General features: G+C 34.2%; 4 protein-coding genes and 1 long non-coding RNA gene across 10 annotated transcripts; 3 read left to right on the plus strand and 2 right to left on the minus strand.

The window, feature by feature from the left end:
• Positions 1 to 266: 266 nt before the first annotated feature.
• Positions 267 to 15,981, minus strand: LOC120346951 (uncharacterized). 4 transcript variants are annotated; one of them, XR_005570055.2, is made up of 19 exons: positions 15,888 to 15,981; positions 14,550 to 15,545; positions 13,939 to 14,224; positions 13,618 to 13,708; positions 13,000 to 13,111; positions 11,747 to 11,872; positions 10,656 to 10,718; positions 9,993 to 10,351; positions 9,375 to 9,473; positions 8,468 to 8,580; positions 8,032 to 8,130; positions 7,534 to 7,606; positions 6,867 to 7,143; positions 6,065 to 6,143; positions 4,754 to 4,873; positions 4,409 to 4,470; positions 3,939 to 3,970; positions 2,446 to 2,494; positions 2,135 to 2,212 (listed from the first exon to the last, which is right to left on the minus strand). XR_005570055.2 is itself a non-coding variant. In XM_039416751.2 (18 exons), exons 1-18 carry the CDS (start codon positions 15,914 to 15,916, stop codon positions 2,126 to 2,128), a joined length of 3,117 nt encoding a protein of 1,038 aa, XP_039272685.2. In that variant the 5' UTR covers positions 15,917 to 15,981; the 3' UTR covers positions 267 to 2,125. The 4 variants fall into 4 exon arrangements, 3 of the variants coding, with proteins under 3 accessions (XP_039272685.2, XP_039272684.2, XP_039272686.2); XM_039416751.2 differs by lacking the exon at positions 3,939 to 3,970 and having other exon boundaries at positions 267 to 2,212; positions 14,550 to 15,542; XM_039416750.2 differs by lacking the exon at positions 3,939 to 3,970 and having other exon boundaries at positions 267 to 2,212.
• Positions 15,982 to 18,946: 2,965 nt separating this feature from the next.
• LOC144429714 (uncharacterized) lies at positions 18,947 to 22,398 on the plus strand. Of its 2 annotated transcripts, XR_013479029.1 has the most exons (5): positions 18,947 to 19,063; positions 19,438 to 19,634; positions 20,241 to 20,351; positions 20,820 to 20,980; positions 21,898 to 22,398. It is a non-coding gene; the product is annotated as an uncharacterized LOC144429714 (long non-coding RNA). The 2 variants fall into 2 exon arrangements; XR_013479028.1 differs by lacking the exon at positions 18,947 to 19,063 and having other exon boundaries at positions 19,334 to 19,634.
• Positions 22,399 to 30,240: 7,842 nt separating this feature from the next.
• LOC120347574 (bifunctional 3'-phosphoadenosine 5'-phosphosulfate synthase-like) lies at positions 30,241 to 45,456 on the plus strand. 2 transcript variants are annotated; one of them, XM_039417600.2, is made up of 12 exons: positions 30,241 to 30,398; positions 38,903 to 39,133; positions 39,365 to 39,484; positions 40,292 to 40,430; positions 41,266 to 41,498; positions 42,048 to 42,227; positions 42,534 to 42,671; positions 43,006 to 43,094; positions 43,228 to 43,400; positions 43,570 to 43,838; positions 44,248 to 44,384; positions 44,711 to 45,456. In XM_039417600.2, the coding sequence occupies exons 1-12, from the start codon at positions 30,366 to 30,368 to the stop codon at positions 44,817 to 44,819; spliced, it is 1,851 nt and encodes a 616-aa protein (XP_039273534.2). In that variant the 5' UTR covers positions 30,241 to 30,365; the 3' UTR covers positions 44,820 to 45,456. The 2 variants fall into 2 exon arrangements, with proteins under 2 accessions (XP_039273534.2, XP_039273535.2); XM_039417601.2 differs by lacking the exon at positions 30,241 to 30,398 and adding an exon at positions 37,852 to 38,069.
• Positions 45,457 to 46,930: 1,474 nt separating this feature from the next.
• Positions 46,931 to 50,632, minus strand: LOC120347575 (uncharacterized). Its single transcript, XM_039417602.2, has 4 exons — positions 50,387 to 50,632; positions 49,713 to 49,788; positions 49,299 to 49,475; positions 46,931 to 48,378 (listed from the first exon to the last, which is right to left on the minus strand). Exons 1-4 carry the CDS (start codon positions 50,432 to 50,434, stop codon positions 47,525 to 47,527), a joined length of 1,155 nt encoding a protein of 384 aa, XP_039273536.2. The 5' UTR covers positions 50,435 to 50,632; the 3' UTR covers positions 46,931 to 47,524.
• A 10,979-nt stretch (positions 50,633 to 61,611) lies between these two features.
• Positions 61,612 to 68,963, plus strand: LOC120347742 (uncharacterized). Its single transcript, XM_039417814.2, has 5 exons — positions 61,612 to 61,804; positions 62,308 to 62,503; positions 63,970 to 64,161; positions 66,727 to 66,836; positions 67,001 to 68,963. The coding sequence occupies exons 1-5, from the start codon at positions 61,647 to 61,649 to the stop codon at positions 67,809 to 67,811; spliced, it is 1,467 nt and encodes a 488-aa protein (XP_039273748.2). The 5' UTR covers positions 61,612 to 61,646; the 3' UTR covers positions 67,812 to 68,963.
• The last annotated feature ends 3,126 nt before the right edge of the window (positions 68,964 to 72,089 follow it).

The following is a 72,089-nucleotide window of genomic DNA, read 5'->3' on the forward strand; positions in this document are numbered from 1 at the left end:
CAAAAATGCGCACTCTTGGGCCCATAGATTGTTGAAACAGGGTAATGTGACAAGGACGATTTGTGGATTGAGATCCGGAATTTGTGACGAGCATTCCTATTGCAGCGAAGGCGCTTATTAGCGCATTCAATAAAGTAGATTTCTAGTTTCCTAGTAATGACACACAGAATGGGATTCTAAAAAGACTCCATTATACTAGGCTATTATCGACCCCGGACGTGAGACACAAAAATATATTATTATTTTGAATCATGATACCACTAACATCTCATCAAAAAAAATGATTTATTAAACTTCATTCACTCTGACACATATGATTATGAAATGGAGAAAATCACAGTTTTATTAAAGAACATAAAAACAGTATCATACTTCAGCTCAACAGAATACCACAAGTATTATAATTTAAACTCTGTTCTATCTTGAAAATAATTTCAAATCAGCCCATTAAATTTGAGATAAATGACACATATGACAGGATTTGGAGCTTCAAGTGATGACTGCAATTTATGCCTCAGCAAATACATTAAAATTTGTTCTATGGGTAACATACTTTACTATCATCTGTTTTTCTGAAATGATAATGGATATTTAAGTATAATCTGGAAATAAACTATGATGAAGAATGATAGAAATTAAACAAGAAATCATGTGTGGACATTTAACTTCAGCCACATTGTGCCTCTAACATTTCAAAAATACGAGTAATTGTAGGCACAAAATGCAAAAATGACTGATTTTCTATAAATTACAAAAGTATATCTAATGAGAAACAAAAACTTTTTTTTTTCAAGAAATATTTGAACATTATTGTCACCACGCAAGCAAAGCTCTTAAGCTGAGAAAAATGAAACCAATTTAGTAGTTGACGATTACTGAAGCAGAAAAATCTTCTTCGTTAGAGTGCGTGGTGCAAAAAAGATACAGTATACAAGTAAACAATAGAATAGAAATAATATAAAGTGACTGTGTATCATATGGCTAAATTGAATCAACATCTAACAAGTACAAGTTTGAAGTAATCATGTCAAGAAATACTCTTTACATTCTTCAGCTACTACATACACAACCCAAATTTTAAAATAATTGGTGATGGTGGTGAAGCCAAATTATTACATGTACAGCAAAACTCTATCAGCTGGAATAATTGCGAAATTGCATTGAACATTGCAAATCAAGCTGCATGTTTGGGAATATTTCATATATATTTCATTTTAAATGAGAAAAAAATGTTCCGTACGCAAATATTTGAGATTCAAAAAAATACAGTCAACTGACTCATTCCATATAAAGTCTGATATTCTGACATGCATCTCAATATCAATTATCAGATATAAAGCACAACAAACAAATACTGATAAAATCCAAAATTAAATCGATAAATATCTATGATGAATAAGACAGTAACAAATTAAAGAAAAACATTCAAAGAAAAGTGTTGGCTTATACTAAGTATCAGTCACAGAATATCACAGTCAAGATGTGCTTTCAGAATGTTTCACTGAATGAAGCAACACATTTTGATCTAATTTGTCTCAGATTGATAAATAAAACAGAAAAAGCAGAGCAGTGATTTACCTTTTGCAAAATATAAAAGTAATATAAAAAAGAAAGATTTAAAGAGGTCCATCAGCACCAAAAACAGCAGATATTGATTGAATTGATGCTCAAAGCAGTACAAGCCAACAAAGCCGAAGAGTTTGCATTAAAAATGAAAAATCTGTCGTCTGACACAAGAAGTTATTTGTCAGACAGAAGAGGATCTCGAGTATGAAAAAATGAGATATGGCAGTCAATTATGAAAACATCGAAACTGAAGTTTTCTTTAGTGAAAAGGACAGTAAGTGTGAAAGAAGAGAGCCTTGAAATTATAAGTGCCTAAGTATAAAAATTACACAAAGTGAATAAACTTTTGAAACTAAGCTAGGCTCCAAAAGCAACAAACTTAGATGCAACCATGTTTCCATTTTGAAACAGTGACAAGTATGATGTATCCATCCAGTAAATCCAAAACATCAGCAACATAAATAGATGAAGTGAACAGTTGAACAATTTATAAAAAGAAACTATTTTTTTTTATGTTTCTTTAAAATAAATGTCAATGCATGAAATTAGTCGACATCAGTCATCTATGCAGCAATTCGAGTGCGCTATTGAGACGTTGTTCTGCGTCATCAATTCTTCTATCAAAATCTCCACGCAAGTCTTTTAGCTAAAATACAATGGAAATAAAACTTAGTTTTCCCTGGATTCTCATTTTCAAACAACAAAAATAAATAAAAGTAGCTACATCATTAAAAAATAATAGATTTTTGCTAAGTCAATCTATAAATATTCCTTATTAGTCACTAGTAATAATTTGGAAGTATAAATAAGAATAAATACTGTATCGACTATACCGCTGAAAAATATTATTACATTATTGAATATGAGAAAATTTCATACAAATCTGATTTCGTCCGAAGCCTCCTTTATATTGGATTCAACCTCATCACTAAAATGAAACAAAAAAGTTAAGTAGCACAATCAGCATTCTTCAAATGACAAACTTTAATTGTTCAAGAACCCAATATGATAAAATTAAAATGCTCAAAAAGATACAACAATTAATACCAAAATCATGAAGGTCTAGAGAAATAATTATAATTTAATCGAAAATTTGACAAACATTGGGATAATACTAAACAACAAAGTAATCTAACCAAAGAATATTCAAAATCGAAATCAAGAATCGGAAGACATCAAATGATTGAACTACTGACATTTATTTTATTGGGGACACCATGCGAATTATCACATTATAACAAACAATTACCAATAATATAGAATTGACACAAATAATAAAGAAATTCCATTAGTCTTTGTTAATGGAACACTACTGAACCAATTAACAACAATAAAACAAATTTACAATTATCATGTAAGAATTATTACAAATACGCAAAACCAACAAAATTACCATGTTTATGATATTTGCTAAATGCTAAATATGTGTTGAAACATGGAATGAAGCTAATCTAGGTTCATGCTTGGCGAAAGGTAAATTTCTGAAGATTTATATCATGGACATGCTCATTGTCTATATGGAAGTGTAATAAGAATATGTCGGATCCATGTACAAATTAGATGCATTCAAGAGTATGTTTAAAACATTAAAAAACCAATAGGACTATATCTCTATAGCCTTTATATTCAGCGTTGCGAATTGGTTTCAGTGAAAATAACACTTATCTAGGGCGAGCTAATCCCCAATAATAATCTAGAATGTCTTAAAACATCACGAATAAAAATATTTAAGAGAGAATTTGAAAGTGAAATAATAATATTTTCTGGATAACGTCTCGTGTAAAAACGCTGTTCAACATCATCCATAAATTCAGACCTGAATTGTCCAAATGGATCTGATTCTGAATATTTTAAATTAATTGGCTATTTATATTGAAATTTGAAAATGTCAAATTTCATATATGACATGATATATCAGACATTTCATATTTGGAAATAAGATTTTAGAATGGAACAAATAGCTCATTTGGCTACGGCCATCCCTGATAAAAGTGGTGTTTATATTTCTGGTATATATGAATAACCCTAGCATACACATCAAACAATAAATATGACATACTACAGACTTGATCTCTATCACGCTAATGCAAGTTAACAACAAAAAGACAATAGCATTAGTTTATGAGTCAAAATTAAAAGTAATTCATTCTACTATGTTTATATTGTTCAAAAAAATTTTCTTCAGGGTAGCAATTAAGAATTATCACCAGAATATTGCTGCACTCAGAAAACTACATTGAGATTTTTAATGAACATCCCAACTACATGAATATATGAGCATCTTAACATTTACACACATTTTTTAAGTTTTACTGAATACTATAAATCACATGACATCACAAAGACAATCACTCTTGTAATATCATACATACATTATCAATGATGCTGTGGATAGAATCGAACTCTAAAGCAATTCGGAAAACAAGAAATTGCGGAAATTAAAAAAATTTAAATTAATATAAACGAAATTTTTGAACCATGCAAACAGAAATGCTAAATGAAATCTGACAAACTTTGGATATACGTGAAGTACTTCATAAGTTTCCATTCAACAGAATAGATTTTTATCTTATGTAATCAAACTAATTATATACGAGTTTGAAACCCTTTTTATAAAGCGAGCCAATGTAGCATCAAAAGACGAAGGCATAATTTGGATACTCTGTGATACCCAAACAAATAAGATGGTTAAATATTTTACGACCGACTATAAGCGACAAAGATATAAAATTATTTAGTTTAATTCATTTTATAATAGAGGCTTTGTGAGAATAAAAATTATTTGTACCAGTATTAAGATCTTATTTTCCTAATTTTATGCTTTTCAGTAATAATATCTCACCTGACTTCAGAATGGAACCATCGGGGAGATGTTGATGTGTCTGATTGATGTTGTGACTTTTTCTAAAAATGAAAGTAAATCAGAAAATCACAGATAAGAATATGAGCAAATTAGAGGAAACATTGATTATGAAAGTATGAAATGGCAATAATACAATATATTATCTTCAAAATTCCAATGCATGGTAAAACAATAAATAAATTCCTAATAAACCAAGCTGTGAGAATAGTTCATCATATTTCCACCTTTCGATCAATAACTGTATGCCTGTTGCAGTATTCGTTGTCTAATGAGAATAAATAATGTCAATAAAATTAAATATCACATTAAATAATTCTGATTTACATTTGAGCTGTTGTCTTCTTTGTCAGCCGTGTCAGTAGAAACATTGTGGCACTCAATCTCAACTTGAGTTTCCTTGTCTTCTTTATTTTTGTTTGATTTTTCAGAAAATTTTAATATAGCCTGAAAATTGATGTTTTATGGATAACATGAAATGTAAAAATATTCATCATTTGAGAACAAAAAAAAAAAAATTTGACACCTAATCCCTATTATAACCCTACTAGGTGGCATAAACGATTGAAACGAGAAATTCACTAGAAATGAAATTGGAAAATTGTACTCTTGACAAAAATGGAAAATACTTTTTCATAACACAAATTGAAAATATAAAGAACAACAATTTTTGAAATGTTGTAGTGCATTCACTTATTAAATAGGTTCAGTTGGCTTTGTTTATATGAAAAGTCTGAATATTATAATTTGAGGGCAGGGGTGGACACTTTTCATAATTTTGGGGGCAAACTTGCCGTCAACCAAGACACACGGTGTCATGTTGATACATTGTTACATCACAATCACAATATCCTTTCAATTTTGTCATCCTCTTCAAATTTAAGAATGTCATTTTATTATTTAAATATCCGTTGCTGCGAGACCTGCCGCGTTTAGCTCAGAAACCGTACTCGCGTATCACTTTTCATAATTTGGGGGGCAAAATTGCCGTCAACCAAGACACACGGTGTCATGTTGATACATTGTTACATCACGATACCCGTTCAATTTTGTCATCCTCTTCAAATTTAAGAATGTCATTTTATTATTTAAATATCCGTTGCTGCGAGACCTGCCGCGTTTAGCTCAGAAACCGTACTCGCGTATCACTTTTCATAATTTGGGGGGCAAAATTGCCGTCAACCAAGACACACGGTGTCATGTTGATACATTGTTACATCACGATACCCGTTCAATTTTGTCATCCTCTTCAAATTTAAGAATGTCATTTTATTATTCAAATATCCGTTGCTGCGAGACCTGCCGTGTTTAGCTCAGAAACCGTACTCGCGTATCACTTTTCATAATTTTGGGGGCAAACTTGCCGTCAACCAAGACACACGGTGTCATGTTGATATATTGTTACATCACAATCACAATTTCCTTTCAATTTTGTCATCCTCTTCAAATTTAAGAATGTCATTTTATTATTTAAATATCCGTTGCTGCGAGACCTGCCGCGCTTAGCTCGGAAACCGTACTCGCACATCACTAAAGCGACCCCTTAAAATCCGGGAGAATTTTCTCACAGCTTTTGCTAGCATACAGAAACGATAAATCTAAGGATATAAATAATATTTGATATGTATTTAAGCTTACCAATTCATCAGAGACAGTTTTGAGCTTTTGTGAGAGTTCTTGATTTTTTGTATGAAGATGTTTATTTTCTCTTTTCAACCTATACAAAACAAAGAATTAAATTTGGCAATATTTGGGCTTGATCAATTCATGACATATATTATGTATATGAAGATATTTACTGAACCGACAGAAACTTCATCTGAATGTTAGATTTGTATCGCTAATATGTAGAAACAATAATTAAGATTGAAAATGACAATGGCCGGGTTTCACCACGTTTGGTATCATTTTTCGTTACGGAAGTTTGTTGCTGCCAATTCTATTGTTTGGTTTAAATGACTTTTAGATAAAATTATTACATTTTGAGGTAACAATTGTGATTCGATTATGAATAGCCAGAGTCAAAACAATATATGAAACATTGCGAAAAATTAATCCCAAATATAATCCTATCATCCGATTAGGAAATTAAGGATTTGAAAATTACTTAAGCTTCAAAAGTCAGGAACTGTGATCGCCAGACAGAACTTGATAAACGGCAGTGGGGAATACTAACAACAATATTGCTCACTCAAAATCTTGGTATTACTCATAATAATCAGTAATTACAAAACGAAATTGTACTGCATATAAGATGTTCCTTCCCCAAATAAAGACATGAAATAGTTCATCAACCAATATTTAATGGCATTTATCCGTCGACTCAAGCTTATTTGCAACTATTCTATTAGCGATATCTCTGATTTTAGACAAAGAAAGAATTTCTAGAAAACAAATTAAAAAATTATTTAGAGCGGTGTCTGTGTAAGCTGGCAATCACCTTTGTTTCTGTATATCTTCCACTTCTAACATTTTGTACAATTCAGTGATAGACATTTTCAATGTTTTCAATTCAGTTTTGAACATTCGAATTTCATCCTCTGTGTAAACCAGCTTGTGATTTGCTTCAGAATGCATATCAAAGTCGTGATTATCCTTCACAGTCATGGCAGAATTCAATTTATCATGATTAGAATTATGAAAGCTTGCAAATACTGTGTCTGGTTCGTGTTCACATGTAATCGGATCTTCATCTGGTCTAACAATTCCATTTAACCCTGAACATGAAAGAAATAGACTGAAGAAAAGACTCTAAATAAATGCTGGGTAGAATTCAACTTTAGTCATCCATTTGGTCTATTCGCCTTCAAATATTAGTGGCTGACATATTCTCATGGAATTGTTTGTCACGAATTGTGAATACTTTTCAGAAAAACAAAAAGGACAAACACAAACCATTTTATAAGATTGAAGTGAATAACGAAGCTAATTATTTCGAAATGAAAAATTATATAACCAGCATAATAAAGTTTCTACGAAGATATGGTAAAGATGTGGATGTATGAAACTTAAGAAACAGTTTCATTGATTTTACTGTGTTTTTAAAGAGTTAATTCCATATTGAATAATTTTAGACACCAAATCAGTTATAAATCGAGTAACCACACCTTGTGATAGAAGTCTGTTGATAACTGTAGTTTCAACTGTGGAAGTGACAGTCGGCTTCCCATCATCTTTAAACTGAAAAATAATCATTTTTTCTAGTAAATTGAAACGATGTTGCTTTAAATTAAGCAGAAACTACCTATTCAATTTAGCTAGATTCACTCCAGCATCATTTACAAAAAGCCCACATGTTATGTTGTTCATTAATGCAATGGAAAAAAATGTTATTAAAAATAATTATTACTGTTCCACCCATTGTTGCGGTATCAATATAATGATATCAAAATAAAATTGTATTATCAAGATGTTTAAAGCATATTGTTAACAAGGGAATACTAACTGATTTAAATAAACTTATTCCGTATACAAAATGCTATTTCCAAAAGATGACATAAAATTTTTACAAAGGTAACAATATAATGTAATATTTGGGTTCACGCAAAATGATTTAAATTTATATTCTATCAGAATGCTTTTAAAAAAACTTCAGATATATTTACATTATTTTCATTATCTGAAAGTGCATCATATGTGACATCATCTTCTAATATTGAATTATAATCTTCCATCAAGGCACTTTCACACAAACTCGGCAAGTCCTGAAATATTTTACAATAAAATATAATAGAATTGTACAAGTACATTGCACTCACAATTATGTATAGAAAACCAGAGTTAAAGAAAGTATTGGGAGTAAAGAATGGGGTTAATGATTTTGGATTTACGATTTACCACAATAATACAAACTGCAGTAGGCTACCGTGTGTCACAACTGTATACAGTGGAAAGTTTGATGCTTAGTATAACCAATAGTTTTATACAAAATAAATTAATCAATTCAGCATAAGAGCAGCAATCCAGGAAATTACCACTGGACATAGAATATTGATCAATTCATTGTTGATAAAAAAAAATTTTCAATTTCTTTCAGCTTACAATCAATTGACTTAAATTATCATCTTCTTCACCAGAAATATTCTCATCCTTCTCATCTTCCTCGAACAATTTTTTCTTTTCACTTTCCAATTTCGATGACAAAACTTTTTTCTCTGAAAAAAGTCGTTCTTGTTGAAGCATCAAATTTCAGATACACTCAAAAAAGCCTCATAATTTATGTTTCCCGGAGAAGCAGCTTTCTTGTTCATTTCTCAACATCACTTAATCAGCAGGATGTCAAAGGGCGTTTAACAATTGCCATTTTATCAGCCGCAAAAGACACTTTCTTACTCAGTCAGCTTTTAAAGCATGGTTGTAAACATGAGCTAGTTTTTCGCTGTTTCGCTAAATATTTGTCAGTTTTTAGTTGTTTTCGAAATTTGAGTATAAATCAAATAACTCCATGTCCGCAGTAATCGGAATTCGAAAAAAAACTACGATAGACTGGAATAAAAGTAGCAATCAGCATTAGACGAACAGCATATGATAAAATATTTTGAATGAAAGTGCGACATGAAATGGTGTAAACATTTGAAAACAAAAATAAAAAATTTTGCATTTGCTCTTCATAGGCAGAAATTTTTTGAGATCAAGAGGTAAGGAAACATGAAGTCGAGCAAAAAAATTTAATTCAAAGTGGTTTGTTCATGGAATCAGATGGAATAGCCATATTATATTACAGGTTTCAATGTTTATTTACATCTTACCTCTCTGCTATAAAAATTGCTATTCTCAGTATTTACTTTATAAATAGCATATATGAATATTGGCCTCGGGATAAACATGATCATTGTATATAGTCTTGTTGATGATAGAAGATTAATACACAACACTTGATGAAACAAAATACCAGTTCACTGAAAATATCAACACAAATCGAATAAAATAATCTAATCAAAATGCATACCATTGTTCTTTTTGATTTCTTCTATAATCAAAGGTGACATAATTAAAGAATCTGTCTTACGTTTTTTTGCTTTGCTTGTAGAACTTGTAGAAGGCGTATCTGAAATGTCATGATTGATATGAACCCACATTTTATATAAAATATAAATAATATAATACTACAAGTAAAAGACATCAAGAACGGTAGAAAAAAAACATTTGTAGGTGCACAAATAGAAACAAAAAATTTTCACCAGTAGCACATTTCTTGACCAACAAAATTTCACACAGCATTAAATATTTGGCACAATATACGGCACTCCAGAAATATGTGTACCAATATGGAGGTAACTACTGAAACCTGTGGGCAAGGGGTATATTCACTTGGCCAACACAGACAGTCTCCGAACTCGTAATAGAACTAAAATAATGAGAATCGAAATAAAATTATGGCCTAACCCTAATCTGGTACACACACTACAAAATTTTGATTGTAACATGACTTTATAAACATTCTATACATCTAAATAAAATTTCATCCACAGACAAAAATATTTTGTATACAATATACGGCATGAACCAGTGAATAAATCTAAAATAAAAATGAAATGCTATCTCAAATACATATTGAATAAATTACCTGGCAAACGATTTGAAGATTCTGGGGTTTGTCCTTGAAATATCGGTACTGTATCAAGTTTAGCTGTCAAGAAGTGAAAATCATTTTTCTGTGGAGACTTGTCCTCCTTGAAACTAATTTCGTCACCTTCTTCATTTAAATTTACTATCAATTCAGGCTTAATTTTAATATTATGAGATGGCAATGTTTTTAATTCGTCCTGTTTTGAACCTAGATCTTGCTCAAACACATCAGGAGGCTGAGGTGACTTTATATTCGGAATTACAGTTTCCGCACTAGAGTCCGATGCATTCCCACAGTCAGGTGATACCCGAGCATCACGAATTGGAGCGATATCAGAGTCACTCCCAGAGCTAGTCCTAAAATTAGGAAATTTTTATTAGGAATAGAAAATCCTGAAGTAAAAAATAAATAAGAAAATTTATCGTTTCACAAAATTAGGTTTCTTGTCTAAATAATGAGGAATGGGTTACATAATAACTTGGATCAAAACATGGTAAATCAATTTGAAACATTTCTAATCTCAAATAAATTCTTTTCTCAAATGCGGAAATACGATATAGCTGACAATAACATCAGTAATGATGTGGAACCAAGCATAACCGGTATATTTACATATGGAATATGATACCATAATTACATAAATTTTATTACGAAAAATACCTTATTTGTCTAGCCTCTGTAGATCCATATCTTTCTTCTGGAGAATAATTACCTTCAGTTTGCCTATTAAGAATGAAATAGGTGACTCATTAATTTTTTATTTTCACTAGTGACAGATCAATTAAAATAACATGATAGAATGGAATTCTCCATAAAAATCAATCAAAACGAAGACCTCTGAAGTCATGAAATATTAAACTGTTCCTCCCAATGAATTCTGTTTATGAGGATGAGCAATCTATACACGTCACATTGTATTTAGGGTATTTTCGTCACTATTTTGAAGTTTGATGTGTCAAATAAATGACAAGAAAGTTAACAAACTCTAATTAGTGTATATGAGCAGTTTTTAAAAAGTCCAATCATAGCAATAAAGTAGCATATTACTGCTGACTATTGGGTGAAAAAATATGAGCAAAAATCTTGTCTTTTTGTAAATGAGCAGCAGTAATAATAAATCTCACATTATTTATTACCGCTACTATGAATTAAGCAGGTCAACTTGTAAGGATTGGAAACAAATCATGCTTAATATACAATGCATAGCTGTCAAAATGAAACTAAATCGAATAAAACGAGATAAAAATATTCAGTAAGCAGGAAGTTATAGATTACCAGCAATGTTTTATAACTATTTGTTGGTAGTTTAATGTCACATGATGTGTCATATTTGCTATTTGATTACCGCTTTGCATTTTTCGATGCAAAACCGACTTCTGATAATATCCGTGATAAACGAAACCATAAAAAGATTCACTAGATTTGGATATTTACCTTTTAATAAAAAACACAATTTGGGGTACTCCCGTAGTATGTGTACCAGGTTAGGGTTAAGCCATAATTTCATTCAGATTTTCCTTATTCTAGTTTTATTACGAGTTCAGGAACTAACTAATTAGCTAAGTGAATAAAAACCCCATAGGATTCAGTCCCTTTACACAATCTGATGTAAAGTAGGTGAATATAAATTAGTTACCACCATATTGGTACAGATACTTTTAAAGCGCCCAATTTGGTATCAAAAGATGATTCTAGCATTGAGATAATCAACCTTTTTCAAAATATTGAATTTAATTTGATTACAAACTCACAGTCTATATTCTCCATAAGTTATTATATCTTTACTGGCAATGTAGGTAACATATCTATGTTGTTCTTTTTTTTCATCATCTGCCTCAAGCTCATCATCAAACACCGAAGATAGAACATCATTCAGGCTGAAGGAATAATAGGTTGACAATTGTCAGATATCTCAGAACTTAATTTTAAACTACTGACTTATGTAAAGATGAAATTTTTATTTCGAGAATATTTTGTGTTTTTATCAACAAAAGTCCAAACACTGTATCTTTACAGTCAAATCAATCCAAATTTGGTAATGTTTTTCAGAATTTATTCAGGATGTTGTAGATTATCCCCAAAATTCCAAAGCCTGGTGTTCATTCAAAATTCAAACCAAGTGATTAATCCAGATAATTTTGTGTGTTACATCAGATTTGGCTATCATTAATAAATCACTCTTGTGGAGGAAAAATTGCTGATATAAAACAGACACAGTAAATCTATTTCCTTGCTCCAGGAAATCTTTTCTCTCAATGAAAATCTCTGATACGACAAAAGCCATAAACAACTACCGGTAATTAACATCGACAACAAACAAAATTTAGCTGAAACTGACGAAGCTAATTGTTAATTTATGCCACAATCACACCCAGGTGTCAAAACAGACATGTCATGCAAAATGATTGATGAATGAATGCATTTAATGCATTATTGCCTTCCAATTCATCAATATCAAAAACAATTTTTATCTTATATATATTTTCCAGATATATCAAAAATAGTGTCCAGTTTGGAAATCATTCATATTTATATTGCCTGTTGGTAAAAATGTACATGAGTTTGTGAATACCATAGATTTGGGTTCCTCACGCTATTAAGCCACGCCCCCTTTTTTGAAGTTGTTAAGTCTCATCACCTCACAAATCATTTGCGAACAATAAGCTACAAATAACAGAAAGTAGGGCAGAAGTATGTTTTATTCGAAAAACCTGTTGAAATATGTAGATGAAATCCACAAATCTAACAAATATTTGTATTTTTAATTAACTTCACACCCCCTTAAAAAACTGTACACACTACCTTGTGGGGCGAACCCCATTGTTTAAAAACCACCGCTTTAGAAAGTCGTGGTCTATAGGATATAATATTATATTTTTATTGATAAGATATGTAAAAAAATGCCGCTATCATACTTCCTTCTTTCTTTTTGATTTCATTTACTCCCAAATTTAACACCATACCATGAAAATGGTAAATCTACGGTACATGATATCAATATTACCTGCTATTACTCTGTTGATTCGATAATTTCATCATAACATTTTCATTACAGTTTGATTGTACTCCACTCCATGTTTGCCCAGCATCAGATTTGACTAATAGTGATGGGTGAGCTGTTGAATCAATACGTACAATTGAAAAAAAGGAGAAGATACCTTAACAATAGCAAAGGAAAAACCTAATTTTGACAGACAACTGCCGTAATTTTGTTCTTCAAATTCTTATGATATGATATCAATCTACATGACTAATTCACACTTAGCTGAAAAGGCCTGAAGATATTGCAGTACAGTGACTAAAAAGAATCATTCCAGAATCCAGATAGTCATTTCCCGCTTTCAAATATGTAGTAAATTTGTACAGTACAATTCCAGTATTAGGTATATAGATACTTAGATTTCTGAATCTTAAATCAACTTCAAATCAACATCAAAATTTCTTATGAAATGAAAAATTGGGCAATTGATCTTGTTTCACATTATTACAAAAAGATATTTAGTCACATTTGGCATCTCAAAAAGTTGGCGACCTTACGTTGCAGTTGATGTAATTAGACCATAAAATGGTTACCAGTAAGTAAACATCAAACCCAATAAATATACACATATTTCTCTCTCACCTTCTGATATATTGTCTGTTCTTGTATCCAAATAAACAGTAGATGTGATGGAACTGTATCCGCTTTCTTTATCTACAGCAATATCTGGAAACTATAAAAAAAAATTACTCTCAGTTAAAAGGACACAACTATTCTCATTTTTTATTTTCCATTCTAAAACCCTGCAAAGCATGATCTTTTAATGCTCTTCTAACACCTGCTTATATATATGTGCAAGTTACTAATCTTTTAGGACTGCTAGAAAAAATATACTCTATAATTCCATGATAATTACATGGTAAAAATGAATTTCCGTAAATGTGTCTCAGTAGGCCTACTCACATATTCATTTGAAACTGTAGGAATTTGAACTGGTTCCGCGGCACCATCTCCGTCATTTGATTTATTTAAGAAATTATTTATTATATTTTCATCTTTACAACTCTCTAAATGAGGTTCATTACTTAAAACAGCCCCATTTTCAGATTTTTGTTGTGATGGTATGCAAGGCAGTTGTCGGTTCTCAAATCCAAATGGTCTTGGCATAATGGGTGAAGGAGTTTTCTTTGGTCTTGTTACAGGTCTGGCAATCTTGACATTTCGAAGAGGTGGTTTTCTCAGATAAGTCCTTAAATAAAATAGACTTGAATTACAGGTGTAAAAACAAGCAATCTACATATTGTATTTTTGAATTGGGAATTAAGCAGGGAAAGATGAGGTTATAAAATATCATCTCCACAAAACACAGCCTGATAACCTGATATGATGATTCTTTGGCCAACTAATCATGAAAAGTGTGCATTAGTTCCCGCAGAATGTCTTGATTATCTGTCTATAGACTTCACATACATGGAATCATGAAGAAAATCTTCATACATTCATGCACTATATTTATACACACACAATTACTCGAACCCAAGAATATATAAAAATATTAATTCCGAGCACCATACCTTCTGCCAATATGTGAATCCATTGTTGCGGTACTGTCATTTGTTGAGTCATCCGAACTTTTATCTGAAGTGGTATTCTTTTGGAATCCAAAAGAAGGAATTTTATCAGTTTTTTTCTGATTACCATCCGCAATACATCTGATTTCTAAATATTTTTTTCTTTTTTCAGCACGAGACAGGTTTGTTCTGATCGACGAATTATCTGCTTTATCTGGGTTGTCTTGATCTAAATTAGAAGTCTGAGACAAAGGTCTGGATGTCCCTGATGATGACTTATTCCTTGTTGCATTAGCGTTTAATGATTTCGTGATTTCTGAATTATTATCCATTTGGGTAGGCAAATTACTCTTCTCTGATTTGTATCCAAATTTACCTTTCTCTGAACCAACATTACCAGTGTGCACAATCCTGTTTGGTAATTTGATAGATTGTTTTTTACTTGGCATTCCTGATGGTACTTTCTCTGTGTTCACATTCATTTTCTGTTGTGAACTTTTTAAAGCACTGACTTTTTGTAAAAAATATCCAGGCTTCAATGAACGAAAAGTTGGTGAATTATTATTGCCTACAACATCAGTTTTTGTACATTGCACGCTGTCGACAGATGAAGTGCTTTGAGAAATAAGGTGGCTATCAGAACTTTGCGATGTTCTCACAGTGGGTTTACATGCTTCATAATAATTAGTGCTTGATGTGACATTAATTTTACTGATTTCTTCAGTGAACTGTTTGTTAGAAGTTTCACTTTCTGTAGCAAACTTGTCAGGAACAAAATTGTCATTATTTCCATTACAATCCACAGTGATAATTCGTTCCGTTCGATTTTTCAAGTTCAGAGATGCCACTGATTCGGAACTTTTCAAAAATTCTTTTTTTCTTTCTATTTGTTTAGCAGAGTTAACAAAGTTTGTACTACTTGTTGAAGATTTGTTTGTAAATGTCGGTCTCAATATTCGACTTGGAAGTTTGGATGGAGCTGCAGGACGTGAAACTCTGCTGCATAAAAAGTGAAAAAAAATATTAATAGGATATTGTAGAGATTTCATAAACTATTGAAATCTTCTGAACACTAGGAGAGAATATATAATTGGTGAGGTTATGGAAGTATTTTGCATACTTTAAACAAGGTGCAAAAATCTCAATTTATTACATAGTGAGGGAGTTAATTGGCTTATGTGGGTCATGAGAATTATGATTTCCCCAACTAGCTACTTGCATATTTAGTGATTAGAGAAGCGAAAAATTTCAATTACAATTTCATTTGTCAAATAATAATTTCTATGACATACATACAATGTACAAATGAGGGTATAAATTAGGCTATAGAAAAAAAATTACCTGTTCTGAGGTATTTTCGAAGTTGACATGATGGTGGCAGAAAACACTACAAAACAGTGGATTGAAACATCCAGCTAAACTTACGCACTTAAATCTGGAAATATATCACACATAACAGATGACAAATATAAGGGTCGCAAGATAAATACAAAACAAAATATCCTTTTATGAAACTTGATTACAGGTTTATTTGGCGTGTAATTGAACTGTTCCACCTTGTCCACTTTTCTTGGCCCCTATTACAAAACCATTGCCTTTTTTGGAGCTTTTCACCAAATAAAGGAATAGGGATCAGAAAAGTTGGAAAACAAGCAGAATCATCACCGACCTGGAAAAAAGTCAAGTTATTCATTGGAGTATGACAAAGCAATTTTGATGAATATAAAATCCAATACCGTAGTTTTCGGAATGATCTGGGTTTAGAGAGTCTTATAATAAGTCCTCTCAGTTATATTATATATTATGTTATATATTATTATCTTTGAGAAAAAAATCCATGCCTGAAGTAATTCCTCCTGCAGTCCTGAAACATCAGTTAAATATTGCCCCTCTCCCCCGAAGCTTTTCACTTCTACTTTTAACTGAAAGCTTGAGATGTCGCTCAGATTAGTGACGTAATTTTTGGATGGCGTAGTCAGGTGGGGGTTCAGGGGTTAGGACTGACATGTCTCTTGTGCAAAAATCATTACTGCATTACCGGTAGAAAACTAGAAGTACGGTACATGTTTCAGTATTTAGGCACCAAACTACACAAGACCCGATATACAGATATATGAAAATAACTGCGACACCATAAAGAACAATGCGAATACTGCCGTCTTGATAAGCGAATAATTTTAAGTCGTGAAACTACGACACATTTTTTTGAGATTACTCAGTTTCTCCGAATCCTTCTTCTGTTAGCTCCTTTACCAAAAAGTTCTGAAGTTGTGAGGCACTGAAACATATTTCAGTATTTAGGAGCAATGTGAAATATTTGAATATCAGGAAGTTTTGTAAACAGATCATTCTGTCATTGGTAAAAATAGTTGATGAGCCCTGTTCTATGCCAAAACCCATTAACATCTTTTATATTTCTCAATTTGTAGAACAAATACGAAATATAAAAACTGAGAAATTCTATCACAGGTATCACATAACTCTGTAACTGTTTTACCGGTACAGTGTCAAATAATACAGTACGGGAAGACGGTACGGTACAGGTAATAATATCAGAATGCTGGAACGAAATACGGTGACCGTGAGGTCTGAAGTTTGGGAAACATAAGACAAAATGGCTGGTAAGTGGTAATGGCTACGTTTAGTCTACTTTCAGACGCCGCAGACAGATAAGTTACGATACCGGTACCGGAGCTGGATAGACCCTTTGTCTTAATACGGGATAAATATGTAAATCTTATTCTTAATACAGTAATACCGGTACCGGTACAAAAACTGTACTGTAAAACACATACGACAGTACCGGTACCGGTACGATACGTCCCGTAACAATCTGTTCATATTTATGAACCGTACGGTACCGGTACCGTACCGGTATGTACTAAATCGCACTGATTTAAAGTGTTCGTTATGTGTTTTTACGAGGCAAAAATCGGAGAGGGAGTGGTCACTTTTTTGTGGCTTTGGGGCCAGGCCACTGAAATGGGGCCAGGCCACGGAGAAAGTGGGGCTAGGCCACGGAGAAATTGGGGCCGGGCCACAGAGAAATTGAGGCCGGGCCACGGAGAAATCGGGGCCAGGCCAGGCCATGGTGCTATGCAGTAATACGGAGCCACACTCAAATTCTGGTATGAAAAGTGGATTAGTCCTATTTTTTGTGTGTTCAACGGGTTAGTAATGATCTTGAAGGTACAGACAAACCTTATTAGTGAAAAGAATACGCTTGAATCACATTTAACCGAGAATTTATTGCCTGGAAATACTGGATAAAAAATGGAGCCACAGACTTGAGCAGTTCAGTAATATGGAGCCACACTCAAATTCGTTTTGAGAACAGGATTAGTCTTATTTTTTGTGTGTTTAACAGGTTAGTGATGATCTTGAAGGTACAGGCAAACCTAATTAGTGAAAAGAATACGCTTGAATCACATTTAACTGAGAATTTATTGCCTGGAAATACAGGATAGAAAATGGAGCCACAGACTAGAGCAGCTCAGTAATATGGAGCCACACTCAAATTCGTTTTGAGAAGTGGATTAGTCTTATTTTTTGTGTGTTTAACAGGGTAGTAATGATCTTGAAGGTACAGGCAAACCTTATTAGTGAAAAGAATACGCTTGAATCACATTTAACCGAGAATTTATTGCCTGGAAATACAGGATAGAAAATGGAGCCACAGACTAGAGCAGTTCAGTAATATGGAGCCACACTCAAATTCGTTTTGAGAAATGGATTAGTCTTATTTTTTGTGTGCTTAACAGGTTAGTGATGATCTTGAAGGTACAGACAAACCTTATTAGTGAAAAGAATATGCTTGAATCACATTTTACCGAGAATTTATTGCCTGGAAATACAGGATAGAAAATGGAGCCACAGACTTGAGCAGTTCAGTAATATGGAGCCACACTCAAATTCTGTTATGAGGTGTGGATTAGTCTTATTTTTTGTGTGCTTAACAGGTTAGTGATGATCTTGAAGATACAGACAAACCTTATTAGTGAAAAGAATATGCTTGAATCGCATTTTACCGAGAATTTATTGCCTGGAAATACAGGATAGAAAATGGAGCCACAGACTTGAGCAGTTCAGTAATATGGAGCCACACTCAAATTCGTTTTGAGAAGTGGATTAGTCTTATTTTTTGTGTGCTTAACAGGTTAGTGATGATCTTGAAGGTACAGACAAACCTTATTAGTGAAAAGAATATGCTTGAATCGCATTTTACCGAGAATTTATTGCCTGGAAATACAGGATAGAAAATGGAGCCACAGACTTGAGCAGTTCAGTAATATGGAGCCACACTCAAATTCTGTTATGAGGTGTGGATTAGACTTATTTTTTGTGTGCTTAACAGGTTAGTGATGATCTTGAAGGTACAGACAAACCTTATTAGTGAAAAGAATATGCTTGAATCGCATTTTACCGAGAATTTATTGCCTGGAAATACAGGATAGAAAATGGAGCCACAGACTTGAGCAGTTCAGTAATATGGAGCCACACTCAAATTCTGTTATGAGGTGTGGATTAGACTTATTTTTTGTGTGTTTAACAGGTTAGTAATGATCTTGAAGGTACAGGCAAATCTTATTAGTGAAAAGAATTCGCTTGAATCACATTTAACCGAGGTTCATATATAGGTTATAATATATATATATAGGTTCATAGTTTGTATATTTAAAAATCTCGTAATTCTCTACTTTTTAAGTTTGATTTTAATAAATAAAAATATAAGATATCCCCCGAAAATAAGCCCTAGTGTTATTTTTCGGAAGAAAATTGAAATAAGACCCAGTCTTATTTTTGGGGAAACATGGTATATCTGTATATGGAGCCATACTTGATTTCTGTTATAGAGATGATTTTGTATTTTTTTTTTCATGGTTTTCAACAGGTTAGTAAAGATCTTCAAGTTACAGGTAACCATAATAGTATGAAATCATGTTTGACTGTCTGAAAAGTAAATACTTTGAAATTTGTTGCCTGGAAGTGCAGTTTAAAAAGTGGATTCATACAGCGAGGTGATTCGGGGACGCAATGTCTGAATGTTGTCGGAAGTGGATTAGTCATAGTTTTTATTTCATATAACAGGTTTGTAATGATGGTTAAGTTACTTTACAACAATAGTACCATAAGATTTGTTTCACTTTTTGGGGAATTAATGTTATTTGTTCAGTATATATGCTGATATGAGTAATGATCGCAGTGAAACAGATACTACACGATAACTGAGGAATGTATACAAGAATTAGGCTGTAAGAAGCTGGTATCATATCAATTTGATCATAGATTATGAATATGAAAGCTAATTTGTAGTTTACATTTACCAGGTTGGGAAAAATATTTCAAGCTTATCTTACTCAAACTATTTATAAGTAATACTCATATCAGACTAACAATGTATATTATTTATTAGATAACATTAGCTGGCGCACTGGATTTTTCATTTAAGACTGGTTTTGGGGGAAGCTTTGATTCACACTTTTATATTCGTTTGTCGTTCAAATGGTTTGAGTAGAGATTTAAGTATATATTTGTTTTTGAGATTGTTCTGCAATGTTTTACGGTTGAGACAAAGCTAGAGAAATACTTATTAATATTCCTTATATTTTTATATCCACCTGAAGCATGCATAACATATTTGTATTATATTCTTGTGATGATTACTACTACATACATAATTGGATCTGATTTCAGGGATTGTTTAAATTGATAATGAAACCAGGAATCAAGCGAAAAAGTTTTTCCGAGAAGACATAAAAATATATTCCGAACGAGATTCCACTACAAAGATTAAATAGTATAATGGTAAGATTTGGTATTATTTGCCTTGATCACATCATTGTAACAATAACTGTACAGATGAGACCTGAATACAATCTCCATGGTTAAATTTTTTTGTTCCAGTCAAGATTGTGTCTAATACTCAAGTCTGAATTTTGTACATTTGTTTTCCTAAAATAACATTTGCAAGTTCTTTCACAATTTTTCTTGACTATTTGCTATTTTTATACTGTATTTGGAAAAATTTCATTTTCAAGAGATGTTCTCGCAAGATGTTTTTTGCAAATGGTGTTCCCTATTAAGCACTCTTTTTTTTATAAAAGTGTAAGATGTGAATTTTTTGCCACTATCGGTTTCATTTTTAAATATTGCCTCAATCACTAAGCATTGTAAAGAAATACATGTAATGCCTAATATGTATTAATTGTATCACATGATAAAAAATTGTTCAGTATGGCTTTAACAAATATCATAATTTTTGTGACATCTCAGGTGCTCACGTCGTAACGACATGCAAACAGTTGTCGTAGTTTCCATGTTATTGATTTTGCTTCTCCAAAACATCGCGTACATAAAACAATAGAATGACGTGGAATTGGCAAGTGTGGTATTATGATTGCTCGAAGATTTATTCAGATTCTACGTACCTCAATGTGAGTTTGACGTATTGTTTGTACTGAGCTTTATAGCAGGACATAGGCAACAATAAGTAAAAACAGAATAGAATATAAAAATTGGCCCATTCCATTTGTTTCCTAACCTAATGAGTTTTTGATAATGAAGTGATCAGGGATGGACCAAACAGTCTTTAGTCCAGGGGTTCTCAACCTGGGGTTCGCGAGAAGATTTCAAGGGGTACTTGGATGGCAGTCGAGTTTTTGCGTGTTGCTGTTTTTAATATCCTTTATTACTACCAGAGGAAAATGCGTGCCGATTGAAACTGGATGCCAATTGAAACATAGATTTTCCCTGATCTTGCGTTGTTGTGATTGTGACGTAAACAATGTGAAACTCACAGAAAATACAGCGTGCTGCGAGCACTGGAGAAAGTGATATCCTTATTGAAACTTGAAAGGGATTTCAAGAATTTATTAGTTAGGGCAATATTAGTAACAGGGAAATTAAATTTAGTTTTATCTGGTCAATAAATTGTTGTTTCAACAAATTGTTAATCGATATATCACAACTTTGTTCGGTGTCACATTACTGGGGGGTATTTTGCAGAAAAAAAGTTGAGAACCCCTGGTCTAGTCGAATAAACACTATGTTTTATTGAATCTTCGTTAGTTTTGAATTGAATAGTTAAAAATGATGTAATAATTCTATATGAAACCTACATACTTCCTTCTGTTAGATAAATTTCATCCCATATTGTTGCTAACAACCGTGCCATAAAACCCCACTCCCTAATATCACTACCATTTAATTTTACGTTTTACCTGTATTTTCAAAATGGTGTGCAGAATTAAAAAGTATTTATTGGTGAAATAGGTATTTTGATTCCCAGTACTGTAAAATAATAAACCACTCAAGTCATCAAGAATTTTAACATAATTTTTTTGTTTTATAGCTTGGAGAGAAGAAGAAATTAAATCATGGTGTCTGCTATGATGACAACAATACGGACTCTATATAATTTTGGTTTTATATTGTGTAGGAGATACTCAACCTTACCGGTGTAGTTGCTAAAAACAAATTTGAAAAAATACCAAATTGAATTTTGCGAATTTTCCCTTGAATCTCTAAACCAGTTCCAGTCAAAAGAGTCTTACAATTTCCTTGCTTATGATTATCTAATATGCGTTTGTACTACTGTTACTTTTCCGATATATCTATGATGACTTATATTGAAAAAACAGTCTTATGATTGAACATTTATCCCTGATATTCATTACGCTGAATATAATTGAAGTAATTATCGGTAATAGGAAAGTCTTAAGATGCTAACAAAAAGGACTCCCTCGGAGATGAATCTTATTTTAAAAAAGAGTATGTTGGGATCCTGCCAATCTGGTGTTTGCAATTTTTTTTTGCATATTTTTCAATAAATGAAACAGTTAATCAACTGGTATGCATGGATCTTGTTTTCTGTTAGGGATAATGTATAACGGAGAAGAGTAGTCTTTTTTGTATGTTGAGTATTGGGATACTAGTGGTTGTGATAGCGTATACCAGCTACCGATATGTTGTGCCTGCAATTTGTATTACAAATCTAAAACATCTTAGCGTGTAAACAAACCCTGTCAATTGCCTGTGCAATACAGGTAGAACTACACAATTTATCAATAGGGACTTAATTTAATAATAGCATTTGAGTCACTGGTGGAATTATTCACTGATCTATTAACCATGTATTGTATGAAAATAATTAAATAACAACACATATTCGCTAAAAAAATTAACAATCACAAAAAGGTATGCAACAAGCAATAAATATAACTTATTTCACTGAGTTTTTTTTAACATATAGGCACCAGTTCACGCTACAGTAAAAAGACAATGAATGCGGTGAGGATTATAAATATATAGATACGGTGACCAGTAGAAACACTACAATAATGTATCGCTCGCAATATAACCCCCTCACAAAAGTAATACATTGGGTGAGCGAACACGTACTACTTCTTTTATCAATACCTTTCCATCTAAAATATGTAGGCTTTAAACTTTACTTGAGGTTTTGTTTGCTTTTCCGATTCTATAATCAGTTACTTTATCATTTGTTTTTATCTATTATTTTATCGTCTATTGCTGATTATGGAGTCGAAATAAACTTATACCTCTACATTTGTACTGAGTAAGTGTTCCAATACAGCATTTTCCCGGGTTGTAACATACGATACGGTTCAATTGTACAAGTACCGTATATGTCTTAACATTACCAGTTTCCACATTACTTATAAACAAAAATATAACTAAACAAATACGGATGTTTTAACGTTACCATTGCGCTGGCCTGGCCCCAAATATTCTGAGGCCTGGCCCCATTTTCTCCGTGGCCTGGCCCCAATTTGTCCGTGGCCTGGCCCCATCTTCTCTGTGGCCTGGCCCCATTTTCTCCGTGGCCTGGCCCCATTTTCTCCGTGGCCTGGCCCCTTTTGTGTGGCCTGGCTCCAAAGCCACAAAAAAGTTATCACCCCTGTTGAAAAATCGTTTACTAGAACATAGACAAGTCTAAATGTCTGAGCAATCTGCGTTCTAGACACACATTTGTTCCGACGGGAAAGTAAGGATCGATTCTTTGGAATTGTAGTGCCTGTTATAATGTCGTTTTGAAATGAATTTTCGGTAATAGCGATGGTTAAAATCGCACTGACTAGAATCCTTGCAAAGATTCGTGGTTTCAGAAAAATTCAGTTTAAAACGACATTATTACAGGTACTACCTGGAATCGATCTTTACTTTCCCGTTTAAATTACTGCCTAGTCTTTTCATTACATGGTACACGGACCAATACTGCGGAAGGCGATTCACAAAATAAAACCCGCCATCAAATCTTATGACCGACTCAAGCGATATATAGTTCTGTAGTTAGTTCAGTATAAAATTGTTTTGCGAATTCTGTATTAAATCTCCTGAGTAAACTCAATTATAGTAACCAAATGTGTCTCATGGGAATTATGCATTGTTAAGTCGATTGCGCACATACAGAAGATGATATGACTTCTCTTTCATTGTAATATTTCTTAATATATATCATCATCGCAACCTCTGTATGGGCATATCTTCCCAACATACATTTATGCCTAAAAATCGTTTACGACATTCGCAAAAGCAATACATAGTTCTCGATTGGGCACGCTTTTCGGTAGCACACTTGTTAAGTGGCCAACATACAGGACCCTAGTATTCTACGCGTTACAAGAAAGAATAAGCCAAGCATCAATGAATTGTCGGTACTCAAAAATTCGAACATTTTTTAATATCCTTCCCGTTTGCCCGAGTTTCCTGGAATGTCGTTTATGACATGTTTATAAGGTGAACGAGTAGTTTACGCTCATTAGTGTTTTCGAATATCTCTTTAGATTTCGATCGATTGCCTGATATGCAGATAGGATATTCTCGAGGACAAGACCCGAAAACCGCCAGACGTTCAGAGATTTATAGTACATATACACTTCAAATTTTCAATTAAAAAATCTCCTTTTCCTCTCACAATTTGATTTTACTAGCAAACGTTTCACATAAATAAAAGGGTTAATGGGCACTAGTATTTCGTATTCTACAACTTGGAGAAAATGAAGTGAACACCCAGGCGTGACGTTACATACACATAACGTCAACGACGAATGTTTGGAGAAGCTTCTTCCCAGCGTACACACAACAGTACAGATCGTTATGAAGCTACGAGCAACAACTGTTGAGGCTGAGCATTCTTTTTCATGTGTGTAACGGGTGAAGACATGGCTGCACTCATCAATGATAGTTGGCGGAAAGCGAAGGATAGATTTGATCGTGGCGATTTTTTTTTACTAATTAAGAGTTGTTGGATTAGTTTGCTTATTGTTCAAATGTAGTATTTTTTGCCCAAACAAGTGGTGTCTCAAAAAACCAATATGTACCATTGCTCAAAATAATTACAGTAATTGACCCATTGATCCTTGCCTCACCAGCGGTATGTTAGTCGTTGCTCACCAGTAACCTGGAGCGCATTGCATCTCACAGAGGGGGATATATCCAGTGGTGGGATTCAGACGGTTCGCATCGATTCTATAGAACCGTCTCGCGGGATTTTATTGGATCAACGAACCGGTTAGCAATACTTAAAAAATATATAACAGAACCGGCCGAAAAAATAGGACTTCTGTGATGGAACCGGCTGACAAAAAAATTGAATCTCACCACTGGATATATCCATAGCAAAAAGTGTTTTTTCTGCACACTTCGCAGTGTCACTTTTGCGTATTGGCGCGGGAAGCTTCATTACTTATCAATCTTAAGATGGGTAAGTACAGTGGCGTAGCAAGACTCTTGTGCCCCCCCCCGCAAAAAAAATATTTCGTTGAAATGACCCTAAAAACTCTCGGACATAAGCTAAAACAAAATTTTTTTTTTATTTTGTCAAAAAGCATAACATGTCGCTATAAAAAGGCAATGGTAACCTAAAATTTGCGCTTTCGTGTTAGCAAACTCATCCACCATCTTCGTCATATCAATTCTTTCAATTCGCTTCAAAAATCAGTAGCTAACCTGTGATAATTGTCGTGTAAGTTTTGGAAGAAAATTCATTCGCGCCGGCGCCATCACTTTTGGAGATTTGACACGCATCTGGTTTTCTACCGATACCACCGGTGCTAGGCTTAATTCCTCCTCAGTTACGTTCGGTATTCCCAAGTCTAATTGTTTCAATTTTGGTTCAAATATTTCGTTCATCTTGGTTACTTGAATTTTTTTCATACGTTCTTCCTCTTCTGCCCTTTATTCTTCGTTTTTGTGCGCCACTGAGAAGTTTTGCTTTCGACATCAATCTGACAGCCTTCGTAATTGTGCCGGTGACCGGTGCGATCAAACCACACGACGCCGAAAATCGACGAGTCCGGCATTGTTACGTTACAAAACGATCTGAGCAGAACTAGCATCAACATTATAAGATGTGCATTACTGCTTTTGCAATGCAGCTTTTGGTTTTGCGGCTTAAATTTCTAAATTTTAACCGCTCGGGGCCCCTTCTCGCTGTTCCGATGGAGCATTTGACGTGTCTCGTCGGTATAATGTAGTTGTGCTCATCGTTACTCACGTTTGATTCGAGATTACTATTAGGATTACTAAAATGAAAGAATACTATTCTAAAATAACATAAAATATGTGATAAGCTGCCAACTATAAATGAATTGGTGTCGTATTTTTGCGATCTTGGGATTTGTCAAACTTGATTTGTTCTTTCGCACTTGAGATTATTTTCAAGCAAGATATCGCCGTTTAAAAAATCACAATGTCTGGGGAAAATACGAACAATTGAAAATTATTTTATTGCATTCAGCTCCGTCGGTAGTTTCAGAATGAAAAAAGGTACATCGCGGATCGCGCGCACAATTGATTGCGTGCGGCTGCGTCGGTAGTTTCAGAATGAAAAAAAGGTAAATCGCGCGCACAATTGACTGTGTTTCGATTTCGCAGCTACTACGATGAAAACCTAACATAACACCAAAATTTGTGATTTACAATGTCTATAGAAGCGTTTTCAATCTGAGGTGAGTCTGCTGAAACCAAAGTGTGATCTTCCATTTTAAGTTTCAGTTTAAATATTTTAGAATGCCGTTTTTCAATCAAGAAATTTGAGTTGTGGATTTACCTTTTTATTGATTATTATTTTTAGCATTTCATCGCCGATGACTATAATATGGTAACATGTTTTTCACATTGAACTCATAATTCCCCACGAGAACAAAAAAGCAATTAACGTCGTCATTGTGTAACAATACATGTATATGCCGAGGGAAATTTTTGATTTAGGGAGAATAAACAGCGGCGTAAAGATGTTTAAAACACGCCATGCTGACGGAAAAAATCGGCGATTGTAACAAAATGAAATAGCGCACGTTACTAACGGCCTTTTAATTAAGTCTTCCAAAAATGTCAAAAAAGAAAAGATTCGATCCTTAATTTATTAATATGTTCGTCAAGGGTCAAATTTACAGCTTTAGTATAAAATTTAGATTTATTTATGACTTGTGTTAACCCTATTAAAAAAGGTTCAGCATTTAAAATAAATAAAGTACATTTAACTTGCTCGGGAATAATAATCTGGAAGTAACAATTTTAAAATTTATTTGGGGCTCCGCGAATAATATTCAACCTTTCAAGGGCTCCGCAACACCAAAAGTTTGAGAACCCCTGTGTTAGATGAACGCGATATCTTATGAAGGCGGGGTTGAATCTGCTCCAAATTTTGCATGTGCATTCATCATATCTCGGACCAGAAGCCTATTGATTGGATGAATTATGTCGTATAATTAGCGAGTTATTAATTAATTAGTGATGGGACACGCGGTGTCACTATAGAGTCATGAATCGAAACCGCAGTTTCGATCGATAAATCTTTGGTCTCCGACCGATATTCTCGTTGTTATGTCATCCATTCGATGCAAAGCGACATCTTCCTCAAATGGATACGAAACTCCTTTTCGTTGTATAAATAGAAGGACCCTCTCTGGAGACACTACGGTCTCTGCCTGGACTTCCCATGACTCTTGGTTCTCTAGCGCAAATTCTTTTAGAGGCGGACGTTAAGCGGCCAGAGATGGGAGAAGTATTCTTCGACAGGAAATATTCCTATCCACAGGTTAGGTTACCCTTTTCGGAAAATCCGTTGACGTCAACTATTTTTTTTTTTTTTTTGTCAAAAAGCATAACATGTCGCTATAAAAGGGCAATGGTAACCTAAAATTTGCTGTTTATCTTGGTTACTTTAATTTTTTCATACGTTCTTCCTCTTCTGCCCTTTTTCTGCGTCTCTGTGCGCCACTGAGAGGTTTTGCTTTCGACATCATTCTGACAGCTTTCGTAATTTTCCCGGTGCGATCAAACCATAAGACTCCGAAAATCCACGACTCCCTGGCATTGTTACGTAACAAAACGATTTGAGCATAACTAACACCAACGGTATAAGATTTGCATTACTTGGTTTGCTTTGTAGCTTTTGGTTTGCGGCTTCTAAATTCTAACCGCTTGGGCCCCTTTGCGCTGTGGGCGCGACCGCGGGGGTGGATGCTACGTCACTGTATATATATATCATGATTCATCACACCAGTGCTTCCTAACTTTTTTGTTTTGTTCACTCTTTGTAAACTGCCAATTTCATCGCGTCAAAGAATCATTCAGGGCAATCGAGTATGACCAGATGTGGATAATGAAATTATAAAAAAAAAATGAACAATCATTGTGAAAACAGGTTAATGACTTCGCTGCTCCTGAGAATCAGCAATTATTTTTTTGACCAAAATCATGATAATTCCATGAGCCTATCGCCAACGAGCCCACACATCTCAATCCACTTCGTTTTTTGTTTTCAACATAACTGATCATAAAGAACTTTCTCTGACATGTATGAGAGCCAGAGCAGTTGCAAAATTATGGTGGTGAATTAATCATACTTGGAAGCAAATAACCCGACGACCTTAATACGCTGGGAAACACATTCTTACGAATATTGTGGAGCAATTCACATGGAGTTTTCTGACGGGTTTATTTACATGTAATTACAAGTGCATGTAATAGTTTGAAAAAACAGGACCAGCATCCTTTTCACTCGATTGTGTCGCAAAAATACCAGACATATGTTAGGGCGAGAGTAGGCATGCAAGATACTAGTAGATCAGAGCAATGAGAATTATCATTGACCAGAGAAGGACATTACTGTGCTCGACTGTATCTGTGCTCCATAGAGTAGTATCACATCAATGTTTGTTCCCTCTTCCGTGATACACCGATAATATTTAAGCCTGTATACTCGAAACAAAGTTACAATATTTTTGCGCTCACATGCGTGCTTTCTTTTTCAATAATAAGCGCCCTGCGCAATCTGTTCATGCATTGAGGTTTACACATGTAAATGGGTGGCGCCAAAGCTCTAGCATAATGCCTAAGTTTTAAGGAGTTGTATAACAAATAATATATTATCAATTGAAGGAAGAACAATATATTCCACCAATAAAAATGAGTGGACAATCGATTGCGAAAACAAATAACTGGCTAACTATTTCCATACCCGACATGGACTGGTAATCGGACGAGGCCGTGTTTCGCCATATGATTAAGCCGTCGTATAGGCTTTCCACTCCCCTCGGGATAAATATGTAAAGCCATTCCTTACATTCCTATATTATTTGGAAAAATACAATCTTTATCCACTAAAAACTTCAAAATCTATTTCATGGGGCAATTGTCCTAAATTATGTTTTATATGTCTTTAATTTAGTATCTTTTGATGTAATCATTCATCAATATTCTGGGGACAATTGAACCAGTGCAATGACATTAAACAGTGTTTAATGTCATTGACCAGTGTAAGTTTACAAAAACTGGTATTAATTTCCCCTTCGTCATATTGGAGGAAATTTATTCGAACAGTGTTGTAATTGTATTTTACTTGCTGGTCGATTTTATTTTTATAAATTTAAAATAAAGCCATTGTTCAAATGTTTCTAAAGTTGATTGACACTTTCAGAGAGAACGAAAGAGAATGGACCTTTCCCCGAGCATCAACTTCCCTGTTTACTTCGTGACATTGGCCAATCAGCAAGATGCAAAAAGTGACGTAACAATGCTCCCTTTTCGCATCCGCTCAGACACTTTTCTCACTCAGACAGATTTTCAAGCGTGGTCGTAAACATTACCTCGTTTTCGCGTTTTTGAACTCTATTCGTTAGTTTTCAGTTGTGTTTTAGGAACTTAAATACAAATCAGATAATTCAATGATCACTCTGTCTTCCTAGAAGTTTTATTTTAATTGCAGTAATAAAAAATTAGTGTAAAAATAACTGAGATAGGCTAAAATTTATTACCAGTAATTTTAAAAAACAGACTTTTGTATGCGATGAATCATAATGATGGTTTGAAACACATACCCCATTTTACAGACGCCAACTCGCAAAAGCACTCCTAAAATAGCTCCGAAAATTTTGCAATATGAGTATAAGATGAATTTTTCGGGGGTCAAAGGTCGGGGAAAGGTTCGAAGGCATTGAAAAAGGGAGAAATAGTCAAACATACCAACATATGGAGAATTCTTGTAATATAATTAGACTAAAATATTACTATTTTTACATAATGGTAAATTAATGTACTTTTTTCTATGTTGTTATTGTTGATTAATATTGTTTATTGCAAAATTGTTTTATTTTATAAAAATCCGATAAAAAAAATTGGACGAGTCATACAAGGACGAGTTGTCCTTTCATGCAATATTGGTACGAGTTAGCTAGTGTAGCTACAACTGTGATTACTTGTCGACGTTTATCCCTTCATCATTTTGGGGTGCTGCTGCCATCAATCGACGCTGGGGTACGGTACCTGTAACAGATAAGAAAAACAACGAAAATGGCGACGCCAAAGATCAAATATACGCACGAAGTAAGTTAATATTTATCTCAACTATTCAGTGTGTATGTCAGTACTGCAGTGTGTACTTTGTAGTATTGATAAAAATATAATTTTATTGTTGTCCAAAAGATGAAATACAAAAATATGTGTAATTCTCTTAAATTATAAAATGAACGTACCGGTATGCGTGAATTTATTCAAAAAGAAATATTAGCTATTGTTGTATTATGTTGTTAATAAGAATAAACTGGGCTATTACAGTATTCTGGTATTAAAGGGAATTTCAAAAACAAACTCATAACTGTATAGCTTACCAAATTTGACCAGTACACTGGTACACATGTACTTTAGAGTAGGAGTATGGTAGGCTTTAGACGATATAATTTGTTTCTAAATAAACTGTTATTTTTCAAGAATATATGGTAGCCTATTTCGAACAAGATACTAAAATATTTCTCAAAGTTGTGCTTGAGAAAATTTGTAACAATTACCACATCCAGAAAATAACATTTTTACTCAAAAAATAGTATTTTTATGCCTTTTTCTTGCACTATTGAAATAAAATTGTTCTTGAATTGTTTTATGGTGACATAAAAGAATTGAAATTTGTTCAATAATGTAAGTTTTGAGCTCAAAAATACTTGACATTTTGTGATTGACATTGAGTGACATAATGATTTTTCTATCTTGCCATCATATATCAAGAGAGTGCTAGATTTATATTTGCCCATCATTAAAATTATTTCTAGTGGGGATTTGAAAAACAATAATATGACCACACATCATCAAAGTCGACCCCTGATTGATTATGGATACCATATGGCAGTATGGAGTTTCATAACAAGATTCCATAAATTACCATGTTAACATAGTCAAAATTATCAGTCGATGCTTGTATACAGCAGCGGTTCCCAAACTTTATGTTCATGCGGCGCTTGATTATCCATGAAAAAACTTATTGCGCACTTACACAAAAATGCTGCTTTTAAATAAAACTCAATTTTGTGACCGTCAATGTGTACTTTATACCTTTTGAAGTTTGTAGACATGTTGTAGGCCTACTAGGATATAAAAGTCAAGTCTTCTTCCTCATCTCTACCTGATTTTTCTTCGATATGCTTAAAAAATCACTTGTGTTTCTCTGTTCATCAGATAAATAAACTGCAGCTCACAAAATTGCAGTTGTTAAAAGTAGTTACATAACAATAGAGGCAGACACTAGATAACAGAAAGTAAACGACATAGAAAAGTAATATGAACTTATTGACTCTCATATACACAGCATTTAAAATAATAAAACATAATAAATACAATATGTAAAATACTCAATCCTATTTTAGTTATATTTAACACAATTCTGTGAATTTTTGTGGCGTACTTGACAACTCCCCTTTTGGGAAGGGCTGGTATACAGGATCAAAAATAATATCCAATAAAAAATGAAATTTTTTTATTAGAATAATAAAAAACACAAAAGCTATGAACAGTGGTGAAGTGAAATATGTACAGTAATTGATGTCATAAAGTGGGTATCCTACTTGTGTCCATGTGTTGATCAAAATGTGAATTATTTCTAATTGATGTGTACAACCCCCAAAAATACTGAATACTTGGAAAAATTTATTGGGAACACTATTCCGGATCTAAACGCCAGATGTTCAGTGAGACGTTGACATTTGGAAATATCATTCATATCCATAAGAATTATCATCCCTCTGATTAGATAATTAAGAGGCAAACAAATATATTCATATGTTTCCTAGAATTTATAGGTGTTTGACTGAGTGGGTGAAAGTCATTGTGTAAATGTTTGCTACAGTCAAACTGACAACTCTCAATGCATATTGTGTTGCGTCATGTCTGCAACGAATACCAAAGGTTAATTGATAACCACAAATTTACAGTATTTCAAGCTATTTAAAGAGAGCAAAGAAAAAGCTACTTACATTCAACTCAAAAATACCTACCATAATATGAATAGATGCTAGGCCGGGATTGCGTTTTATCCCTTAGAACTTTCAAGATATTCATTTATTTACGGCTGGTCATAGTTTGAGTCTGATATTTTCCTCCTTTAAAAGACATTTCGAAACCACGCATTTTGTTCATAATTATATTATTCATTAGGGTAGTGATTCTAAACCTTATTTGCTGTATACCTCCTTTGCCTATTTTGGAACTCTTCATTTCTCCCTCGTTGAACATGCTTTTTTATCTCCGTTACTCGAGAAACTGATGGCGAAATCAGTAACGTCATAGTAGACGCAACGTCATTGTAGACACGTTGCTAATAAATGCTTCAGAAACATTAATTTCAATTCATGGTGGCGATACTTTCCACAAGTTGAGCGGATATGGCGTAATAAGATGGTCATGTAATGATTCGGTTCGAGGGCATCGGAAACATTTGGTCGGGTTCTCGAGGCATATAAAAACTTCGCGAATGCGTTGATAGCGTAGAACGGTCAAATATGTATGGAGTTCCGGTTTTAGTTTACGCGAAGCAGTTTGATAAGCCTCTTGTCGCGCACTCCACTTTTTAAAAACGGCTGGTAACTAGAGTTCAGTGTATCATTTTCAAATCATATCTCGTTTCTACCGGTTATAAAATAAATACGTCTGTCGTCAGGTAGTTGTGAAATAGGAAGCAACAAATGTCGTATGTTATCGATTTAATTGAACGTGATTAATTCGCTGCACACTAGCACAGGCCAAACATATTTGAATTCACTTCCCAGAACAATTTATTACATGCGTTTTTAGGCAGCCCTTGGCTGAAAATGAATCAGTATAGATTTGAAATATAAATGTATAAATGCATTGGCGAGATGAGAATTAGATATCTGAGCATATGTGAATTTTAGGCGGGTTTTAGAAATGATTTTTCATGTTTTATTAAGATAACGCCGCAGAATTTTCGTACAAATAATCAACTGTTGTTACAAAAAGCGATGAGAATTTGTGAATATATCATCTTGGCTGGGGTTGCAGACGAAAATATGGTAACTGCGCTAGAAAATTTATCATCAGAAAATTATTTACCTGGCTCTAGTATATATATTTCAGCACAAAGGTAATTTTTTTTTTCAAAAATGTTACCAATTTGAGATACTATAGCCTGTATATAAGATGATTAAAAAATCATTTTCGAGTTATAAACACATACACGAATTCATTTGAGTTTTTATATTACTTAAAATATATGGAGCAAATCTGAAACATCATCATTAATCGTTATCGATTTTGCGTAATTTATCTGTTTTTTTCCACATTATTGTATATAACAAGGGTAGCGTCGATCACGATAGACCGATCGATCTCCGCAATTCGAGTGGTCGATCGCGTCTGATGTAGGTGAATTTAACAACATACCTCCAAAATTGCCTTGGGCCAGTTTCACGCAGCGCCTGTTGTGTGTTTTAAAACAGGACGAGTACAGTACTGTATGTACATATGCAAAATACACATACAGCATTTGAGCCTGGGCAAATCCAATAGAGCATATTATTACGTAACAAAGTTTCGCCACTACCAAGGTCTATCTCTAAAATGAACGTGCCGAATATTGTGTGTCCTGACTGGCAAACGTGTAGTGAGTGCGGGGGTCGACAACCTTCCGAACTTGTTCGCGAGCTATTTTGAAGATTTTAGTCGATCGCGGGAGAAAGCAGGTTGGTCAACCCTTGGACTATATACCATGCCAGCAATAAATCTTTTACTTATAGTTTTATTTAGATATCTTATGGTCTAAATATATATATATATACCTTAAAGTTTATAAAATATAAATCACATACGTTTTATGCTAGTAAAGAAGAGCTCTTTCGTCCCATTTCCCTACCATTCTCCGCTATATCGATACGAGTACATTTATTATATCTGTTTGGTATACTATGAGCGATTGCAAAACGGCTCTCATTAGACCTTTCCCTTTGTTTGCTAATTGTCGTTTCCTCGAATCTGGACGACACAACACTCACATAGGCACATATTTACCTCTGTTAGTATCCAAATGGAAGAAAAATTACTCGAATTATTGACTCCATTATTCGAAGAATCTCAAATTACGGACGTGAGGGATGTCACGACCAAAGTGACTATAAATATATAGTTTATAAATATAGTTTATAGTCACTTTGGTCACGACGAGTGAACGCAACATTTCAAATATCTTCAATCAAAAAAGCAATGTTATTATTTTACAATGTTAGCGAATTTGTCGTAAATGTGGATCTGACATGGCCCTGAAGAAACGCGACACAACTCGTAAATTAATGGTATCGGTGTGTAATATTTTCAACTGCATGTACAATTTCGACCTAGATACATAACCGCGATACATCCATTCAGACGCAACAAACATGGTGTCGTTAAATTGCGCTCAGAATGGTCTACACTTCCTGCATATGCACTTTTTGTACACAACACAACCTCATCGACATTCACTTTGTTTAATATTGCACTTCTAGACTGCAGTTCTAAAGATCAAGTCTAGATTTACACGGGGAATTACGTGGGTTACTCGTTTCTTTTACCTCGGCGTTTTGATTGTTCGTCGTAGAGAAGAAATAACCGCGGAATCCGGATAGTTGTAGACTGTAGAGGCTTCTACATTTTTCAATGTTCAATTAGCTACCATATCGATACATTTTTTTATATCTTACACAATTTTTGCGATTAAATTCTACATCGAAAACTTATGGGAATCCCAAATTTCCTCAACAAAATTCAGGTCTTAAATCGCAGATTATTACCTGCAAAAATATACAATTTATGTTCCATTGTACGGTAATTCATATGTATCTTACATAACGTAATCTAACAAATAAATAAATTATTGAAATACGGCAGCGTGTTTACCTGTCCAGACTTTCTCAACAGTGCAAAGTAAACCAACTGCACAAACTTGACATTTTTCTGCGAAGTCTCCTCCCATTGTTTAATCATTTGTTGAATATTCTCTGTATCATCGCTGTGAAACAGATCAATGCCTCCGTTGAGAATAGTTTGCCAAAGGCGTTTCGCAATTCAGCTTCAGTTGTCCAAAGGCGGTGCATTACCACATCTTATCGACAATTCGTTATTTTAGATGTAAGTAGTTGTTAGAGGGTCAGTGTATCGTGGAAAAGAATCGGGAATGTCAGAAACTATGGAATAATATTCTTCACTCAATTATTATTATTATATTTGTATATTAAAGTCAGTTATCTGGTCTGGCATTGTTACGGTATTTATTTAGCCAGAAAAATCGTTCCGCATCATTTTGGTGTCTTGGTATCTTTAAAAGATAATGTTTAAAGATTTTGTGGATTTGCTAAAGCCCCGTTTAACGCTTCCTTTGATACAATATTACTAATGACGCGGACTAATTACGCAATAACGCGGAAAAATATACTGGATTCTCAATCTTTAATCGCCTATTACTAATTAAGTACATCCCCAATCTAGTCTGGATATGTCGATATTAACTGACTGAAATTTGGAATCAGTGACATGAGATTGGTGTGAATCTGAAAATCGGGCACTAGAATGAAATGCCCTTAAAAACATGTTATTGTAGAGGAAAATGACTGTCATAATGACTTATACAAACCAGTCTGAAGTATTATTTACTCTCTTATGTGATAACTCGCTATCGGAATATTGAACTTGTCAACACTTACCATGCTGTGTCACTGTGAAAAATTATTTTTTGTTAACATTTTTTTTGCTCATTGTGGTATTGAGGTCGGATGCTATTTAATTTTCGCTTAGCGTTTCATGTTTCGTAGTTTATCAGAGATGATGAAATAGGAACGCGACTTGATATGAATAAACTTTAAACATTATTATATCACGAATTACTTTGTCACTGCGTTCAGTTCGTGTAACGGGCAACGTCGACATATTTTTATCGGATGTTCGATAGCGCTTTATTTAATAAATATCTTCTTGTTGTGGGTCGAGGGTCACGTACGTCATTGAAGTTAGCTTCACGATCTTGCAAGATCATGCTCATCAAGTCTTTCGATATTGGAGTATTCGTCGTAGGCGATGTTGTCGTCATCATTTATTGTCTCCGTAGCCCCGGGGCACGTATAGTAAACTATTTAAACGGGACTTTTAAAACCGAACCGGTATCATAATTCGCTGACGTGGAGACAGGTGTAGCGTAAAGTTACCAAGCAAGAATAGTTGTGGTTATATTCTTGCGAAATCGTCTTCTCGAGAACTTGTTCTACTACAACGCTGTTTTCATTTTAGTCTACTTCTTTCCTGATCTATTTTGTCATTTGCTTCCCGTATGCTCGATATTTTCAGTTAATTTTACCGAGTTTACATTGATCATGCTTTCCGCATTTGCGATTGATGAACTCTGAACTCAAATTGTTGGGTTTGGCTCGTCGGTTACAGGCAAAAGAAGTGTAACTGTAACAGTGTTTCGCTTAAACGAAGTGAGGTATCATATTTCGCGCAATGATTTTGAGGGATCGTGGGTTGATTTAGTGGGTACTGCTCTGGAATTAGCCATTTAGTCTATCTACGAATATTGTTTCAGATTTTTCAAATTTGAATAATTTGTTGAGCATATATATATATTCTATCGGAGCGCCTGTTGTAATTATATTTTCTCAGATTCATGTACATTTCGCAACATTAAGCGCAATTACTATAAATTACAGTGCTTGTACGTTAGCTGTACACAGAGATATTGACCTCGAAATGACGATGCAAAAGTTTTACGAATTATTTACTGCCGTTCGCAAAGCATACAGTCAGATGTTATTACCATTGGCTCGTAAACTTTATCTCCGTCGGATCGTTTCTAGTAAATTTGCAGAAAGCTACCGGCGCTTGTTTGCACAAACACAAAGTTGTACAAATAAAAAACTATATCAAGTAGAAAAAGGCAAATTGCTTTTATCGAGTACTGCAAACCGTATATCATCGTAGTGTCGGCTTCAAGGATCGTCCATTATCGCAATGATATGGCAGTGTCCGTCGACTGGGTAGCCGTGAATTATCGTTGGGTCATACAGGTATACAGACGATACAAGCTCGATCTATATTTTTAAATACCTAGTGTGAGGCTAATGTTAGAGGTCACAGACATATGATGTTTGTAAGATGGAAAGCCGAAAATTAAGATGAATGAGGCCTTCCTGGGAATTATACTTATAAGATTTTAAGTGAATCTGTTTGACGCCGTAATCGAAATAACGCCGTAACGCAAATTTATCAGAATTTGGGGAAAAAATTCATTAAAAATATAAATACATTTATACGTCATAAACTCGCGTTTATCGGTCAAGACGAGTGGATATATACTGTATATTTATACCGGTATCCGCTTTACGGTAGTATTGTTTGCGGCGGCTTTTAAAAGCAATAGCCCGAAGCGCCGACTTTGCCACGTTGACGGCGATTTTGCCACATCCTTGTGAAGTTCAGCGGCGCATTGAAATCCCTTCATTGTTAGGTTGGTCAAGCATGGTCAACAGATACACAGCCCTCATATTTTAAATTAAGCATAAAACATCTAGGATGTATGTAATTGTCTCTAACCCAAAGCTCTCAGTAATTAGAAATATCTTTATCAGTAATCAGCGCTAATTTATATTAGCAGAATTATTTTGTTTTTACTTTGGATTACTTTATTTTTTTGCAATTGTGCAATTTTTCTCTATCGAGATCATCATGTCTAACAGTCAAGAATCGAAGGTAAGTCATTGGGTGTGACTTCAATAAAAGCAACTCAATCTGCTTTTGGCTGCTAATATTTAACCAGCTCAACAGTAACAGTTAAAAGTAATTTATTATAATGCAGTAATAATTTATCGTTTGTCAATACAGGATCGCCCTCCGCTCAGGATCTATTTGTTAATTAGTAACATACCTATCCTATGACTCATGCATTTCTCCACTAATAATAACCTTATCTTTTATATCAGTTTATTATTTTCATTATACCTGTAGATTAAACGGTATAAATAAACAATTGCATGTATACGATATACCCAAATACCATGAATAGTCTATTTATTTTGAAATATTGATAATTGTATGGTTTTCAAAAGGGAATATCAAATTTCCCTTCATAGCAAAGATCAGATCGTGTCAAATTTCAAATATGAAAATTTTTGTGTTATTTGCTACACTTGTGTTGAGTATTAGTGTATATTTGGCACAATTCAAAGTTCCCTTAAATGCCATATGAAAATCGGTTGAATAGATGTAATACGCCATCTGTGGTTTGTTATATCTGATTCTAGTGAATTCAGAAATTGTTCAAAATAAGTCTTTACACAACAAAGTTGCTATTTAGAACGAGCATACCAAATTAGAACCAATGTTGATGGCCGCATATTAACAAACCCCAAATGCTTTTGATTTCAATAATTCCCCATGGAGAGGTTGATTATATGAGGCATCAAGTTTCAAAGTAGTTTTGTTACATAGTTTTCAATGACTATAGTCACTTGAATATTTTTTGAATTTACCTGATATACTCTGAATTTTGTCATCAAAATAATTTGTTTTTTATTTTATTAAAGGTACCACCAAGGTCTGAAAATATTGTCTTCCAACAACATCATGTTTCGAGAGCAAAACGTGGGCAAGTTATGGGGCAGAGAGGAGGCTTCAGAGGTTGCACAGTGTGGTTTACTGGTCTTTCTGGAGCAGGTAAAACCACTGTATCCATGCAACTTGAAGAGTATCTGTGTTCAAAAGGAATTCCAGCTTATTCGCTTGATGGGGACAATATTAGACATGGTTTGAATAAGGTAAGAAACTTGATATGTATTACTATATAAGTTAAGATTTTCATGTTATGCTAATGTAAAAATTTCTTTTCTAGACACAGGCCTGTGTTAAAATAAATTTATTCCACATTTATTGATCCAATTTTTGATACCAAAGAGACGATTATCAGCTGCAAATAAACCAGCTTCAAGACTGTGAATAAATCTTTATGATAATAATAAATCTGATATCGATGGATTTGTCGTTTTCAGGATCTTGGATTTTCTCCAGGTGATCGTGAAGAAAACATTCGTCGTATCGGTGAAGTAGCAAAATTATTCGCAGATGCTGGTGTTGTCTGTCTTGTATCTTTTATTTCTCCTTATAGAAAGGTTTGTGTTCATAAATGTGTTTTCAATTTATCTGGTCGCTACATAATGTTGATAGCAGTTTTTGTGCATTGTGAGATAAGGAATTTTTTTTTTTGCTGTGAATAAGGTTATCATTTCATTTTGAAACTTATTTCATGTCTACCAGGCAAGAGGTTTGATCTGGCTATTCAGTACAATAGCTCTCAGCAGACATAATCTAATTAATTTTGATTCCTGTTGTAGATAACCGATTTGTCAAGCTTGACTTTTTTGATTAATCATCTCCTTTCGTTTCTACTTAATGCAAAATAATCCCACTAAGCTTGATGGATGATCGTGTGAATTAATTAACTATACATACTACTAATCTCAGTCTGGTACAAAATCTGAACTTAATTCCAATGATTTGTGTGCAAATCAAGTCAGGAGAGTGGACACACGGGTGGTCCTTGGAACGATAATAAGATAGATTGAATTTCTTTATTTCGAAGCTTTTCGTTTATTAAATGTGAATACAATTCAATACACCTTTTTAGCAATTAACAATAAATTTATAATTCTTCTTCTTTTCAAATTTTTCTGTTAAATCAAATGCTATTGAAATTTCACCACTAAAATGGAACACATGGGTGGTCCTTGGAACGATAAGAAGAGAGATTGAATTTCTTCATTTCAAATTTTTCTTTAAAAAATGCGAATACAATTTTAATATAATTTTTTATCAATTACCATCAATTTTCAAATCCTCCTTTTCTTCAAATTCTTCTGTTAAATCAAATGCTATTGAAATTTCACCACTAAAATGCACTGAATTATGGGAATTGATAGGATCGTGAAAGTGCCCGGCGTGTTCATGAGAAAAACCAACTTCCATTTGTTGAAGTGTTTGTTGATACACCGCTCATCGTTTGTGAGGATCGTGATGTGAAAGGTCTTTACAAGAAAGCCCGCAAAGGCCTTATTAAAGGTAACTTATTTCAACTACTTTTTCTAACAAATCATTTTTTTTCTGCATGTTTTTTCAATGTCAAAATAATGGAAAATAGGACAGGGATGGGGCTCGAGATTCTCACAAAAAAGCTGATCTCAATTTTATTGAGGTTTATGTTGATACACCAATAATAGAGTGTGAGAGACGTGATGTGAAAGGGTTGTACAAAAAAGCGAGAGCGGGTGTCATCAAAGGTACCACCCAAGTGCCAATCAGGACTGCCCATATCTTAATTTTTATTGCATGTCAGCATTATACTAACACGATTCATATTTTAATTCTTAGTTAGTGAAGATGATATTATAGACATCACAAAATTATGTTATATTAGATTATTTACTAATGTTTTAATTTGATTGTTTATTTCTAATGAACTCTACTGTCAGACATTTTTACCTGGCTGGAAACGATAAATTTCTCTTATCCAAATTTTTGTGGCCACCAATTTACTATTACCATTTGGAATATGAGGACTGTACTGTAGTCAAATATGAAGATCGTTTAAATGCTTAGGAAGTAACTTCTGTAATTTATACTCTCTGTTGGTACATAAAGTGTAATTTGAAACTGGTTCTTATCTTGTCCATAATCATTATTATGAGATCAAATCATGGGTGCTTTTCGAGAATTGTTAATTTCAGGTTTGCATCAACAATCAATTTTCTAACATTTCCAAAATAGATAATTTTTTTAATTTATCAAGTCTGATTTAACTTAATGACTATGGATGTAATATGTTCAACTATATAATTGTAATTTAGTTTGTGATATACAGTAGTTAGTGATCCTTTTTCTAACTTATTAAATTCAGGATTCACGGGTATCGATTCACCATATGAAGCACCGGAGAACCCTGAAGTTGTTGTCAAGACAACAGAAATGACAATCAAGGAATGCATGATGGAAGTTGTTCAAAATTTGCAAGAAAAAGACATCATTCCAGCCTCTGCAACAGAGAAAGTGAAGGAATTGTTCGTACAACCTGAAAATCTTGCCAAAGCCAAGGCAGAAGCCGCCAGTCTCCCAGTTCTTAACATTACCAAGGTAATTTCTAATCGCAGATGGGAATCAAGATTACAAAAAATAAAAGTGATATGAAAGCCTAAAAATTATGCTGCGAGTATAGTCTCCAAATTGAATGAAATAATTTTTTTATTTTTCATGGTGGTAAACTAGTAATGCGTAGTTTATAATATCTGAATCCTTATAAACCATAGGAATTTTTAATAAGCTGGGCTGAGATGAATTCTTGAGTGCTTCAAGTGAGATGGATAGGTAGGATGTTGTATAGAGTTTGAATTTGACAATTTGATTACAATAATCCTTGATTTTTATGAGTCATCTATTACATAATATACCAGGTAACAGTTTTCTGCAATTTGTATTTCAACCAAGTTGAAATGTATACTGGAATATGTTTAGGTTCATCTTATTATTTTATTGAATTTTCTCTCAATAATTATTCATGGATGTAATTATTAGAATATCACTATTTCTCTGTGTGAAGTTTGAAATAACTTCTGCTCTCTCATCTTTTATAACGCTAAAATGCATGGATTGTTATGCAATAAATTATTATATTCATTTTTTCAGTTGGATTTACAATGGGTGCAAGTGTTATCAGAAGGTTGGGCAACTCCTCTTAGTGGATTCATGAGAGAACGTGAATTTCTTCAATGCCAACACTTTGGCACATTACTTGATCATGGTGTGACTAATCAGTCCATTCCAATTGTTCTCCCAGTATCCAATGAAGACAAGGAGAGACTTGCTGTAAATGTTTATTGTTATAATATACCTCTAGATTCCTGCTTACAATTTATTAATGGATATCAATAGATCTATTCGCACAGTTTGCAAAATACATGTCATTCGTTCATATATGGGCCATGTTCAGGAATAAAATAATTTATTGGGTCAAATTCTAGGCCAATACCATGTAAACATTCTGAAATAGGTTAAATACACTGATTACCATGTTACAATTTTTTTTTACCAGTCAATATTTCCAGCTACAGAAATTCCCATGATAAACAAAGTTCCTGCTTTCACTAAATATAAACTTCCCATCTTGTGCAGGAAACTGGAGCGTTTGCACTCTCTTATGAAGGAAAGATATATGCCATCGTCAGATCACCTGAGTTTTATGAGCATAGAAAAGAGGAAAGATGTGCAAGACAATGGGGAACAAGCAATAAAGGACATCCTTATATCTCTGTAATTGTTTTTCATTTAATAATTGTGCAATATATGGTACATTTTGGTGATTGCACAATTTGAATCAAAATTGCTGAACTTCAGAGTTATTTCATATCTTGGAAGCTTTAAGTTATACATTGTGCCTTGAAATTCTTTTACTAATTTGTGTAGGCAGTAGGCATATATATATTGTGATGTTTCATTACCTAAAATACATGTCGGCTCGAATCAGGCACAATCAATATTTTCTCCATAAAAAAGGATCCTGATAATATTAACTTAAACTTAAATATTAACTGTATTTCATCATCGATATTGTTCCATCAGCAATGGTTTTTGTAATCTTTTACAGATGGTTCAAGAATCTGGTGACTGGCTTTGTGGTGGAGATTTGGATGTTTTGGAACGTGTAGTATGGGGAGATGGACTCGATAATTACAGGTATTGTTATTTATATTTTCACTATCCAAAATGACATGAATGAATGTAATTTTTTTTAAATATAACTTGTTTTCCCTGTTTAAGAGATGCTATATTCCAGTCAGCTGTCAATGAGTTATTCATTTATTTTTAGACTGACACCAAATGAGCTCCGAGCAAAATTCCGCGGCATGAATGCTGATGCGGTATTTGCATTCCAACTTCGTAATCCAGTTCACAATGGGCATGCACTTTTGATGATGGACACCAGAAAGAAACTGATTGAAAGAGGATTTAAAAATCCAGTTTTGTTGCTTCATCCACTTGGTATGTAATTTATGCTTATTTAGGTCTTTTCATAATATTTAGTGTTTGTTTGTGAAATGTGTTTGCTCCCAACTTTGAGCATATTTATTTTTAGGTCAAGAATAGTAATTTTAGGTAATTTTGACTTCATTATCGGGGTGCATTTATGACTTTATCTTATTCTGTTTAGGTGGATGGACCAAATCTGATGACGTACCCCTTGGAACCCGTATGAAGCAACATTCTGCTGTTCTTGAAGAAGGCGTGTTGGATCCCAAATCTACTGTTGTTGCTATTTTCCCCAGTCCCATGATGTACGCAGGACCAACAGAGGTGCAATGGCATGCCAAAGCTAGAATGTCAACCGGGGCCAATTTTTACATAGTTGGACGAGATCCTGCAGGAATGCCACATCCCGAGGAAAAGAGAGATTTGTACAATCATTCTCATGGTCGAAATGTAAGTAATGAAACTATTCTGTAATATGACTGACTGATGATACAATGATAATCTGGTATTGAATTGATATGCAGGTATTACCCCAGCTCAGGGGTGGCCAACACGTCTCGAGTAGTCTGATGTTGAGTGAATTTAATAACATGCCCCTGAAAATTGACTAAACAGGAAGAATACAGTATTGTAGCCTACATGTGCAAAATATAATTAGCACTCATTTGTTTTTGTGTATGCCCTTATTACCGATCAGTCTATCGCGAGCTACTTTGAAGATTTTAGTCGACCGTGGTTAAAAGCAGGTTTGCCACCCCTGCCATAGTTCACTTCAAATTAAAAATGTTATGGTACCATGAAGCATTGGGCAGAATGTTGGCAATATCAGAGGAAATATTATGAAATTTGTTATTTCTAGGTTTTGACCATGGCACCCGGTTTGACCCAACTAGAAATAGTTCCATTCCGTGTGGCAGCTTACAATAAAAAGAAAGGACAGATGGATTTCTATGATCCTGAGAACCATGATGATTTCGATTTCATTTCTGGAACAAGGTATGGATGTCATATATTTTTGAGAAAAGCATATATTGTTGATTTTTAGGCTTAAATTAGAGAACTGTTTTGAGAATTTTGACATGTTTTTCCGTTCGACTCTCTGATAATCATCAATTTTTGCCAAAGGCATCAAGTTACTTTGTGTACAAAATAAAGACTCAAATTCGTAATCAAAAATTGAAAATTTGGGCATAGATAACCATAACCCTATTTTTTAATATACTCAGTAGAAACTTCATTCAAATATTTACTCTGAAAAACCAATAATAGCATTATTTGGTTGTTAGAATCATTGTTTTTACATCTGATTTTCTTTCTTATAGAATGAGACGAACTGCCCGTGAAGGAGGAAGTCTACCAGATGGTTTCATGGCTCCCAAGGCATGGAAGATTTTACAAGAATACTATCAATCATTGCCCAAACAAAGTTAAATTAAAAAACTACAGTAATATTTATTATATATGAAGCATTATCTTATTCTGCCCACAAATATCTCATTATTAATGCTATTATGTGACTTTACATCATTGCTGCATTCCACTTTTAGTATTAGAAAGCAATCGCTAGGTCAAGGTGCTTGTCAGCATGACGTGCGGAGCTGTGCATGCACAACACCACATCATGTTTGATTTTGAAAATAAATTTGATCCTAAATTTTTTAATTTATCTGAATAACACTCGCAATTTTTTTTCAAAGATGACCAACAATATTGTTGTTTTTTATATATTTTACTTGCTTATATAGATAGCTGTTTTATGTAAATCGTAAAAGGATTTTATAGTGCCTTCAATACTCATGAATAATTAAATTTGTTGTATAGTAAATGCTTTTAATAATATAAGTGTAGCATATCTATCCTTGGTTCGTAGCCTTTGTTTTTAAGTTATACTCATAAGAGGACAGGTGCATGCAATTCTGTTCATAAATTCATGATAACCATGTCTTACTTACACTTGTCATTAAGCAAAAAAACTAATTCTTATTAAAGTTTGTATGTTAATCTCATCAATTGTTATTAAATATATAGTACTGTGGTTGTCAATTTGTAATAAAATCACTAAATTATTCTTCAGAGTGTTTGTGTGCGTTTTCTTCTTCGGATGTTATCAGCTGTAGTGTTATTAATATTCTTTATCATTATTGCCATAATACTTTTACTATGCAAAATGTACAAAAGTGAGGCTGTGACTGTGCACATGACATAAGCGAAGAATAATTACATTAAAGATTAAATAAACAGTGGTGTACGTACCCTGGCATAGGCGTCAAGTGCTCTACAATTTCAGGCAGTCAAACAAAATATAGCAAATATCGGCCTCTTGGCAACCTTGAGTCACTCTAGTAGTCATGACACAGTTACCTATCACAAATAAAAATCAGCATCCGCTATTTTAAAGAATGGTGTATTTCAAAACATGACATTCTTTTGTCTTCATTTCACCAAATTAAACATGTGGGATCCGCATTAGTAAATTCATCCACAACCCCGTTATATTTTGTAGTCTTTGCCGGATCGGGTTTACACTATACAAATCAGCCTTAAGGAAAATGGTTCAACAAACAAACAGTGAAAACAACACAACACATAAAAAGAACAATTGTGGAAAAGAAAAATCAGAACAGGTTATTGTGCAGCTTATACTATTAGACCTATGGGTTGCATAAAAAATACTGCGAGACTTCTAAGTAGTAGTGTAGAAATGCTTGAGTTAGTATTTGAAGTTTTCTCAGAAAGTTCTGGAACTGCCACAGTAAAACCAAGTATATTTGCTCATTAAAAGTGGGGAGACTAGTTATGTTTGCTGGATTTCAGGTCATTAAACAGATACACGCTGTGGAAGAAACAAAGATGAACCAAGGGCAAACGTGTAGTTCTGAATTAGTCTAGCACGGACAGCGATGGAGCCTGATCATAATGCATTTATTTTTGGGCTTGCAGTAGTTCATTGGCATCTTTTTACCCAACACCTAACAAATTATTGTACTAAAATTTACAGAGAATTCAAACCTTAGTAATAAATTTTTGACTCAAAACCTATCCAAGTTTGAAAATGTGATAACCTCTGGACACCATTGAAAAGATGAAGAGAGAATCATCTTTACACACACACAAATGTGACCCTTTTATGACAGCAGCTAAACCACATGGAAGCCTTGTAATTTCCCACTAATTAAAGTAACATGCTTGAGTAAGAATAATAAAAAAAAAGAGAACAGTTCTTGTCATCTGTGACTTTTTGCTTTGTTTTTCCAGATTTTTGGTTAAATTGTCAACTCAAAAACAAACACGAAGAAGTTCATTAGTGTCGCTGCCATTCGTTCACATGTCCATCGCAAACTGCTCTTCATCTTTCTTTGTATCTGATAGTAGAGACGAGTGGTGTTTACATGAGTACGAGAAAGAGACAACTTGTTAAAAATGCAGCAGCGTTTTGTTATTGCAATTAGTTGATTCTACTGATTTGGATTCAAACATGCAAATTACAATCAGATGATGTTCTGAAGCTAAACATGCTCTACTATACAGACACCGCCAAACACTACTGGCAAGCAGTTATTTTATTACAGAAGCAAACACAAAAATCATAGAGAAATAGCCACAAAGAGTGACTTCTCAAGGCTGGTGACGTTACTGTACAATACAAAATGGATAAATAATATTGGAGATGGCTGTGTATGAAACATTGCTGAAAAATAATATATACACTACAGCACCTAGAGATGTGAGAAACACTTGCAAAACCAAAGTAAAAAAAACACATTAGGGAGCACTAAGTAAAAATCATAACAGTCAGGAACTTATTAGAATATAAAGTTAGTCAAAAGATACCACCACAAAGCAAGATGCCAGCTTAAAGTTAGGCTTGAGAAAAATCATTCAAAATTGCAATCCATTCACATCTTCATACCCATGAGCTGTGGAATTGGGGAAAACAGGAGAGTGTAGTTGGAGTTTCCATCAACTTATAAACCCTTGCAAAACCAAAGTAAAAAAAACACACTAGGGAGCACTAAGTAAAAATCATAACAGTCAGGAACTTATTAGAATATAAAGTTAGTCAAAAGATACCACCACAAAGCAAGATGACAGCTTAAAGTTAGGCTTGAGAAAAATCATACAAAATTGCCATCCATTCACATCTTCACACCCATAAGCTGTGGAATTGGAGAAAACAGGGGAGTGTAGTTGGAGTTTCCATCAACTTTCTGCTTTTCAAGTGGCTTGTAAGCTATGATGCTTGGATCATCAGGAATAACCATAACAAGATCATTCTCACTGTATGAAGAATCATAAGCAGAATCTCCCCGACTACTTTTGTTCCTCGTGGGTTGCAAGATATTAAAGACTTTATTAAGCGCAGGATAAGGCGCGTGAGGTCTTGGAAATCCTCTCCCACGACCGAAGTTCATCCGAGGACTGGAACATTCCCCACCTGATGAAGCAAAGCTTGAATTGAGCAATGGAGTTTGAGCAGTGGTATAACCGGATGCCGGTGTGCTGATCCTAGGAGGAAAGCATTCCATATTTGGAGAGGGAAAGCTGGAGTTGAGCTGCGGAGCTTTTGCAGTGGTATAACCAGTTGTCTCAGAACTGTTGATTGAATGTGTGCGTCTCCATCGCTCAAGTTGACTGACCTGCTCCATTGGTCGCTGATCAAATACAGGACCAGTTGGTCCTTGAATAGGATGAACAAAAATGGGAGGTGGAGTAAAAGGACATTCCATCGAACCAGGCGGAGGACTGAATATCCCTCGAAATTGTGGGTCCATTGGAGGAGGATGGAAGTTATTAAAAGCACAATGCGGAAGATAGCAATCTTGTCTCATCTGCGATATAGATTGACGTCGACGATATTGCGCCAGAGGTCCCCTGTAGTTGTGTTGTACAGGAAAAGAAGGAGGAGGGACTTGTAGATAGGTGTTGTTATTTGCATCATGTACAGGTGGATGTGGATATTGAAAAAAGTTTGGTCGTCTGTACCGTTGGCCTTCAGAATCATCAGTAGATGAAGGTAATAGAATCAGGATGCAAAAATAAGAAACAATCACATGCAAATTGATTAGATTACTAGTTTAATTATATATTGTAATAAATGAACATGCAATGAGAGCAAATATGTCATGCATGAAATGGAGGACTAAGAAGGCAAACTACAAAAAGAGATATCTAAAGTGCGATATCCATTCCAAAGTTTTATATAATATTTTTAATCAGCTTTACAATTAATATTTTTCACACTTGAGACGGACAATGCATCTAAAAATTAAATGGCAACAGAAAAGCACTTCACGTAGAACGATCACCCAAAAATAAATTCTAATCCACAATTAATTAGGATGTTTTGATAATGAAATTTATGCACAGCACAGCATACCATTTTTATCATAAAAATGAAAAAGTTGGTTAATATCATACTGTTTAGCTGTTTCAACATTAAATGGGTATGATTAAAAACTGCTAATAGAAAGGAGTGCAGAAGTATGCGTAATCTTTTAGTCAGCAACATACTTTGCCAAATAACTAACTGTTCTGACACAGGGAAATTATTACTAGTGGCAAATTAAACTCCAACAATCTAGGAACTGTTATGTTAAATAAATTTTATGTGCCCCCATTAAAAAGCTTGAGGCCCATTAGTTAAGTTGTAGCACACAATTCTTCAGAAGGAGAGTGTATTGAATTAGTCCAAATACCTCAATTTCAGTACATGAAACTTAACAAACTTCGAAATTTCAAATTAGTTACAGAATTAAAGATGCAAAATACAAAATTAAATTGTAAGCATTCTGCGATCATGCTTGGCCAAATATTCATGACAGATTTATAGAAAAATACTAAAAACCCATGCAACCAAAGAATAATTTTAAAAACTAATTTCAAGTATTGTAATATAGCTAACATACAAACCTTCTTGCTCTCCATTTTCCCTTCCTTCTTCTGGGATTTTCCCAATGACATGCTTTGCTGGTGATCTGTCTGGGGTGGTTACCCCTGGTATGTCAGGCAGATTTGCCGGTGGGGTTTTAGACAGTGGCGAATCACGACATTTCAGCAAAAAGAGCCTGTCATATATTATCCTCGTTCCTGAAAATCAACATATCAAACATCTTGATTACAAATACCAGCTGTGTATAATAAGACTTTTTTCCGAAAATTATTTATATTACCAAGTTGTAATGCATATTAAAATTACTTTGTAAACAACATTTCAAAAAAAGTCAACAATCATTGACAAATCTTGATTTCTAACTTCAAAAATACTTTTTTCTGTTGTCAATACCTACTTTCTCAAATAAGAGAAGAAATTATAATGCGACTCACCCCCCGGTGTTGTTGAATACATGGTGCCACCTGGAGTTGTCCCATAATCTAATGGAATCTCAGATGGATGACGCACCTACAAAATGAAATAATATGCTCCTATTTGAATTGAGTACCCAAAATAGATCAAGTTGTGTAAAGAGACTGAAACCGATAAAATATATCTCACTTGGCCAACAAAATCCCGAACTTGAAATAGAACTAAAATAAGGAAAACTAGAATATAATTATGGCCTAGCCTGGTACACACACTGCAGGAAAATACTGTATATACTTTTAGAATCATCTATCATTCATGGTATTTATTACAACTTATAACTAAAAAAAAGCAAGCTCATAACTAAATAATGACATACATGAAAAAAGATCATCTCACTGCGAATATCATGTCAATTTTGAACACTTCAAATTTCATTACCGGTAATTATGACGAAACACCTTCAAGTTAAATTAAAGCAACAAATGTGAATGACATATAAATTGTGAACTCAAATGCACCAATCAATGTATTGATTTACGCATGTCTGTAAAATCAATATCTAATATTAGGGTAAACCACTGGAGCCGTAAAATTATGTATTACAGACCAAGTTGCCATTGAAACAAATATCTGTTGGTATTTTTGAAATTTCCGATTTTTAAATAATTCTATTATAAACTTTCAAATTTTTCACCTGAATACGACGTATTGGTATACTCTGGGCGGCAGCATTGGCAGACATTGTGAAAACAGTTTCCTTCTTTCAAAAAATAAAAATGATGAAAAAGAGTGTCTGATGATGATCGTGTGCTACACTCTTATGCTGCTATGGATAAGATGAAATATCCACAAAGTGGAATGTCTAATACGTATAATTAACAACACCTAATGACTACATGAGAATACAAACGGCCCTTTCCTAGGAAAAAATGTTGAATTTTGTGATTATTTCTTTACTTTTTGTTTTGAAATATATCTCACATAATTTTTGAAATTCCCAAATATTGCTTTAATGAACCTGTAAACAAATTTGTTTTCCTATTCGCCATAACATCACAATATCCCCATATTCAAAACCTTCTTGGCAAGTACATAATCGAATCTGGTTTAATTCTTATTTGACTTCCATTGTTAATCCACGGAGCATAGCTTAGCCTGTTATTAGCATTTAGCAACAAATTGATACATGGTATCTCGTTCTGCGTGTAAAATAAAAACTAGGGCTGTTGTTTTCACATCACATTTTTCTTTGGCGTTATTTAATCAGTTAGGGCACTTATTTTCATATTACATCTACAATCCAATACAGCAATGGGCATAGTTCAGTAGTATATTTCAGTAAAGTCTTAACTACAGACAGACAGAACTACACAAAGATCATGAAAATTGGAAATGAAATAATGATCCAACAACTGAATAGGATTTTACATGAATCAATGAATGATTTATTCAAATACTAGACCAGGATACCAGTGGCGTACAGTTGCATTTATTAAGATTTCACATATTATGGAAGTAAAGTAGTCAGGTAGGCCTAGTTGTAATTCATGCCGACTTGACATTGGAATCTAAGCAACATTCAAAAAAAATTACAATTTTGCGAAAAACTTTACTCTTTTGTCCGAAAGTAAAGGTACATTTTCTCTTCTTACGTTAGTCTTATGTTCTGGCAAATCTTCGTAAAGTTACGTATTCGTTATAATGTTACGTACTTGCAGAATTACCAAATTGGTACTGCCAATTTTCGAATATACGCTACTACTGATATAAGTAGAAATCACTCAGCGAGCAGCAAACGATAACTGAATTGTGAACGGTGCCGCACTAATACCACTGCTGCAGACAAAGGTAAAGCCAACGCAGATATTTTGCAAACGAGCGACATCGATTAGGTCATATTACATCACGTGACTATTTTCTGACATCCCAGGTCAATAACTCGTGGTGTGAGTTTGTTTCGCTCAGATCCAGAGTAAACAACAAACGTTTGTTCTTGTTTCTGCCGCCCACTATGGTGTGTACCGAGATTATAGCACATTTAGGCGAGGCTGCTGGACCCAGGGCGGACATAGAAATTGACTCTTCTTTCATTTTGGTTGTAAAAGATTGGGTTGTGCCGATTGTGAAGGGGTGGAGTAATATTTTGCCACTTGGGGAAAGATGTTTAAAGTTGTCGCGTCTTTACTAGCAGGTAAGTATGAAAACTAGTAAAACGACCTCGTCGTTCCTTTTATGAGAACTAGGGAATTGACCATATATTAATTTAAAAAATTTGAGCAAAATTAAAGCCACAAGTCGGCGACGGGAACGAATTTGGCGCGGCGGTGTGGCTCATCTTTTTTTTTTTATTATTGCATTTTATAAAATAAAACAATATTGCAATGAGCAATATCAATCAACAAATAATAATTCACAGTAATACATGACAATATCATGCAAAATCATTTTATGATTGCCCTTCATTTGGATTTTTATAAAAAAAAACATTATTGCAGTAAACAATATTAATAAATATTATTTTATCCTATCTATAATTCAATATCAATGTCATCTCAGACGAGCCTTTCCATATACTTAAATATTAGGTAATATAATAGTTATAATAATATAATGATAATTATCTGTTTAGAATAATAACATTATTGCAATCTTTGAATAAATTCCATTTTTTGCTATGTATGTGAAGTTTGCCGTTTTTCAATGCTGCATATTTTTCACTATCACGAATACCACATAGAAATTTGAAAAACACATCAAAACTCGGTGTGTTCTTCTGAATTCGGCATCTATATATATAAAAACGGGCAGCCAATAATACACACTTGACAAATTGCAAATTAGGTATATCATCAAACCCTATGAAACATTCTTTTATACTGAGGCAAAAATTCATATCCTCTGTTTTAAAAACTATCCATTGGTCTATCTCAGACCCAAAATTGACTTGTTATGGGACAATAATAAAACAAATGTAATAAGGTTTCAAAATGTTGTTCACAAAATTCATACATATTTGTATCCACTAATCCAAAACCATGTAATGTATAGTTGAGAACTATAGATTTATAAAAAAGTTTAATTTGAAAGGACCTTAATTTTGTTTCAATTGTTGATGAAAACGAATTTTTAAAGTAGCTGTCCCACTTCACATTGGGAATATTAAAGGACTCTTGCCAAAATAATTTGTACATAATAGGGGGAACAAACTTTTTCAGTATTATTCTGTTATAAGCACTTTTACACAAATAGTTTTCAGTAGTTGTTGTGAGAAATGTCATAAAATCAAAATCATGATCAATCAAAGTTACAATTGTTTCTACAGTATCATTCCATTCCCCAGAAATACTACCTATAATTTTATAATACAAATAATATTCTTCAACGTTATACTATATATATCAATAAGTGCGAAATAAGTGTAATATGTATCACTTGAAACTAAATCTTTTAACTCTGAAATACCATGTGCTTTCCAATTGAAAACGTGAAAAGGTTTTTTATAATATTGCAATTTTCTGTTGTACCATAATGGTTGATTGAGTGTCATCAGTAACAATATTTTTAAAGGTATACCAGTATATGAGCATGTCTTTTATGGTGAGAAATGGAATGTTTTTCATAAAATAAAATTTCCAGAATAGATTACCTTTCAACAACGATACAAAATCTAAATCTTTTAAATAATGAGGTTCAATAGTCTTCTTGGAAGTTCTAGAGTCATCCAATAGAAAAGCAACCCACTTGATTTTCTGTGCTATAATAAAACTGAATATCAATCATATCTACCCCCCCCCCCCCCCCCCCCTAACAATTTAGGTCCAATTAATGTTTTTCTTTTTACCCTTTCCCATTTCGAATTCCACAAGAATTAATATAAAATAGCGTTCAGTGATTTGATATATATATCTGGAATGAAAACAGGTAAATATATATAATTATATGTAAAAAGTTGGTAAAAAACAATTAAGGTTTTTATAGCGCATATTTTTCCTAGTAAAGTAAGGTTTATCATTCTCCATATTTGAATTACATTTTTTGCCCTTTGTAGGAGCTGGGGAAAGTTTGAATCATATAATTTTGACGAATCGACTTGTATGTTGACTCCAAGCAGATTCAAGGAAGTAGTCAGTCTGAGTTTAAAATGTGAAATATAATCAAAGTTAACTGGTGCTCCAATTTGCATAATGTGTGATTTTTCCAGGTTGGTTTTGCACCCAGATATACAACCGAATTTATTTAATTCAGTAAACAGATTTTCTGCACTTCTCCTCGAACCGTCTGTAAATACGTTTGTGTCATCTGCTGCCATGGCAAGTCTCACAGCTACATCCCCTACTTGTATTCCTTTTATGTCTTCATTTCCTCTTAACATGATAGCCAAAACTTCTATACAGCTTAAAAATAGATATGAAGAGATCGGGTCCCCTTGTTTTAGACATCTATGTAATACAGAATAATTTGATAGATAGGTAATATTTGTGACGCACGGCAGGCTGTCTTTGTACAAAATTTTGATCCATGTTATGAAATTTTGATGAAAACCGAACCTCTCGAGTACATTTAATAAAAATGACCATTCGACACTATCGAATGCTTTAAAAATGTCCAATTTGAATATAGCACCTGGTATAGCCTATTATGATAAGAAGTATAGTTGATTTTATCACACACCAATCTTATATTTTCACCCATCTGCCTGCCTTTGAGGAATCCTCTTCGGTCTTCTCCGATGATATTATCCATGATTTTTTGTATTTGAGTGGTTAACACCTTACTTAAAATTTTATAATCAACATTGAGCAATGTGATAGACTGATAGGTCTATAGTTTTTTGAGTTATTTTTCTCTTTATCTCTCTTCAATATTAAAGAAATTAATCCCTGACGTTGAGTATCACTGAGTTTTCTAGTTATCCAAGCATAGTTATATGAATTCAAGAAAGACACCTTGATGTCATCCCAGAATGTTTTATAGAATTCGCATGGGAATCCATCTGGTCCAGGGCTTTTATTATCGTCCATTGAAAAAAGTGCTGTTTTACAATCAGATAATGAAATTCTGCCATTGCATCTCTCAGATGTTTTCTCAGACGTTTTTGGAATATTCAAGTTATTCAAAATATTATTGATATTGGTTTCATCAGGCATACTTGATCGAAACAAATTTCTATAAAAATTGCAGATTTCCTCTAACATAATCTTTTGATCGGTTACTGTGATGTTGTCGACCCTTAAATGTGTGATAGATGACAGTGTTTTTCTTCTTTTTTTTTTCACCAAAAAAATATTTGGAGTTTTTTTCTCCATTTTCTGCCCAGTTTGCCCTACTTCTAATTATGCATCCTTGAGTTATATCTTGAAATAGTTTGTCATATTCTCTCTGTTTCAGCAGCAGATTTTCGTATATTTGCTCAGAGTCATCAGTTAATAATTGCTTCTGTATATCTTTTATATCGTTTTCCACATCAACTATTAGTTTGCTAGATTCTCTTATTTTCCTGCACGAGTAGGAAATTGTTTCGCCTCTAATTATACATTTGAGGGTGTCCCAAAAAACACGAGGATTAACAGGATGATGCGAATGGTCAAAAATGGCATTTGATATTGTAGTGCGTATTAAATTAATGTAAATTTCATCGTGGAGTAGACTACAATTGAACTTTCAATATCCACTACCCCTTGGTGGGTCAAGTTGGATATTTAAAATACAAAAAGAATGGTCAGATCTTGCGCTAGGTAAAATGTTACACCTTATCACTTTTTCCATGTGTGCACTTGATATCAGGAATAAATCAATTATTGTCAAAATCTTAGCTGGCTTTTGTAAGTGTGTATAAGTTTTTTCTGTAGGATGACTCACGCGAAATGCATCACATAGATTGTATTAATCAATTATATTCAAAACAGCATTGCTCTCCCTCCAAATTTATCCATGTCATCATTAACACCAGGTTGAATCCCCTCCAATTATGAGATTATCATATTCAATATCATTCAAAACTTTAATCATGTTTTCATGGCTCATCGTGCTAAGCGTGAGGAATACGCTCGCCACTGTAAGATGATATTTATTGATGATATTCCTGATTGTCCATGGTCTATTCCAGGGCTTCCCAAACTTCTGAGCTCGCGGCCCCTTTTGAAATATTAAAATTTTTCGCGGCCCCTGTTCACGTTGATAATGCTAAACAGTTCGAAATATTTTATTGACACAGTCAATTCTCAAGTTTTAGTAGGCCTACTCGATAAAAAAACAAATTCATTTTTACTCCAATACTACTTAATTATTCAGTGTGATGAGTGCGAAAGTTTTGCAGCAAGTCCAGCAGTGGCTTAATTAATGTTTGTCGATTGGAGGCCTCAATGAAAATGAATTACGTCTGGCCACCGGCGGCATGGTCCTTATCAGGCTTTGTTACTCACTTTCAATGATCAAATTTGGCATAAAGCAGCGGTTCGTGCGCGCCAAATTATCAGGGAAAAAACTCACGGCGCACCTACACAAAAAAATGCTGCCTTTAACTAAAAAAACAATTTTATCATCGTTAATGTGTACTTTATGCCTTTTAAAGTTTATAAACAAGTAGTAGACCTAAAGAATACAGGCAAAAGGTTACCTTCTCTTCCTTATCTCTACCATGTTCTTCTTTAAGAAGCTAAAAAAATCACTCATGTTGCAACAAGTAGGGTTTACCTCTACTGTTACGTAACAATAGACCCTAAGTAACAGAAAGTGAACAACATAGAGCGGTGAAAGGAAATTATTGATTCATATTATACATCATTTACAATGATGAGAAACAATAAAACCTTTAGAATAAATAAAATATTCAATCATATATAAACACAAATCTCTTAATTTTCGAAGCGCACTTAGCAAAGCGTTCGGGAACCGCTGGCATAACGATTAAAGCCGGCATCGTTGTGCAATCAAATCGGGTTTACGATCAGTATAGACATTGTTATGCATGCGCGAGGATTCTACCGTGTTTCCCCGAAAATAAGAAAATGCGACCTAGTCCTCCACTTAAAATAAAACTTACTCGATAGCGCAAATTTTTTTTTTTGACCCAGTCGATAGCAAGAAATCTTTTCTACTCCTTTTTAATGGTTAATAATCTGTTTAGCAGTTATTTTAAATAAAAACGTGTTATTTATAAGTAAATATAAATCGGTTTTCCTATTTTGTATATTTAAAAATCACGTAATCTCCTAATTTGTAAATTTGTTACTAAAAAATGAAAATAAAACACACCACCCCAAAATAAGCCCCGGTGTTATTTTTCGAAAAAAAAGGAGACACTGTCTTATTTTCGGGGAACACGTTAAGATGATGTATTCACTCAGAATCGTGAAGTTTTTTTTACACTTGTTTTAATAATTGTATTTCGAATCAAGAGTCTGCAAAAATGCAATAGATATAGTACATTGTGTAAAATTGGTGTTCTCTTTGCGGCCCCCAAAATTCGTTTTGCGGCCCCTAGTTTGGGAAGCCCTGGTCTATTCTAGATACCGAATTTTTTTCACTGGTTTGGAAGTGAACACTTGTTGACTCTTATTCTGGATGGTTTGAAATTAACCACTTGCCTGATATTTCCTCATATACTGTCTTAAAGAAACATTTTGCTAGATTTGGCAGTCCAGATGTATTGTTTGTTCAGTGATGGTGGTCAATTGCTGCAAAAAAAAAGCCAACAAAAGAAATATTTTGACAAGTCTTCAAAACTGCTACCTAATTTGAACACTGGTGATATAGTGAGATTGCAAACTAAAAAAAGATATGACAAGGAAGATATCATATGCCAGAATCATCACTTACCAAGATCTTAATTTGTTGAGTCTGATGGAAGAAGATATCGTCGCAATCGAAGACATATGGACATCCTCCTAAATGGATCCTCTAAACACCAATATAAAGTGATAAGAATTTAATGATCAATACCTCCTAAAATCAATTTAACAATCTCCTAATAACAAATAGGTCAACATATATGCAATCTTTTACAAACCTACTCGCCGATTGTGTTTTCGTTTTTCAGGCTACGTCACAATCATCGAATGACGTGAAATATGTGAATAGGTTTCCAAAGACTGACTCTGATGAATATTGGTGGTAACAGACTCTGATGACCGCATGGTCGTATCGTTGCCACCAGTATGTTCCCCAGCTTTTCTCTTTAGCCAAATTGAAAAGTTAGGGGGTGGTAAATAATTTGCTATTAGAGATAAAACTAGGCTATTTGTATTCTTAAAAAAATGGTATGTATTTAAGAAACGATGTACATGGGAGGCCCCCCAAGTTGATTGACGGCGAGCCAAAATCCACAGCAGAATGAAATTGTAGGGCCAGAAAAGGGGAGCGAGGAAAAGTGCGGGACGACACGGCTGGGGTTCAGAGAAAATGAGGAAATTTTGAGAAATAGGCTCTAAGCTTGATTTTAGATACACCTAGCATCGCAGTTTGTTATGTAATAAAATCAATAATTATAATATTTAGCTGATAGAATTCCCGGGGAATAGATAACAAGCACGGCTAAATATATACTACTACGTTTCAACAAGTAATTTGCAACTGATAGTGACTAATGAAGTTACTTGCTCATCTGGCATTGTATGAATGGCTACTTATGGCTTGTTTTGTTACACATTTCTAATTTTTTTGAACATGTTTGTTTGACTTTTGTATTAATTAAATTTTGAAACTCGCTCGTCAACTGATCATAATGTCGCATAATGTTGTATTCCTTCAGAACTGAAATATTTTGTAAGAAGACAAATCGCTGAAGTTTGATTCTTTTCAATAAAGAAATAAAAACGCTGTCATTCATCTAAAAAACGTCTGTTTTTAGTGCCTAGTTCTCGTTTTGTGACATCTTTAAGCTTTCTTAATATATGGCTGATATCTAAAATACTGCAGTGTGTAATCATAATACCCATACCTATACATAAGATACCGGAATAATTCAATTGTTACGAAATAAACGTGCTTAAACTGTGATAATGATGTAACAATAGACGGTATCTAAAACTCAAAAGGTACCACATGAAGGGTTAAACTGTTTCACTCAAGTTCGGCGGGCCATTTTAATTCGTCACGCGGGCCGTAATTTGCCCGCAGACTGCAGTTTAGAACCCCTCAGTGTGGAATCGCACTTCAAAATTAGGGGGGGTGTTTGAAATTTTAGGGGGGGTGTTCACCCCCTGTAGGGGGGGGGGGGGGGAATCACTGGTTGCCACCCAGTCTATACCGAGAACTGTTTCGCTTTTTATTAATTATGTTTTTGTCGTGTATATGTTTTCTGGTGGACAAAACAAATACACTCTCTCTCTTCCGTATCAATCTCAAAGTATCCTATGAAAAAACATCCTCAATTCCTTTATCATTGCTCCCACCTATTATAACCGATAAATTACAATACCTACCTCAGTATCAATCCCCAAATCTCATTATATTATACTTAAACTGTTACCAGTAGTATATATTTAATAATTGATGTAATCTGCAGTCCTGGACTACATTTTGGCATGTCTTTGGTGAATGAATCAGAAGATATCTTACAGTACGTATTGTTCTGAAACCAAACGATCACCAACTAATTGCAATGTATTTCCAAGCATATTGAGAGGGTTTTGCCTTTCTGCATGCAATCCTATTCAATGATTTCAGAGTCACCGATGTAATGTGACTATTTTCATATTCATTGTAAGTGTCAGGGTGGTATTTCAGAATAGTAATGCTTATGTTTCTTCAAAGCAACCGCGGTTTAAGTTGAAAACAATGAAGCAAGACATTATGAATAGCCCGTATCGCCAAAATTGGTATCAAAACTAAGTATATATATTCCGACAGTTTATCTCACATTAATGATAAAATTTATAGTCTCGGAATCGCGAGGTTTATGTTCTAATCTAGTTTAAATTGTGATTTGGAAAAAAAATAAAGTGCAATAGATATAGTTCTTTGTTGTTATTTAAATGTGTAATAAAATACAATAAAATGCGCAAGTGACTTTACTTAGTCCGGCCCGCCACTGCATTTTGAATATTCAATGTGGCCCGATGGCAAAAATAATTGCCCTGCCCTGATGTAAGTAGTATCTTCTTGTAAAATGGTATCGCTGGCTAATAATTTTTTGCTTTCTGGAAACAAATGCCAGGTGATTGATTGTTCGATGTAAACTTGCTTTCTTGCCCACCGACTTCCCATGATTCTATGCATCTTTTCATCACAGCTGGCGTTTCGACGACGCCAATACTTAACAGTATATGCCCAAAAGACGAGGTATATCGTGTTTTATTTCAGCGCAAACCGAAATCACAAAGATATCGTTCCAAAACATACCTTGTAGGTCCATACACCGAAAAGTACACATCTATTTTATAATCACTTCAGTAGAGTACACGTTAATATAACATTAAACAACTATATATAGTATGGAGGGGTCTTCGCGGTGCGGTCGTTAGCGACAAAGGAGATGACGTGAGAGCCAGGTATGGGCTACATTAAGCAACTATGTTCGTGAAGATGAGATCAATGACATGATTCCAACTAAATATTGTTTTTTCCGCGCTTCATATAATATGCAGGTGATCGTATATAATAACGTAGGCATTGTATTATTAAAAACAAAATTGGATAACGACTTGTAAAATACATGACAACTTGATATCAATTCCAAGTCATAAAAATTCTGCATTACTGCAAAGCTCAGGTCTACCCGTCACGTGGATGTGGAGGATGTGCGTATATGTTGAAAGTAGTTGAACTCATGTGACGAATACGATTTTCAAGAGTTTTAATTTATGCGCAGGGTTTTGCATAACCCCTTTTATGATTTCGTTTGCGTGTTACTGTATCTGGGTCTGACAACACCAAAGTTCAATGGCAAACTCAAGTATGATACATGTGGAGTATTATCGTGCGACATTACTAAAATAAAATTTGAAAAAAAAAAAATATGAGAGTGATTTTGTATTTCAATAAATATTCAACTTTACTTGTTAGAAAATACGCATCTGGGTCACACTTCATAGTTAATAATTTACAATATCTTTTATTAAAACTGAAATGCAAATCTTAATTATTATTTCATAAATTTTGTGACAAGCAATTGTCATGCCTGCTTGTGATTACTTATCGGTGGCGAAATGGGAATTGACATGCAAACTACTTCATGTTTCCGACCTTTTTTCACGAGTTGCTTATTTGTCACCTCATCGTGTATCGTTTTCAATATAGTGCACGTGGAGAGTGCACCGCTTAGCCATCGTCTACTTGTTATTAAGCCCAAATAAACCACAGAAGACAACACGGCATATTGCACAACGATACTTTCTCCATTCGTCACCTTCCGAAATCATGGAACAGCTAATTAAAATTAGTTCAGTTTTAAATATAGCAATAATAAGCTTAAGTGATTATATTGATCAGCCAATCAGATAAAAACTTCAATCAAAAATAACACCAGTTAACAAATAAAATATATAGACATCATTATTTGATTGTTTTGATGGGATAGGATTTTTATATTCATCCCGGAGGAGCGGAAGGGCGCTAAGGTGGCTAAAATATCAAAACTGACAAATATCAAAACTGACATAAACAATGGAAACATATTTGTACCCACTACATTCAATGCTATCCGCGCATTAATTCAATGCCATTGAAAATCTACGAGAAATTCCGGTATTGAAGATTTGGAAGCGATATCTTGAAAATTCAATATTACGTATTTTGCCCACATTAGGTATATACCAAGATTTTCTGTATTACGCATCAAATTATTCATGTAAAGGCAATGGAATTTGGGATTTGCATACACATGTCACATGAGTAATGTTATATGCGTGATTGCGTGTTTCCTTTCTTTCTGATATCGCACATTGAAAAAGCGCATCCTTAGACTTAGAATTCATTATTTCATTTCTGTATCGTGTTCGTGAAGCATATGAAATATGTCCAAAACGTTTTTGGTGCTCTTGTTCTTATTTTACACATCAAGCGTCTCAAATTCAACTCACTATGAAGAATATAAGGAATCAAACTATGATGACTTTGAAATGGATTATTATGATGCGTATTCAGAAACAGCAAATAACGATAATACGTTTAGGTAGGTTGCATTTTACAATGAATATTGAAAAAATCAGAATATACTAGCATATATATATAAGCTAGTAACTATATATACGTACAACTTTGACTTAGGTGAACTCATCCCATATTTGTGTTTATAGCTATATACATTTAAAGGTATTATTTTATTTTCAATTTGGCTAAAAAATATATGCATACGAGCAGAGTATTTAATGTAGAAGTGAGTGCATAATAAAACGATTCTCGTAATAATTAACCAAAATAAGACGATCCGGACTAAGCTGGTATTTGTGCTTCTACTATATTTTCATTATTCATATATATATATATATATATATATATACATACGTAAATCGATAATATCGAAAATTTCATACGTTGCGAAAAATTGGAGAGATGAGCAGTTCCCAACTATTGCGATTTTATCAATAAAGTTTGAAATGTAATCTATAGCGACCGCATCATTGCATAGGCCATAGAACACAACGAACTTCAAAAAATGACGTTTTTGTTCACCAGAACAATGCAGGAAAACGGTAACGTAACGGTTACATCTAAATCATGTGGAAGAGAGCGATGTGCAGGATCATGGGGAGCTTGGCAAACATGGACGGAATGCAGTATCCCACTACCTGGAAATAAAGTTGCACAGTGTCATAACACGATGCACATGCGAAGAAGGTTTTGCGCTCAAAGTGACATATGTCACGAAGTTGTAAGTAGAATTTAGTTGAACTGTATGATTGAATGATGAAATGATAGTATTGACATGAACTGCTAGAGGTCTCTCGTAAATCGGTACTCACTAGAGAGCACAATTCTAAACTATAGTTCTTTATAATCTCAGTAGCTCTTACAATTATCACCCATATCTTTGTTAGGGATCAATCTCCTTTATTCCTGAGTGAGACGCGTGACCTTGATTTGAGCAAATTTCTTTTATAAAATAAAAATGAAGTAGTTTGCAAACTATTTGCTATTAGAAGCACTATTCACTTGTTTGAAAGGAAATATGCGAGTCTTTGTGGACTTACATCAGCGTCGTCCAACTCATGGCCCGTCCAACCAGAAAGCATATCGAGTGGCCCGCACCGTATTTTTCGAAATTGAGTAAAAAAAATTGAGCAAAATCATTTTTCGAGTGATGTAGTATACAATGATGTGGTATAAACGATTTTTTTATTTTATCAAAATGCGCTCAGCCAGTCCTTTTAAACGAGCCATGCCCATGAGTGCCATTTTGAATCAAAACCAACCGGGAGGAGATATAGTCGCTTACACACTTGGTCTTTTATCACTCTATATGACGTTATCTGATCTGTGAGACAATCTTCTTCTATTTTTAGTTTATGCGCGGTACGTACGTACATCATGGAATTCTTGATGTTTCGGCAATGAGGCAAGATAAAATTGAAAAATATCAAAATGTTTCGTAGAATCTTTTATGTACCAGGAGTAGGTTGTGAAAGCGAGCTACTTGGTGGCAGGAATAATCGCAAAACAATCAAAGCCATTAAGGGATGTATTGTTCGGGTTGCCAATGTTTTATGCCCGGAAATAAAAGAAGTGTTCGCAAAAATAAGCCTGTTATGACAGACCATTCTCGTCGTATTGAAGAACTTGGGAGTTCTACAGCAGAAACTTTAATTGCAAAAGCGGGAAAGTTTTATTCGTATTCCTTGGCGCTTGGCAACGAAGGCAATGACATCAAGTCTACTGCTCAATTAGCGTTTTTCGTGCGGGGGCGTTGAGATGATTTTGAATTTACCGAAAAGCTCGCAGCCATTGTCTCGATTAAGGTCACGGCTTGAGGCATTGATTGTTGCGAGCTGTGATGAAAATGATCAAGCGTCTTGGCCTGTCCTGTGTAACTTTTGGGAATAACCCCTAATGGCTCCTCATGAATGGTTGCGAAACAATAGTTCATTGATCTAATAATTGTGAAAGTTTGGTGTGAGGGTATTGTTTGGTTTTTCATTAACCTGTAATCAGTAGCAAAACTAGAACATAACTACTTTGTTAAGTGGTCCGCGCAATTATTAGTAAACTAAATGTGACCCTTCGGCCAAAAAGATTGGACGACCCTGACTTACATGGAACAGAGATGGCAAAAGACATAGAATAAACAATTGAATGAATCTATTATCATCGCAAATCAAAACTGAAATTACACTTTTATAGAATTGGGCCTATTGTGTCCATCAAAGTTCGTGCAGTGGAGAGTGGTCGCAGTGGACTAATTATGGGAACAATTGCTCAAACTCATGCGACAGAGAAAGACAAAGAAAACGAACCTGCTATTCAACATCAGGTCTTGAAATGCCAGCAATATGCTATGGATCTGGAACAGAATCTGTTCAAATTGAATCTATAGTGAGTAGATTTTTATTTTGTCTATATTTATTTTTTACATTTAAAAAAGACATTTACATCAATCCTATTTTGAGTATCTTGGTATATTACACTTTTGCAGATTATGTCATGTTATGTTATATTCACCCGCATGTGGTGGCGAATATACAGGATGAGGCAAAATATATTATATATATCCCATATTATATTTTTCGGAAGAATAGTCAAAAAAAGACTTTAATAAATTTTTATTACATACTCAACAATGCATTTGATTGCCATTTTGTGTACTTGCCAACTTTTGACATTTTGTGTACTTGCCAACTTTTATAAACAACGCATTGAAGATGCCCATAAAACAGCAATACATTGCTGTAAGCGTATTCTAAAGTTTTTCATCACCTTCTGAGAGAGTCGTTTCCGGAGAATTTCATTTATTGTTTTGCAAATGACAGCTTTCAGTTCATTAAGGGCTTTTGGTTAGGGCTCGTTCACCATTAGGATAACGCCACAGAAGGTGCTGACGATCAAATAGAAGTCAAATGCGATGGAAATAGTCCTTGCAAAACATCAAATGAATTTTTGCCGTATGGGCAGTTGCTCGACCGTTGGATTTTCTCAAAGATTTATCAGCTTTGCCTTTAGTCGGTAATGATTCTCTGCTGGTAAAGAAACATTCCGCTATAAATGCACGAATTTACCTATCCAAGCCATATTTTTGCATCAAAGGTTTTCAAAAAATTTATGGTAGATCACTTGTTATTGAAATCTGTACAAAACTGGAAACAAAGTGGCAGTTCATTACCAACATAAATTCACATATACTAGATGAATAACTGCAACCTCATTGCCGTAGTGAAGATTTGAAAAGTGGAATATTTTTTGACTCACCCAGTACTGCGTGTCGATGACAACTACGACATAATCAAGAAGGCATTGTATTATTATGTAAAATAATTGAATATACACAGTCATGACGTATAAACTCAATGGAGAGTTTGTGCTACTGCAGGCAAAAAACTTTAATATTACAATGGCATTATAACGATATGTCTAAATCAGTTTAATATCTACCAGGTTTTTTTTAATATTGGGCCTAACTTATATTACAATGTATATAAGCATGAGAAAATATTCATAGTTATATAAAAACATGAATGAACGTAAATATTGTTTGATTCTATTTGTAATTCTTTTTAACAAAATAGGCCATTTTCTTTTTATTTATGGTCGACTTGAAAACTTGATGCTTTTTAAATACTCCGCTGAGTTCACATCACATTTTATCGCCATTGCGTCACGGATTTCGAGTCAGAAGCAGCTAAGACTGATGATCATTTCCTAAAGTAACCGAACGTTGTTCGTGCGTAGCCTATTACCAGTAAATCGTAAATTATTCTAAAACACAATAAAAAGGAAAAATTTCATGCTCTCAGGGTGGTCCAAGGTTGTCGGCCTCGCGGGCCACACTATCATTTTTGTATTGTTCACGGGCCACAATAGTGCCAAGCATAGGTAAACATTGCAATATAAAACAAACACTTTTATTGTCCAAACACATTGGTCATTATTTGTCATCTATCAAGCTAAAACATGCCAAAACCACCAAAAAACTCACTAAAACGTGTAAAAATTTTACTATATCTACATCTAGTGTAGGATTTCAAAATCTTCATATCGGAAAAAGTGCCATAAGGCACTGTGGTAAGCATTGTGGTATTTTTTCTCCCATATCTAGTCAAAAATCTGATTTAATTGGTCAGCTTTCTTTTCAAACTCATATTTACAAAATAACTTACAAATAACTGCAGATTAATTGATTACCGAATTTTACCAAATTTAAGATACAGGAGGGTAATTACTAAATTTTGTGACATATAGGCAGCATTTTTTGTAATACTGTTTAGGCTGGTTGGAAAAAACCACCCGGCAGGAATTATATTGGTCGGCCATTATTTTAATATTTAGTTATCAGGTATAGCCAACCATAGCTAGGCTAATAGATTACTCATCCGTTAGTTTTCTTTGAAGCCTATTCTGTTGGCATATATTCACATATATATATAAGACTTGGCCAAGCACATCATTCAACTTCGCTAGATGCCTCAGTTAGCCATAACACTAGTCAAATCAGTGACATTAATAATGCAACAATATGTCAAAAGATTGTTCTGGTTATTTTATGACGAAACAACACCAAATGCGTTTCTTTTACACTCACGCAAATGCGACGCGGGCCACAAAAAATGAAGCGGCGAGCCACATGTGGCCCGCGGGCCTGGGTTTGGACCACCCTGCGGCTTATCCCATTCAGTGTGTAATCAAGTTGGTAGACAATGCCAAACCAAGTCGGAAAGATTGCGGTCTATCCGTATTATGGTAGCTCCTTCCATATCGTTAGAAATCAGTGGCTGATTGTATAACCTCCCCAACCTCACGACTATTAAGGGCGGGTCGCCACGACGTTTTTCACAGAGGCAGACGTATATATATATATCTATTAAACGCATGTTGAGTTATGGAAAAATTGATTGCCCATGATTTTTTTTCACTCTGTCGACCTAACCCTTTGAATCTGCCATTCAGGAATGTCCTGCTAATTCATGTTCCTACATCAGTTTTGAAATGAAGCTTGGATTCGGTGTCGGTGGGATGGTATTGTTGATAATTATAATTATCATCGTGATAATCATGATGTAAGTATTACCTTTTTTATCCTACTACATTTTGTAAATGCACTGTATTGTAGCATACTTCACATTCTAATGAATAGTAATTAAGAATAATGATGATGAACAATCAGAACTTCGCGCAAATTTTCGGTGATACATATATAACCAATTCGCCGATCATGTTTTAGATCGAAGAGGAGAAATATCAACAGAGAAACTTCACTAGTCAGTTCACAATCTTTTTTGTTAGGACATTGGAGAATTTTATCTCGACGATTCACAAGAAGAACCCGTAGCGAACCACAGCCCCGACTTAATCCTGAAATAGCAATAAAAAGGAACTATAGCGCGGTCCATGTTTACGAGAGTCCGAACGATTATTCTCAGGTTCTCGATAACGCCGAAGGAAATATCTATGAAGAAACGCTGGGGATGTACGGCACCCCATGCGTAAACGAGGAAGGTAGACCTCGTACAAACACTGTCGTATCCGAGGAAAGATATCAAGTGATAGGTATTACAGGACCGTACGCTAGAATGCAACCTGTAGACCTACCAGGGTACAGTCGACAAATGAGAAGAGCCAGATCGTTCGATGACGTGTTGTCGGAAAGAAATTTATATCGTTCTCGTCCTCTTCCAGGATCTTCAACAAAAAACCCCAAAAAATTAAGGGGAGCCACCCAGTTGCCGCGAGTACCTTCGTACAATGGGGTTGCAGCGAGGATAGCCAGAAGACAAAACGAATCTATGAAACGAATTACTAAGCTGCCACAGCAATATTTCATGGACGCAAGCAAGCAAATGGCATCTGCCAGCGTTCACATTGAACAAAATAAAGAGGGATATATGATTCCTAATGTTAGAGAGAAAGAAATTTCCATTTCTTCGACTTACAAAGATAACAGTTCAAATTCCCTGGGACTGCCTATTTCATCTGACATTGACGTGTACGTTACAATGAAAAATTCTAAGAAGCAAGCCCCCCAAAAGCACTAATTTTCTTCTTCTTTCAACTAATAATTCTATATTACCATCCGTCAATTGGAATGTTCAAACTTGCGGAGGCCATTGATAAAATCCCACTTTATACGAGAGTGCACAAAATTAACTTAAACAACCCGGTAAATTAGTAGTATATAATCAACCAACTAGTATTTAAACCTAATGGATAATGAGCGGAGTGTATGTAATATTAGTCTTATCATACGTCCCGGTTTAGCCAGATCAGTCTCGATTTTGACAAGCTGACCCGGCGTGCCCGCCCGTAGACTTAAATGTCTCGGTCATGCAGTATAGCATTCATAAATATATATTATAATATCAGTACAATATTTTATGTTAATAGAGGCAGTCCATTTATCGCTGATTTGCAACTCACTTCACTAATCCAGTGAGAGCAATGAGAGTCATTCGCGGGAGAGATACTACTATATTGTATGTCATATTTATTATATGTTAATACGTTTTCCAATGATTTGAATATTAATAATATTCTTATGAGTTGAATATAACAAATCTCGAGATCGAGCCAAGTTTTTGTCCACTTCGCACTGTCCCGTTTATTTGTTTCTTCTATTTATATGGTAAGGCTACAGTTAGTTATATATTTGATGCATAATATTATAAATCATCATTATGTAGTTTTCCACTCCAATCTCTCTCAAAATTCCTTGGTAGCTTTTAAATTTTTAACACGTATATATCAATATAAGTGAGTGAACAGTCGCGTGCCGTATCGCATATGCATAAACTTTACAGTTAGTTATATATTTGATGCATAATATTATTAACCATCATGATGTAGTTTTCCACCCCTATCTCTCTCAAAAATCCTTGAAAACTTTTTAATTTTTAACACGTATGTATATATTTATATATAACTACATTTTACATTTATGTGAGAGTGAGCAGTCGTGTGCCGTATCGCGTGATACGACTTCTAACCACAGCCATCAGCATCCTAAAAGATGCAGTGACTACATCATTCATTTGTTGAAGCTTTCACAACATTTACAAAATTTTGTCATGTATTTCGATATTAAAGTATTTCAAAAGAATAGTTTATCTAACTGAAAATATTTATTTTGCACATCCTTCCGAAAATAGAAGAATATATGCGAAGGATTTATATTAAAAAGCGTCCGAGTTATGCGCAAAACCTGAACAACGTGGAAACCTTGTTCTCTAATGAATCTCATGCGGTGAAGCGTTTAAAAAGTACACAGCCTTGTATGTAGTATTTTACTATCCCATAATAGACGCCCTAATGATATATTTTAATAGTATCAGGTAGTATCGTTTACATTGTCTTCGAACCAAAGCTATAAAATATCACTCACTTTTAAATGTATGGCACATTAGACCACCAAGTAAAGCTTTAACAGAACAAGACAGGAAAGCTCATACATATGGAAACGAAGACCAAAACGAAATATTTTACTCACAAGTTCCCCCACTCTAGAGTCTACAGCAGGGCTACTCAACTGGCGGTCCGAATCCGGACCTTTCGAGTATTCAATTTGGACCGTTGCTGCTTCTTGACTTTGAATGCATCGTTTCTTTTTCATTTTACAATCGTAATGTAATGTATTTTTCGCTAAACCACTCAGGAAAAAATTCTCAGAGCACCGACTCACTCGTTCACTCCCTTAGCATTGGCTAATCAGTAATCAAAATAGTATACTCTCACTTTCTAGAACCAATTTTGAAATTGATGGCAAAAACAAAGAAATGTAATAACCATTGATAAATAACTTTGCAATTGGCGATTAATGAATCGATTAGCTGAAAGTCTTGTGGGCGTTGTGGTTTTTCTCAATATTGCTTGGAAAAGTTGTTCTTCTCCTCAATTAATATATTCCAAATTTTCAGTCATAAAGATAATTCGAGTCGCTGGAAGACTTTCAAATATATTTTTTTAAGGGTGCTATGGGGGCGAATAGTTCACATCTTTTCAGAAAAGTCGGCGCTCAGCGACATTTTTGAAGCCTTGTCACACCGGCTCCGAAGCGCGATATTGAACATTGCTCTTGTATTTTGTCAAACGATGCGTTCGAAATTTTGTTTGCATACGTAAAATATATTGAGCGGACCGTGGTAATTTTGTGTACGGATCTTTGGTGAAAATAGTTGAGTAACCCTGCTCTACAGTACCCCATAAAAAAGCTCCCTACTTTCGCTAAGTGCGAGATCCGCTCACAAGCGGCTTCGGAACCGCTATAATCAATTTTCAATTTTTGCTGACCTCGCCGCACAACCAGAAAAATTTGCTAGTGCCCTTAACACCTGTCGCAAAACAATGACAGAAATTTCAAACTGTATTGACTAAAACTTTTGTTGCAACTTTCATGCCTGCAGTGAAAGCGGCACGGGTGTCGATGGCTTTGAGATGGCATCGCATCTGACACCTGAGTTAGTGTGCTTGGCCAGACATTGACAGTAAGTACAACAATTGGAAAACATCGTTGCCGCAAGATCATGGAACTGTAAATGCACAAAAGAGTCTGTTTTATCAATGTTAATAGCTGTACCGCTGAAACCCGCTATAAAGCTCCTAAAAATTAGCAACGCTTCAAAGGTACTGTGCATATCAATCAAACAAGGAAATGGCATACTACGGTATATAGAATTGGTGGAAACAACAATGTTTTGTTACATAAAAAGCAACGGCCGAAACAAGTTTTCAAGATTCCATGATCGTTGTTTTTGTTTCCTTTTAAGCTTTGGTTGTTTACTGAGGAGAACAGCAGCTAATCATTTTCTTATTATTATGATTCGCTGTTTTTCAAAGGAACTGTTACATAGTCTTCCTGTTAAATGTATTCAGCAATTGCGCTCATCAAAGTTATTTACAAGTAAGCTTACTATATATAAATAAATTTAGCATTGAATCTAAAACCATGCCGTATCGCAGTATTGTGTTCGGTTTATACCGAATTATGTTTAGAAAACTGCTTCCAGTCTGGTGTACATTATCCTAGAAATTAAAAGCGTCATTACTTTTACCAAAAATAATTCTCGAGTTTATGTATGCAGCTTATGTCTTTATTCTTCGCAGTAAGATTGCTGTAATGTGTAATCATCGATGACTTCACAGAAATCGATGGTGTAAGTGATCAGTAATCTACCTGTGTGATTGTGGGTGAATGGTTACGAGCGCTCGTTACAGAACGTATTATGAACCTTTCTTTTAGGTTAATCCGTTTCCTCGGTCTTCCAGTCGCCTTTGTCTGTGCTGTTTATTTTTGTTCTGTGTTATTATAGACAAAAAATCGAAATGAATTTTTTCCTGGAACCTTGACCGCATAGAAATTTATCATTTACTTAACAAATGCAAAGTGTTTGATATCCATTTCAAAAATGCTTTCGCGAGACGACGCTTACAAACTGTCCTTCAATTACGATCTGAATAAAACGAATTAAGCCATCAAAAAAAGTTTGCAAGCGAAAACCGGCAGATACACTTGCAATGGATGTTTCCCCGACCCTTGAGCCCAGAAAAATTCTCCCCATACTATTATTGCAAACTTTTGGATGCTCATGTCGCGAGTGTTTTGAGAGTTAGCTCTTACAACTGATTTACACGCCTAAAACCATCATTTTTGTTAAAATGTAAAGCCACGTTCCGCTTACATGTAATTAGGGTTAGTTCGAATACCTATAATTTTAACTATCTGGATAACGGATATATCCGGGTATTCCGTATTTTAATTATCCAGTTACCCGGATAGTTACTGCTAATTTTAGAGAACCCATTTCACAAGATTTTTGCGATGAATTTAAAATTTATTCTAATTTAAAAAATTCACTTATTTAACATGTCAATTAAATATTCTCACGTTTGTACTAATTAGGCCACAGCTTTAAATCTATTTCCATTCGAATACCTTTAAACTAAATTAAAAGAGCCAAAACAATGCTGCACCAGTTTTTGAACAACTTTACTTATACCCCTAGGTGAGTAAAGGAAAAACATGACACGATACAAAGTCGGTCAAATTAAACTTTTCTGAAATATTATAGACCATCCTGCAAACAAAATATTTAGGGAAAATTCCATGAAAACCACAAATGTAATAACAGCCCTTCTTTTTAAAATTTTCGATAAAGTCACTAATAAAGGCGGTCGAATTTTACAGGCTAATTTTGTTAGCATCGCCGATTGTTTTCTTCCGCGTTTCGTGATTATTTGGGGAATTAACATCGGCATCATGCCGATTTGCTAAGAAGTTACATCCCGTGAAATAGTAACCCTTGTTGCAAATTTAGTGAATA

Source organism: Styela clava, chromosome 11, assembly GCF_964204865.1.
Source record: "Styela clava chromosome 11, kaStyClav1.hap1.2, whole genome shotgun sequence".
NCBI lineage: Eukaryota > Metazoa > Chordata > Ascidiacea > Stolidobranchia > Styelidae > Styela > Styela clava.

Bases quoted from the DNA above. Each gene is read 5' to 3' on its own strand.
- LOC120346951 (XM_039416750.2), bottom strand. From the start codon at position 15,916: ATGTCAACTTCGAAAATACCTCAGAACAG. The intron at 13,709-13,938 runs GTGAGTAGGCCT...TTTTTTTTATAG, and splicing joins CTACAGTTTCAAATGAATAT to TTTCCAGATATTGCTGTAGA. The intron at 2,213-2,445 runs GTATGAAATTTT...ATTGTATTTTAG, and splicing joins CTTCGGACGAAATCAGATTT to CTAAAAGACTTGCGTGGAGA.
- LOC120347574 (XM_039417600.2), top strand. From the start codon at position 30,366: ATGGCGACGCCAAAGATCAAATATACGCACGAA. The intron at 30,399-38,902 runs GTAAGTTAATAT...ATTTTATTAAAG, and splicing joins AGATCAAATATACGCACGAA to GTACCACCAAGGTCTGAAAA. The intron at 43,839-44,247 runs GTAAGTAATGAA...TGTTATTTCTAG, and splicing joins ATCATTCTCATGGTCGAAAT to GTTTTGACCATGGCACCCGG.
- LOC120347575 (XM_039417602.2), bottom strand. From the start codon at position 50,434: ATGTCTGCCAATGCTGCCGCCCAGAGTATACCAATACGTCGTATTCAG. The intron at 49,789-50,386 runs GTGAAAAATTTG...TTCATTTTGTAG, and splicing joins TACCAATACGTCGTATTCAG to GTGCGTCATCCATCTGAGAT. The intron at 48,379-49,298 runs GTTTGTATGTTA...ATGATTCTGAAG, and splicing joins GGAAAATGGAGAGCAAGAAG to GCCAACGGTACAGACGACCA.
- LOC120347742 (XM_039417814.2), top strand. From the start codon at position 61,647: ATGTCCAAAACGTTTTTGGTGCTCTTGTTCTTATTTTACACATCAAGC. The intron at 61,805-62,307 runs GTAGGTTGCATT...TTTGTTCACCAG, and splicing joins AATAACGATAATACGTTTAG to AACAATGCAGGAAAACGGTA. The intron at 66,837-67,000 runs GTAAGTATTACC...ATCATGTTTTAG, and splicing joins ATCATCGTGATAATCATGAT to ATCGAAGAGGAGAAATATCA.